The sequence below is a fragment of the Globicephala melas genome, chromosome 4 (assembly GCF_963455315.2).
Source record: "Globicephala melas chromosome 4, mGloMel1.2, whole genome shotgun sequence".
In the NCBI taxonomy this organism is placed as follows: domain Eukaryota; kingdom Metazoa; phylum Chordata; class Mammalia; order Artiodactyla; family Delphinidae; genus Globicephala; species Globicephala melas.
In genome coordinates this window covers 119362890-119434978 of record NC_083317.1, presented here as the reverse complement: position 1 = coordinate 119434978, position 72089 = coordinate 119362890, and the positions used below count along the sequence as shown (strand labels likewise).

At 35.9% G+C, this 72089-nt stretch overlaps 1 protein-coding gene across 1 annotated transcript; it reads right to left on the bottom strand.

The window, feature by feature from the left end:
- Positions 1-30783: 30783 nt before the first annotated feature.
- PLSCR5 (phospholipid scramblase family member 5) lies at positions 30784-53899 on the bottom strand. Its single transcript, XM_030873522.2, has 9 exons — positions 53800-53899; positions 48407-48583; positions 43112-43275; positions 38668-38710; positions 37515-37735; positions 35318-35479; positions 33539-33700; positions 30925-31007; positions 30784-30841 (listed from the first exon to the last, which is right to left on the bottom strand). Exons 2-8 carry the CDS (start codon positions 48417-48419, stop codon positions 30969-30971), a joined length of 804 nt encoding a protein of 267 aa, XP_030729382.1. The 5' UTR covers positions 48420-48583; positions 53800-53899; the 3' UTR covers positions 30784-30841; positions 30925-30968.
- Positions 53900-72089: the final 18190 nt, after the last annotated feature.

Genomic DNA, 72089 nt, shown 5'->3' with positions numbered 1-72089 from the left:
CACCAGTCATATCAGTTGAGTTTAGGAATGAAAAATGTGGAAGAAGAATATATTGTAAGAGCTTGCATTTTCCATATGTTGATACTTCAGTGTGCTCTCTAACAAATCTGCTACACCTTTTCATCTTTTTCATGAATTCCTAATTTCTTCATTCCTACTTTTCTCCTTCTGCAATTCCACACGAGTCCTGCGTTCTGGAGAATTCCTCGAAGGATTTGGGCATTGTTTCTTACTGCATGCCAGACTCTCTGGCCCTCCCCCAAGAACCTGCAAACTAATATCCTTTAATACATTTATTTTATGTTTCAGCTATCCAGAGTAGGTTTTATTTTTTTGAAATCAAGAATTCTGCCCCATCATTCAACATATAGTAGATGTTTAATTAGGTGAAAATTTACAGGTGTTACAGGTTGAGACCAACAATTGGGTTAAGAAGTTGTGGTGTTTGCCAAATGTAGGATGAGAGAGAAATTGTTTGACATCTTTCCATGTGCAAGTGATTTATTAGTTTGAGACAGTAGAATTTATGAAAACTTAAGTTCAACTTAATAGCTTTAGTGTAACTACTGAGCCTATGACATGGACTTTTCCTTTATGAAGAATTATTTGGGCTCACTTTCTTACTGCTGTGTAGAATCCTGGTGTCTCTGATGTCATTTCTTTTAATATAAGATAATTATTTTATATGAAAATTGACATATTCTCTGCATAGTTCTTCATACTTACCCAAATATATACACACACAAAATGAAGTACAACAACGCATAGCCAGTCCTATATAAGCCTTTATGGATTTTCTAGGTGGAAATAAAACATCGTTGTTTGCTCTTGGCTTTCTCCTATAGACGATAACACTATAGTCAGTTTAGGGACATTAGGCTTTCAATGACATATTCACCAACTAGCATCCTTGATTAGCCTCTATAAAAAAAAAAGTGTATTTTGGACACCGTTGTGAAGTGGGCACTTTGTCAATGCCTGACTTCTTTCCTGTGGCTTTCTCCTGAACCCATACCCTCATTGTTCTTTATGTCTAAAGAATCCTAATTTTAGAGTTCTGTATGTATGGTCATAAATCTCACCATGCACATATACTGACTGATGTGAGACTTTACTGACTGTGAATGAATAAATAATTCCATCCAAATGCCATGGGAAGAGGATGCAGAATGTTCCTTAACGTCTTGCAAACACGTGCAGAGCGCCTTTCCAAAATACTTGTCATTTATGGCTAAAGCCTTGTTCAGCTCATCAGTAGTCCCTACATAGAGTCTGGGAGGTTATGCAGTCTGACTTCTTCCCAAGACTGAAATACTCTAAGTTTCTGACTTAAAGGCATTTAAGTTGAATGTTGAACTATTTTACTATTTTGAGAGTTTAGAAAATTCTAATTATCATGACGCTCTTATACAGAGGAAAATTTGTTTGTATCATTGGTCCTTGTTCAACTCTTGGAGGAATAATAACAATAGTAGTAACTAACATTTTTACAGTGCTTACTATTTTCCAGGAACTATTCTAAGTGTCTAACATGCAATGACTTACTTAATCTTCGCAACAACCCTATGAGAAATATACAATTGTTATATAAGTTTTGCAAGTGAGAAATCCAAGGTATTACAGAGCAGTTCAGAGTAAGCTTATTCCCACTTCCATAGTTCAGCACCCACATTTTCCCTTCCTGAGGCTATATACCACTAATCATTCTTCATAGAGCATGGTCTTCACAATCTTCATCTTTTTTTATTCGGGTATAACTGACATATAGCATTGTATTAGTTTGGGTGTACAACATGTTCATTTGATATATGTATATAGTGCAAAATGGTTACCATAGTAAGTTTAGTAACATCCATCACTACACATAGTTACAAACTTTTTTTTTCTTGTAATGAGAACTTTGAAAATTTACTCTCTTGGTAGCTTTCAAATATACAATACAGTATTGTTAGCTATAGTCACCATGCTGTACATTACATCCCAAGGGCTTATTTATCTTATAACTGGAAGTTTGTACCTTTTCACCACTTTGACCTATTTTGACACCTTCATCCCCTACTAGCAACCACCAATCTTTTCTCTGTATCTATGAGTTTAGAGGTTTTGTTTTTGTTTTAGATTCCACATATAAGTGAGATCATAGTGTTTGTCTTTCTAGTCTGACTTATTTCACTTAGTATAATGCCCTCAAGGTCCATCCATGTTGTTGCAAATGACAGGAATTCCTTCCTTTTTATGGCTGAATAATATTCCATTGCATATAAATACCACATTTTCTTTATCCATCCATCTATGGACACTTAGGTTGCTTCCATGTCTTGGCTGTTGTAAATAATACTGCAGTGAACATGGGAGAGCAGTTATGTTTTTGAGACAGTAATTTTCTTTAGGATAAATGCACAGAAGTGGAATTGCTGGATCATATGGTAGTTCTATTTTTCATTTTTTTGAAAATCTCCATACTCTTTTCTGTAGTAGCTGCACCATTTTACACTTTCACCAACAGTGCACAAGGGTTTCCTTTCCTCCATATCCTTGCCAACATTTGTTATCTCTTCTCGGTTTGATAATAAACATTCTAACAGATGTTAAGGGATAGCTCATTTTAGTTTTGATTTACATTTTCTGATGATTAATAATGTTCAACACCTTTTCATTTACTTGTTGACCATTTGAAATTCTTCTTTGGAACAATGTCTGTTCCAATCCTCTGCACATTTTTAAATTGGTTTATTTATTTATTTAGTTATTGAGTTGTAAGAGTTCTTTATATATATTGGATATTAACCCCTTACCAGATATATGATTTGAAAATATTTTCTCCCATTCTGTAGGTTTCCTTTTCATTTTATCAATAGTTTCTTTTCCTGTACAGAAACTTTTTTACTTTAATGTAGTCACACTTGCTGAATCTTGCTCTTGTTGCCTTTGCTTTTGGTGTCAAATCTAAAAAAATCACCACCAAGATTAATGTCAAGGAGTTTACTGTCTGTTTTCTTCCAGAAGTTTTATGGTTTCAGGTCTTACATTCAAGCATTTAATTTATTGTGAGTTGATTTTTGTGAATGGTGTAACATAGGGGTCCAATTTCATTCTTTTGCAGGTGTCTGTCCAGTCTTTTCAACATCATTTATTGAAAAGACTATCCTTTGCCCATTGTGTATTGTTAGCTCCTTTGTTGTGAAAGAATAGATCATCCATGAGTTTATTTCTGGGCTCTTTATTCTGCTCCACTGATCAGTTGTGTTTATTTTTATACCAATATCACCTTAGCTTGATTATTATATATTTGTAATACAGTATGAAGCATAACGCCTCTTATAAAGCCTTGAGAAAGCTTTATTTATCTTTCTCAAAATTAATTTGTCTCTTCGGGGTCTTTTTGGTTCCATACAAATTATAGGATTGTTTGTTTTATTTCTGTGAAAAATGCCATTGGAATTTTGAATCTGTAGATTACTTTGGGTAGTATAAACTTTCTAATAATATTAAGTTGTCCAATCCATGAGCATGGATTATTTTTCCATTTATTTGTGTCTTCTTCAATTTCTTTTATCACTGTCTTATAGTTTCAATGTACAGATCTTTCACCTCCTTTGTTAAACTTATTCTTTTCTAAATGTATTATTTTTGACACAATTGTGAATGGGATTGCCTTTTAATTTCTCCTCCTGATAGTTTATTATTAGTGTTTAGAAACAACTGATTTTTGTATATTGATTTTGTAACCTGCAACTCTAATGCATTGGTTTATTGGTTTTAAAAATGTTTTTGGTGAAGTCTCTAGGGTTTTTTCTATGTATATCATATCACCTGCAAGTAGAGACAGTTTTATTCTTCCTTTCCAGTTTGGATGCCTTTTATTTCTTTTGCTTGCCTACTTATTCTGGCTAACTTCCAATGCTGTGTTGAATAAAAGTGGTGAGAGTGGGCATCCTTCTATTTTTCTAGATCTTAGAGGAAAAGCTTTCAGTTTTTTACCTTTACGTATGATGTTACCTGTAGGCTTGTCATAAATGGCCTTTATTGAGTTGAAGTAAGTTCTTGCTATACCTAAATTGTCAAAAGCTTTTACCATCGAAGGAGGTTGATTTTTGTCAAATGATTTTTCTGCATCAACAGAGATGATCCTGATTTTCATCCTTTATCCTGTTAAGGTGTTCTGTCACCTTGATTGATTTGCATATGTTGAAACAACCTTGCATCTCAGGGATGGATTCCACTTGGTCGCAGTGCATGATCCTTTCAATGTGCTGTTGAATTTGGTTTGGCTAATATTTTGTTGAATATTTTTGCATCCATGTACCTCAGGTATATTGGCATGTACTTTTTTCTTCTTGTGGTGTCATTGTCTGGCTTTGGTATGAGGATGATGCTGACCTCATCAAACAAGTTTGGAAATATTTCCTTCTATTCTTTTTTTGGGGTGAAGAGTGTGAGAAGTATTGTTATTAATTCTTTAAATGTTTGGTGGATTTCATCAGTGAAGCCAGCTGATTCTGGGCTTTTGTTTGTTAGGAAGTTTTGATCACTGATTCAATCTACTTTCTTGTTATTGATCTGTTCAGATTTTCTGTTTCTTCATGATTCTCTCTTGGTAAGTTGTATGTTCCTAGGGTTTTTCCATTTCTTCTAGGTTATACAATTTGGGGGTCTATAAATGTTCATAGTATCCTCTTATGATTTCTGATTTTACTTATTTGAGTCCTCTCTTGTTTTTTGGTGAGTCTAGCTAAAAGTTTGTCTATTTTGTATCTTTTCAAAAACCAGCTGTTAGTTCCTTTAATCATTTTGATTTTTTTAGTCTCTATTTCATTTATTTCCACTCTGATCTTTCTTATACTAATTTTGTACTTAGTTTGTGCTGCTTTTCCTAGTTCCTTGAGGTGTAAAGTTGTGTTATTTATTTCAGATCTTTCTCATTTCTTAATGTAGGCTAAACTTTCCTTTTAGAACTGCTTTTGCTACATCCAATAAGCTTTGGAATGCTGTATTTCCTTTTTAATTTGTCTCAAGATATTTTTTGATTTCTTTTTTGATTTCTTCTTTGATACATTGGTTATTTAGTAACATGTTGTTTAATCTTCACGTATTTGGGAATTTTCCAGTTTTCTTCTTTTCATTCATTTCTAGTTTCATACCCTTGTAGTTAGAAAAGTTGCTTGATATGATTTCAGTCTTCTTAAATTTATTAAGACTTGTTTCATGACCTGACATGATCTATTGCGGAGAATGCTCCTTGTGCATTTGAGAAGAATGTATATTCAGCTGCTTTTGGATGGGATATTCTGTAAATGTTAAGTCCTGCTGGTCTAGCATGTCATTTAAGTCCAGTGTTTCCTCATTGGTTTTCTATCTGGATGATCTATCCATTGATGAAAGCGGGGTATTGAAGTCTCCTACTATTATTGTATTCATGTCTACTTTTCCCTTTAGGTCTGCTAATATTTGCTTTATATATTTAGCTGCTACTATGTTAGGTGCACAAATATTTGCAAATGTTATATCCTCTTGTTGAATTGACCTTTTATCTTTATATAATGACCTTCTTTGTCTCTTATTACAGTCCTTGGTTTAAAGTCTGTTTTTCCTGATGTAAGTATAGACAAAAACCAGGGCTTCAGACACATACACGAGCTTCTCTGAGACATATCAGCAACCTGGAGCAAGGTGGAGAGACAGCATGAAGAAGGGGCTGCTTTCCTCCTGGTCTCTGGAGAGTATTGCAGTTAGCCTGTTTATATGTGCTAAAATAGAAGTCTGCTCCTCAGGCTACAGCTATTAAGATAAGAAAATAGGCCTCTTTTATGAAAAGAGTGGTTGTGTTTTAGTCTGCTGTCTCTGCTCTGGGCCCTAGAGTTATAACCACAGTGAGTCCACACTAACATTTTAAGATCTTTCTCTGTGTTTGCTATAGCCTTGTGGGTATCGTGCATGCAAGCCACATTGGCTTTCAAAGTTGGATGTTTTGGGGGCCCATCTCTCTGGTGAAAGTATTAAAAGGTGGGGTATCAGATGTGGAGTCAAACACTTTGCTACTCAGGAAGATACAAGGAGTTGTGAGTTCCCTCCCAGTTGTGTGTAGCCAGGATGCGGGTCAGGTTTATGTGTCTCAGTATCTCCTGCCTGTTTTGATTTGGGTATTTTCTTGTTTGCCTGATATGTACGAGTCACTCATCTAGTTTCTGTATTTCTTTCAGAGGGAATTTTCACATTTATAGCTGTAGATTTGGTGTGTGTGTAGGATAACATAAGTTCAAGGGTCTCCTACATCATTACCTTGAACTGGAACCCCTCATCTTCATCTTTTTAATCATTCTATTTCAAATGTCCTCCAGTGTTCTTGAAGTTTGAAATACATTACTATAGTGTTTATAAAACCCAAGGGAGAGGATTTTTGACACATACAGTGCCATAGCTACCACCTTTGTTATAGACATTGTACTTCTGTCAAATCATCTTAGTAAGATTCTGACTTTTTAGTAGTTACTTGAGCATGTAGTTAAATAAAACCCTTGTTCTTCATTTACATGAAATGTTGGCACACTCTCCATTCTGAAAATTTGAAGATGATTTGTAATCAGGTGTGAGAATGTAGATTTCACTGTTTAAATTTTTCATTTATTCCACCACAAGAAAAGAAATACTTATTGAAATTAACTATATGCAAGGCAGTGTTCTTGGTATCACTGAGGATAAGTACAAAAATGGTTCAGAGGCAGACCCTTCCAAGAAGGAGCTCATAGTCTAGGAAAGAAGATGAATCACAGAGGATCCAGACCAAGATGGTGGAGTAGGAAGATCCTGAGTTAACCTCCTCCCATGGACACACCAAAACTACAACCACATAGAGAGAAACTATCTCTGAGAACATTCTGAAGATTAGTAGAACAGATTTTCCACAACTAAGGATATTTTTAAAAGGTCACATCAAGAAGGATAAGAGAGGCAGAAACACAGTCTACTCAGAATCCATACCAGCAGTGTGGTGACCTGTAAGTGGGAGTGATATCACAACTGTGGAGGTACCCCCTGTGGAGCAAGGGGTCCAAGCCCCATGTTGGGCTCCCCAGTCCAGGGGACCTGTACCGGAAGATGAACTCCCAAAACATCTCACTTTGAAAACCAGTGGTGCTTATATTCAGGAAAGCCAGAGGGCTGTGGGAAAGTGAGGCTCCACTGTAGGAAAACTCACACACAAACTCACTCTGAGTCCTAGTGCAGAAGCAGCAGCTTGAAAACTGCTGGGTCATGCAAGAAGGAAACTCACTGACTAATTTTAGGGTGTGTATGGGAGAGGTCTGATGGGAATTTTCTCCAGGGACGAAAGCACTGGCACGTTCCTTCTTCCTTTTTTTTTTTTTAACTCTCCTTTCACCTAGCTGTCCTGGTGCTGCCAAGAGCCATTTTTGTCATTCTCTGTGAACATAGATAATACCATGCACCCCACCCTGACATTCCCCTGAGGATCAGCCCTGTGCAACCTGCCTGCCCTGGCTGGCCCCTCTGAAATGGCTCCCTTCCTGCCCCACCCAGCAAGGAGCAGGATCCCTCCAGAGGAAGTAGCCTCACCAACTCAGTAGCTGAGCTTGGCCTGCACTGGCACCCCACTAAAGTGGTTTCTGCTCTGGGGAGCCAGCCCTACACACCAGCATGCCCACAACACTCACAGCTAGGTCTCACAGACAGCTGGGCTGGGGATCAGACCTGTCCACTAGGACATTAACAGTAGTCATGGCTGAGCCACACATCCAACTGAGCCAGGGGTCAGCCCTGCCTAACAATGTGCCTGCAGCAATTGTAACCCAACCACAAGAGGCCCATACAGCCTACATGGGGGGCACCCCTGGGGTACCTGGATCTGGTGAGCAGGGGGAAGTGTGTCAAGTGTATCATTGGGTCCCTACATAAGGCCACTCTTCCAAGATGTAGTTGATATACCTAATACGTAGAAACAAAGACAGAGAGCCAAAATGAGACAAAGGAATAACTTCTAAACAAAATAATAAAACCTCAGAAAAAGAAGTAAATGAAATGGAGGCAAGCAATTTACCAGATAAAGTGTTCAAATAGTCATAAAAATGCCACCAAACTCAGGGGAAAAATGGATAAACTCAGTGAAAACTTCAACAAAGAGGTATAAAATGTAAAAAGTAACCAATTAGAATGGGAGAATACAATAACTGAAAAGAAAAATACACTGGAGGCAATCAAAAGCACATTAGAGAATGCAGAAAAATGGATCAGTGATCTGGATGACAAGGTAGGGAATCACTTATCAAAATAGCAAAAAATTTAAAAAAAAATTTTAAATAAGGATAGTTTAAGGGTCCTGTGGAACAACATTAAGAGTACTAAACGTTTGCATTATAGAGCTCCCAGAAGGAGAAGCAAGAGAGAAAATGACAGAAAAACTATTTGAAGAAATTATTGTTGAAAACTTCCCTAATTGGTTGAAGGAAGCAGACATCCAAGTCCAGGAAGCACGGAACATCTCAAACAAGATGAACCCAAAGAGACCCACACCAAGACACATTATGATTAAAATGTCAAAAGTTAAAAAGAGGATCTTAAAAGCAGCAAGAGAAAAACAATTAGTTATATACAGGGGAACCCTCATAAGACTATCAGCTGATTTCTTAGCAGAAACTTCTCAGGTCAGAAGGGAGTGAGATGATATATTCAAAGTACTGAAAGGAAAAATTTACAGCCAATAATACACTACCCAGCAAGGTTATTATTTAGAATCAAAGGAGAGATAAAGTGTTTCCCAGGCAAGCAAAGGCTAAAGGAGTTCACCATCCCTAAACTGGCCTTAAAAGAAATGTTAAAGGGATTTCTTTCGATGACTAAGAAAAGACCATAACTAGAAAGGAGAAAACTGAAAGGAAAATACTCACTGGTAAAGGCAAACATATAGTAAAGGTAGTCAATCAACTACCTATAAAGCTTCTATGAAGATTAAAAGACAAAAGTAGTAAAAATCGTCTATATTTAAAATAGTTAAGGAATACACAAAATAAAAAGCTGTAAAATATGACATCATAAACATAAAACATGGGGGGAGCAGTAAAAGTGTAATGCTTTTAGAATGCGCTTAAATGTAAGCAACCATCAACTTAAAGTAGATATATGTATGCTATATATATAGGTTGCTATATATAAACCTCATTATAAACACAAACCAAATCTATGACAGATACACAAAAAAAGAAAGAGAAAGAAATACAAACAGCACTAAATAAAGGTATTAAATCACAAGAGAATAATATAACACTTGTAAATATATATGCAGCCAACATAGAAGCTCCTAAATATATAGAGGAAATATTAACAGACCGAAAGAGAGAAAATGACAGTAATACAATAATGTTAGGGGACTCTGACTCCCTACTTACATCAAATAATGGATCATGCAGAGAGAAAATCAGTAAGGAAACATTGTCCTTAAAGGACATATTAGACCAGATTGACTTAGTAGATATATACAAAACATTCCACTCAAAAACAGCAGAGCACACATTCTTTTCAAGTGGACATGACACATCCTCCAGGATAGATCAGATGTTAGGCCACAAAACAAGTCTCAATAAATTTAAGAAAATTGAAATCACATCAAGAATCTTTTCTGACCACAATCTTGTAAAACCAGAAATCAATTACAAGAAGAAAACTGGAAAAAATGACAAATGTGTGTAGACTAAATGATTTGCTACTAAACAACCAATGAGTCAACAAAGAAATCCAAGAGGAAATAAAAAAATACCTTGAGGTAAATAAAAATGAAAAAAAAATAATGTTCCAAAATTAATGGGATGCAACAAAAGCACTTCTAAGGGGGAAGTTTGTAGCAATACAGTCCTATCTCAGGAAACAAGAAAAATCTCAAACAATCTTACCTTACACCTAAGGGAACTGGAAAAAGAAGAACTAACAAAGTCCAAAGTTAGCAGAAGTATGGAAATAATAAAGATTGGAGAGGAAGTAAATGAACTAGAGACTAAAATAACAACAGAATAGATCAATGAGACCAAGAGCTGGTTCCCTGAGTAGATAAACAAAATTGATAAGCCTTTAGCCACGCTCATCAAGAAAAAAAAGGAAAGAGGGCCAAATAAATAAAATCAGAAATAAAACAGGAGGAGTTACAAATAACACCACAGAAATTCAAAGAATCATAAGCGATTACTATGAACAATTATATTCCAACAGATTGGACAATCTAGAAGAAATGAATAAACTCTTAGAAACATATAATCTTCCAAGACCAAATCAAGAAGAAATAGAAAATCTAAACAGACTGATCACTAGCAATGAAATAGAATCAGTAATAAAAAAAAAACTTCCCACAAACAAAAATCCAAGACCAGATGGCTTCACAGGAAAATTCTACCAAACATTTATAGAAGAGTTAACAACTATCTTCTCAAACTATTCCAAAATAAGAAAGAGGTAGGAACACTTCCAAACTTATTATGTGAGGCAAGCTTTACCTTGATGCCCAAACCAGATAAAGACACTACAATAAAAGAAATTTACAGGCCAATATCCCTGATGAACATAGATGCAAAAATTCTCAAGAAAATATTAGCAAACAGAATTCAACAATACATTAAAAGGATAATACACTATGATCAAGTGGGATTTATTACAGGGATGCAAAGATGGTTCAACATCTGCAAACCAGTCAGTGTGATATACCACATTAACAAAATGAAGACTAAAAATCATATGATTATTTCAATAGATGCAGAAAAAGTATTTGACAAAATTCAACATCATTTATGATAAAAACTCTCAATAAAGTGGGTATAAAGGGAACATATCTCAACAAATAAAGGCCATATATATAACAAACACACAGCCAATATCATACTCAGTGGTGAAGAGCTGAAAGCAGTTTCCCTAAAATCAGGAACAAAACAAGGATGTTTACTCTTGCCACTTTTATTCAACATAGTACTGGAAGTCCTAGCCAGAGATCAGACAAGCAAAAGAGATAAAAGGAATACAAATTGAAAAGAGGTAAAACTGTCACTGTTTGCAAATGACATGATACTATATATAGAAAATCCTAAAGATGCTACCAAAAATCTGTTAGAACTAATAAATGAATTAGTGAAGTTTCAGGATACAAAATCATTATACAGAAATCTGCTGTGTTTCTATACACTAATAACAAACTATGAGAAAGAGAAATTAAGAAAACAGTCCCATTCACGATTTCATCCAAAAGAATAAAATACTGGAAATAAATTTAACCAAGGAAATGAGAGACCTATACTCTGAAAACTGTAAGAAACTGATGAACAAAACTGAAGATGATACAAAAAATGCAATGATATACAATGCTTATGGATTGGAAGAATTGATATTGTTAAAATGTCCATACTACCCAAAGCATTCTACAGATTCAACATGATCTCTATCAAAATACCAATGGAATTTTTCAAGGAACTGGATCAAATAATACCAAAATTTGTATGAAACCACGAAAGACCCCAAACAGCCAAAGCACTGTTAAGAAAGAACAAAGCTAGAGTTATCACGGCCCCTGATTTCAAAATATACTACAAAGCTATACTAATCAAAAACTGTTTGGTACTGGCACAGTAAACAGACACGTGGATCAATGGAACAGAATAGAGAGCCCAGAAATAAACCCATATTTGTATGGTCAATTAATTTACAACAAAGGATTGAAGAATGTACAGTGGGGAAAAGACAGTCTCTTCAATAAATAATTTTGGGAAAACCGCATAGCTACATGCAAAAGAATGAAAGTTGACTACTTTCTTGTACCATATACAAAAATTAACTCAAAATGTATATTAAAGAGTCAAATACTAAAGAGTTTTATGGAACCATAAAACTCCTAGAAGAAAAAATCGGCAGTATGTTCTCTGACATCAGTCTTAGTAATATTTTTTTGATCTGTCTCCTCAGACAAGGGCAACAAGAGCAAAATTAAGTGGGACTAAATCAAACTAGAAAGCCTTTGCAGAGAGGAGGAAACCAACAAAATGAAAAGGCAACCTACTAAATGGGAAAAGATACTTGCAAATGATATATCTGATCGGGGGTAATATCCAAAATATATAAAGAACTCACACATTTCAATATCAAAAAATCCCCCAAACAATCTTGATTAAAAAACAAGCAGAGGACTTGAATTTCCAAGGAATACATACAGATGACCAACAGATACATGAAAAGATGCTCAATGTCACTAATCATTGGGGAAAGGCGAGTTAAAACCACAATGAGATATCACCTCACACCTGTTAGAATGGTTATTATGAAGAGTACAGGAAAAAACATGTTGGTGAGGACGTGGAGAAAAGGAATCCCTCATGCACTGTTGGTGGGATTGTAAATTGGTGTAGCCCCTATGGAAAGCGTATGGAGATTCTTCAAACAATGATAGAACTTCTGTACAATCTAACAATTCTACTTCTGGATGTTTATCTGAATAAAATGAAAACACTAATTCAAAAAATATATGCACTCTATGTTCATTGTAGCACTATTTTCAATAGCCAAGACATGGAAGCAACTTAAATGTCCATTGATGGATGAATTGATAAAGAAGATAGGGCATATTTATACAATGGAATATTAGACATAAAAAAAAAAGAAATCTTGCCATTTGCGACAACACTGATGAACCTAGAAGCTATTATGCTAAGACTATAAATATACATACCCTATGGTTTCACTTATATGTAGAATCTAAAAACAAACTCACAAACAAAAACAGAAACAAACACATAGATACAGAGCATAAACGGGTAGTTGCCAGAGAGGAGCGGGTTGGGGGTTGGGAAAAACAGGTTAAGGGGATTAATAGGTACAAACTTACAGTTATAAATATGTCACAGGGATATAATACAGAGGATAGGGAATATAGTCAATAATACTGCAATAACTTTGCATGGTGACAGATGGTTACTAGGCTTATCATGGTGATAAATTGGTAATGTATATAAATGTCAAATCACTATGTAGCACTCCTGGAACTAATGTAATCTTGTATGTCAACTGTACTTCAATAAAAAAAGAGAAATTAAAAAATGAAAAAAATTAAAAATAAAACAGATGACTCATAAACAGAAGATAAATACCTCTAATGTACAATAGAACATGCTAACTTCCATAATAATGTTATATTTTGACACAAAGAGAATGAAGAAAGTAATATAAACTGAACAAAAATCAGAAAAGAATTTTGAGGCAGAAGCAATTTTGGCATTAAAAAGATGACAGGCCTGTTTGGATAGGCAGAAAAATATGAAAATATGCTTGGGGGGGACAAGTATAAATAAATGTAGGGAAATAGAAGTGCTTGGAGCATAGCTGAATTTGAATGTAGCATATCACCTAAGATTATGTAAAATCTAGATATTTTCATGCTTTTTGCTTCAAAATTCATCTTGAAAAGCTTCATTATGATGTTTTAACTTTTTAACAGTGAGATTTCACTGCTTCCAGCCCTTGTGAGGCTAATAGATGTGCAGGCTTGTTTGGTTTTGGTTTTGTGTTTTTGTAATGTTCACAATGTCCCATTTGCTGTTTGAATCATTGAAGCATTCCACCCTGCCAAAAGAGTTACATTTTGGCATTCTCTGGAAGCTACAACTGGCATAAAGCATTGAGTGATAAACCCGTGTAAAAAATTTTGCATTCATAAATGTACATAGTGAACCCAATTTTATTGGCATAAACAGGTACTCTAACATGCATCTCTAATCTACTGCAATGTACATATCAAGGATAAAATTGTTTTACTTCCTACAATAGTCATAAGACATTGTAGTATAGTATTTATTTGAGTTAATCACCATATCTCTTCTTATAATTATTTAATACATGACTTTTTATCTATTATACTTTATTCTTGGTATTAATTTTTGAAAATGTATGTTAACTATAATATAAAGAAGTACAATAATGCTTTTATACAATTTGACTCATGTAATAGTTGCATAGTTCATTATAATGGTTATTAAAAACTGTAGGGTAAGGAGAGAACGTATTAATTTCCTGTAGGCTGAAAATTTTTTATAAGATACTTATTTGTTAGAATTTGGCGTTTGTTTCAGTAACATTAAAATCTAAGAGAAGAACTAGCAGTTATTTATGTGGATTATTTATATGGATTATGCATTTGTAATTTTCTTTTATGTTCTATAAAATAAAACATTAAAAATTAAACCTTTTTCTTTTTGCAATATGGCTCCTAATTTTTGTGCCAAAGTGCACATGAATGATACATTCATTAAGGAAATGTAAACAAAATTTTCAGCAAGTGATTATATACTTGGTTTATGTATAATCTATGTGTCTTTGCATACCTTTTCTCTTTTTGGTTAATGATATCTTTATTGCTGTTATTTTCCTTCATATGAGACTGAAAAGGTTTACTATTTAAAATTTGCTAATTATGCTACTTATTAGTAGTTCTAATAAATATTTCCTGGAAAGAGAGCAAAAACTCTTAAATAAAAAATTCAAAATTTTTTTCAGAACATGATACTAAGTCACAGGGGTCCCAGGAATGTAGTAATATATTATTTTCCAAGAGTTCTTTTATTTGTTTTTACAGCCTGCTGTTCTTCTTCAGTGGATGTATTGATTTTTCAAATTCCTCAACATACACTGGAGTTTTGTTTATAAGAGTTCTCTTCTGTTCCTTGGCTTATATTTGTTTCTTTTTGGTAAGTAATTCTTTATTAATTTGGTTTTTTGTTTCTCCATATATTTGGTGGTCCTTAGTTCATTCATATTTGAGAATAGAAGGCTGGTGACTTATTTCCCTCTGCTCTTGTATGCCTGTTTCTCTGCTAGCTTTCTCCCAGCTATAGGACTAGGATTGGAAGCTCAGGTGTGAACAGTGCTTGTTATCTTTAGGGCGAGTAGATGGGGAAACCACTCTTTGGATGCTAAAATGGGGAGATCTTGAGATCTTTACTCTGTGGCACTGGAGACCGTTCCAGCACCATTAGAAACGTTATGCTCATGCAGTTAATTAAATTATTTAAGAGTACTATTTTGGATGCCTGGGAGTATAATGTTGGGCTATTTTGCTCAGTGTGTGTGGAGAAAAGGGAGAGGTTAGGGTGAGGTCAGTGTGGGGCACTTGACTAGTGTAGCATTTCAGTAGACAGACTTTCAATTAACTCTGTTTTTAAACCTTCTTCCTAGTCCCACCTTGCATGACACTGTGGTCTGTGAGCCAGGTGCCTCCCTGGGATAAAGGCTTTTCTCCTTTGTAGACCATTCATGTGTACTGGCCTGCCTTTTGCTGGTTCTGTCTTATTCATTAATATCTTCATTTACTATAATTTTATTAGAGATTTAGGTGAAACGGGAGGTCAGTTCTCACTTTTAGTTGTTTGAACTGGAAGAGATGTTTTGAGACTCTTGCTTTAAGAAGTCAATCTATCAGTTATATGGAGAATGGATTATAGGAAGGAGAGGTTTGTGCCAGGGATGTAAGAAAGCAGGTTCAGAAATAAGATAGTGACAGTAGAAAGGGAGATGAAGAGAGAGAAGAAAGGTAAAAAGAAGATAGACTTTATAACATTTGGTGACTAATTAGTTTGTCATTGGCAGTTGTGAATACACAGGAGGAAATAATTTTTTTCCTTTTGCATGGTCAATTAACATAATTTTAATATAAAAACAATATATAAAACTCCAGGACGCATGTCTCTTCAGAACTGCTTTCTAACTGTATAATTAGGTTCTAAGTATTAAAATTTGATCTACTAACTTTAACTGATATATTTTCTGAAATCTGTCATGGAGCCGTGATGTCTGGATTTATATGTAAACAGTATGGAGCAATTCACTGAAACATTGGAAGCCATAATTCTTCATTGTTCCTCGTCTTTTACTGTCACTCCATAAAATGATATTTGAGGCTCAGCCTTTTAACTCAGACTCATCAAATGTTTATGTTCTTGATTCTGGAAGAACTACCTCACTCTTAGCAGAATAACAGATTTATCCACCTGTTTTGGGCGTATTATTCTCTCAGCTTCTCTTATGTAATTTCCTACAGTGATTTTGCAGCATAATAAAATCCTCCCTGCCCAGTTAAGACCTGACATGGCCATCCTCTTCCAGATCCTTGTGATTGCTGATATTTGTTCTTAATATTAATTGCAAGTTAGTTTTGTTACATAAAAAAAAATTCTTCACTCACTTTCTCTAATCTTTCTTTTCATCATGCCCAAATGCACTAAATTAGGACCCTTAACAAAATTCATTTAATAGTATTTCTCTAAGGCCTAATAATATTTGAAAGCCTAAATCCAAAGGAAATAACTAAACTCGCTGTAGCATTTTAACTCACTGTAGCATTGAATGTGGTGAATTACTACACACCTCATAGAAATGTCTTCTCTCTTAATTTCTGTATCATCATACTTTGTTGTCTGTCCTGCTAGTGTCTAGGCAGTTCTACTCTGTCCTTTGTGGACAATTCTTCCTCTTCACAGTTTTAAAGTATAGTGTCTGAAGGCTTCCCTCCACTTTTGACACTTTTCTCTTTTCATGCCATATATTTTTAGTGGGTTAAGTCATGTACTCATGGCTTCAATTCCTAAGTTTAAACCTTTGAGCTAAAGCTCTCTCCTGATCGTACCTGCCAAATTTCTTCACTTTGATGTGTCATAAACACCTCAAAGCCAGTCCAGTAAGAGATGAACTTCCCTTCCCAATTTATCTTCTGACCGCATTTCTTATGTGAGTGGAAAATAAACTAGTAATGAAAAAAGGTTATAATGTGTATTAATGATAAATTAGATACCAAGTGATTTCAGAGTGTAAATTTTGTCCTATTTAGTATTTTGACAGAAGGATATTTATTCTTCCCATGTTGAGTACTCATGTCCATTGATGCTATGTCAAATCTGACTTCTACTAAATTATGCAAAGGGGAATATTAACAGACTGGAATTTTAAAATGTTGGGTAGTGTCATAGAGCCCAGGAAACCTGGTACATGTTTATAGGCTGGACATTATGACAAACAAATCAATTGAAAAAATAGGAATAGATAAGCATAAAAGATGGACTCATTTAGAACACAAGTGAAAATATTGGAAGTAGTCATAAAGAAAAAAGACATTATTTTTCTTAAGTTTATCCTTAATAATTCCTTTTCTATGAATTCAAAAAATGTCACAAATGTTCCCTTACGAGGCAAATCTGGATAATTGTTTTTAAAGATATTTGCACTTTAACCATTGTATGTGGGGTTGATGTGTGTGTGTGTGTGTGTGTGTGTGTGTGTGTGTGTGTGTATGTAGGTATGGAATGGGTTTATTGTTCAAACATTTCAGAAATATATAAAATAGTAATTTACTCCCTCCTTATGCCTGTCCCAACTCTGAAGTAATCACTATTAAAATTTTGGAATGTATTCTTCCAGATTTTTAAATTTAAGAATATCCTATTCTGGACAAATCATGCAAGAATGTTCCTGAAATAAAAGGCAACTTGACACACTGTGCACCAGGGGAAATAGACAAAGAGTGTTCAGTATGTGCCGAGACATATTAGATGTTAAAAATAAAGACACAATCCCCTTTCCTCTTTCTCTTCCTCTTTCTTTTCCCTTTCCCTTCTAGTCAATTCAGTCCCAAGGACATTTGTTGACACCAAGCAAAACAGGCATGCATGGAGGGAGGGGAGAAAAGCAGTGGTGTTGGAGCCTCAGCAGAGTAAGGGGACATCTGGGTAGAAGAGTGCAGTGGACTGAACGTGTCCCCCGAAATTGACATGTTGAAATTCCAACGCCCAATGTGATGGTATTAGGAGGTGGGGCCTTTGGGAGGTGATTAGGTCATGAGGGTGAAGCCTTCATTAATGGGATTAGTGCCCTTGTAAATAAAAGGGACCCCAGAGAGGTCCCTCACTCTCTTTCCACATGTGAGGACACAGCAAGAAGTCAGCAGTCTGCAAACTGGAAGAGGGTCCTCACCAGAACCAACCCTGCTGATACCCTGATCTCAGATGTCCAGTCTCCGGAACTGTGAGAAATACATGTCTGTTGTTCATAGGCCACTTAGTCTAAGGCACTTTGTTATAGCAGCCTGAACTAAGGCAAAGAGTGACCCATCCTGTGAGGTTGGAGTAAGGAAGATGCCACATGGGGAACAGCTGGCTTGCAAAAGGTGTCACAGCCTGAGTGGAGTGAGGACTTCAGTAGAAGCTGCCTCTAGTTGATCAGAAGCAGATGCTCTGAGCCTCCTGCAAGAGTTAATGATTACAGCAGCCCAAGGGCGTTTGAACCAAAGGACAAGCAGACTCTGAAGACCTTGGTTCTTGCCCTAGGCTCTGTGTCTGGCACCTTACTGCCTCAGACTTGTGTAAATGCAGGACACATGTTCCCAGGACAACTCAGCCAAGTTCCAGAAAGGAGAGGTTTTCATGCAAGCTCCTAAGATTCACTCTCTAAAGCCTTCGGTGTAGAGCTAGTTGAAGAGGATTCTGCACTTAAAAGGTAAACTCCAAGCAATCGCAGATGGAAAGACAGAATTCTTTGTAATGAGCAGATCAGCAAAGATATCAAGAGTTACTCCTTGTGGGTCAGACAGCATAGGATGAGGGTCACAGGTAAGAAAGCTTCAGAATTAATGATGAGGAACATATGGACAGGACTGGACAGAACTGTTTTCATCAGTCACACCTGGATAAGGGTTTCAGCAGTTTCAGAGATTGGATGACTGTGGAACAGATTTGTAATATATTTTCTCTGCCATGGTAGAAATGTTCTCTATCTGCACTAATACAGCGGCACTAGCTACATGTGGCTATTGAACACTTGAAACGTGAATAGTGCAACTGAGGATCTGCATTTTTAATTTTATTTAATTTTCATTAATTAAAATATTTCAATAGGCCCATGTAGCTAGTGGCTACCACAGCAGACAGCGCAGCCCTACAGAATTTTTGATCATTGCATAATCGAACGTCGGTGTACTGTGTGAGTTATTTTGGTTGTTTTTAATTGTCTCAGATAATCAAAAAAATATTTCTTGTATAAATAAAAGTCTTAGTTAAAAAAAGAATATCCTATATAATGTATATGTATTTAGAATATATTTTTTACCAAAAAAATGAGTTATAGTTCTGCATACTTCTGCAAAGTAACTTTTCCTTTACTTTCTATAGTGTAGATATTTTCCATCCTCCTTCCCTATCTCCTGCCCCCGTCTCCTGTCCCCCATCTAAAAGGCGATCAATTTTTGTAATTTTAAGAAAGAAAAATTCCCTTCCCTTTGTGAACAATTATTTATTAACCAATCTACCACTGGCGAACCTTTAGAATATCTCCACTCATTTTATTGTGAATATTAAAACAGTTTTGTAACTAGCACCATGGTACATATATCTTTGAAAGCTTTTGCAGTTATTTAGTATATCTATAGAATAAATTCCAAGAAAACAAAATTGCTTGCTCAACTGATATCTACATTTAAAATTTTTTACACTTGATACCAAATTTTCCTCCTTAATATCAATTTACTCTTTCACCAAGAGTGTATAAAAAGTGCTGCTTTTTTGAGCATTTGATAACAATGGATAATTTAACTTTTGAATCTTTTCTAATCTGATTCCTTTCTTTAATAGACTATTTGAACATGACTGTATTTTTACTGGCCACTAATATTTCCTTTTTAATGAATTTTATATTCATTGTTAGACCTGTTTTCTTTTAAAATATTTGTCTCCATACATTGGTAGAAGCTCTTTCCTCCTTATAAATAAGCACTATCTGTGTCTTCTTTTGTGTCGCAACTTCTTTTTCCTTTGTCTTAATTTAGGTTGTGTTTTGCAAAACAGAAAATCTTAGTCTTCTAAAATTTCATGGTTTTATTTTTATATCTAAAGTTCTGTTTGTGTGTGACTTTAAGTCATATTTTATTTTTTCTAAATGGATATATCATATAGCAATATTCTCAATTTCATGTTACAGTCTACCTAAATACTAGCAATAAATGATCTCCTAAGCACAATGATAATCTCACATAAGAATTTTGGAGATAGATAGTACACGAGCTACATCATATCATTAAAGACCTATATTCTTTCTATTAGAGTTGCCATCCTTAGACTATTGGCTTGCTGACTCATTAAGATCGCTGCTATATTTCTAGGCATCATATAATGTTCCAGAAAGGAAGAAGTGGGCAGAAAAATAACAAGCCATATTTGCCCTTGTTAACAGAACAGCAGATAATTTACTGGAAGCCCTAAGAGACTTCTAGTTATGCTTCACTGACAAATCTGAGTTACATGGGGACCCCTAGGTACAAAGAAGTTGAGAAAACAAATTAGTTTTAGAACAGATGTAAGTCTATAGAATAGACCTATATTCTGCCTGTCATGCTTTTAAACATATATCTAAAAACATTTTATATGGATTTTATAATTGTATGCTTCTTCTGCTAGAGCAAATAGACAATTTAACCTTTTGTACTTCTCTTTATACCCACAACCCACATGTAATTAGTTTTGATTTTACAAAAGGTGATCATAATTCTGCATGCTTCTGCAAAGTAACTTGCTTTTCCTTTACCTACTATAATATAGATGTTTTCTAGTCTGTCTGTCCATATATCTATGTATCCTCTCTATTGTCTAAATTACAATCTAATTTTAAGAAAAGAGAATACCATGTGATGTGTGAACCATAATTTATTCATCTCTTCACCATCATTGAGCATTTTACATATTTATTAATAGTCTTTTACGTAAACTCTGCTATTATAAAATTGACCTGTAGACATGAAGTAGAAAAATGTCATTTTTCTATGTCTCATTTTCTATAACTTCAATGTATGGAGGTTGTACCTGGTCATCTACAAACTGTGCACAATTGAAACTCTCTGTTTTCTTGTGAGGTTCTGCTCAGGTCATTCATACGTGTGGAAGTGCTTTAAACTACTGTAAAGAATTCTACCAGGATATAGATGACACCACTGTTGTTGTGATTTTGCAGTCACTCAGTATTTTGGAAACATGGGCAATAGGCTAGGGATCTGCACAAGAATCCCAGGGGGACATGAGTGTACTATAAAGGGCTTATAGGCTACTGGGAAGTTTATGTAAGTAAATGAGAGCCAAATTACTGAAGTTTTTGAATGCCGAATTTGGGAACTGGACTTAAAAATAAATCGTATACTATTTTGTCAGCACTGAATAGGAAATTGTTTGCAACACTAGTTGAGCATTTGTATTACTGGGAATATTTTTAACAAAGAATGCAGTGACCCAAGGACACTCCAAGGGGATTTTGATTTAATTGATCTGGAATGAGGCCTGAGAATTGATATTTTTAAAAATCTGTCCACATTGAACATTCAGGCTGGATTGAAAATGACCCATACAGGATAAAGCTGATTTGTCTATATTTTACACTGCATTTCTCCTACTATTGCTCTTCCTCCTCTCACCATTCTGGATAAAACATTAATTACAGTTTTTGAGTTCCTATGACTTTATCATCTTAAAAGCCTATTTTGAAATAGTGGGATGTTCCCATCCACAATCAGACCTACTCACTTTTGCTTGATGACCTTGAATCACCAATTCTGGAAGAGGTTTGACCCCATGTATGTGCCTCAGCTTTGCCTGTACATTACCTGCGATGATCAAGATGCAACATACAAATGACCAAAGTGAAGAGATTTCCTGCATGATTCTGAATAATTTTAGATCTCTTAAGTGAGAAATAGCAAATCAGAGGTGGGAATCTATTTTTAATTATATGCTTAATCTTTACGGTTGCCTATAATTAACTATTTGATAACACAGTGTTACTCAGTTTCCTTGGAAAAATAGGAATACGTACATTCACTAAATTGATTGAAATTGTGAAGTTATATTTTGTCATCAAAAATAGTAATTACTGAACTTTTATGTTGGGCATAATGCAACCATAATGGTTTGTTTCTTGTTTGATAGGAAAAATAACATCAAATTTCACCCTCCTGCATACAAAATCAGCACATTTTCTTTTCCAAATTACAGAAAGAACAAAGTGAATATTCAATAGACATTTGTATTTCCTTGAGTTTGCTGGTGTAGCTAAGCAGAGCTGATAATGTGAAGTGTTGCTGCCATCTGCAGCATGAAAAACATTAAAAGTGTATGTTATCTGTACGTATGTAAATAGGTTTTGAACAACTTGCTTACTTAAGAACTTTGATTTCTCTCTTAGTCTTTCGATGTATTTTCAACTGCTAGCTTTCAATATTACTTAAAAATGTAATATATTTTAAATTTTACATCACAAAGTACTTATGAATATAGTATAGGTACCAAAATGAATCCTGAGATTATTTTTATTGATTATTTGATTATACTAAAATTAATTTAAAAAACAATTAAATGATAGACTAAAATAGCCTTTATGATTTATTGATACCAGGAAATATTTTCTAAATCGATTATGTTTGACAAAGTTTTAAAAACAAATTACTCCAATAAAATTTAAACTTTTTCTCAAAGAGATTTTTTTCAGGTTTACCCATTACCTACTTAATCTGTTATATAGAATAGTAACCACAGAGACATCCACAAAAATGACACCAGAGGTATATTGTCAATGGATGAAAGATTTTAAGTCGTTTATATGTTGTTTTCCAAATAGAGATAGCTCATGGGGTTGGTGAGAATATTACTTATTCAGGTCTTTAAGGGATGAGAATACTTCTGTCCTAGGTTTCCGAATTCTCATTCCATGTATTTTAAAAGTTCTTCTCCTCTTGCCATTTCTTGGCCACTGATATTCTCATCATAGAAGGTAGACAAAAAGCTACCAGTTCTGTAGAATTTGGCAAGTTACTTGACTTTCCTGAGCATTGTTTTCTTCATCTGTGCTTTTGGGCTCATAATGATCACCTTGTCGTGTTGCATTGAAACTGGATGAGAATTGAGTGTGGAAAGTGTAGCACAATGTCTGAAACAGACCCATTGATATTAGCTTTTATATATTCATAAAACAAATTGTTTCATCATGTTTGGTTTCAGACAAAATGCCATATTTTCATATGTGAAATCTCTTCTATTTCTATTGTAACAGATCTTTAAAAACCAGATATTTATAATTAAATAGAAAATGCCCAGAAAATGCATTTTCAATTATTTTGATAATATTCAGCAGATAGTCATAAAATACTGGTTCAGTCAGCAAGATCTAATGTGTTTTTTCTCCTTTTCTTTTTTTTTTTAACATCTTTATTGGAGTATAATTGCTTTAAAATGGTGTGTTAGTTTCTGCTGTATAACAAAGTGAATCAGCTATACATATACAAATATCCCCATATCTCCTCCCTCTTGAGCTCTCCTTTTCTTTAACAAGATTTTAATTACTGTGTTTTTTCTCTTAAAAATAAATCATAGATTCCTTAAATTATTTAATTTAAATTATTTAAATCTGTGATGTCTAAATTTAATACCTGGGCAGTTGGATGAACTATCATACATGTCACTAAGGACCAGGCTCACTTGTTTTTATGGCAAAAAAATGTCATAGTATAAGAAATAGACAAAATCCATTTGCATTTAGAGAATTTTTATTAAAAAAGGCTTTTTCTTTTTAAGATAATCTGCAGATTCTAAAACAAAATGTTAGGATAAAGGACAAAATCACAGTTTATAGTAAGGGAAATTGCTGAACTTGAGAACTCAAATTATTATAAACAAGAATTTCTTCCCTCCAATTTTAACAATTAAAGAATATGACAGAACTGAAAAATTTGAGTAAATGGTAAAATTTTATGTTATTTCCTAGGTTTATTCTTATTCTGATTAAAAAAACCAACAAATCTAAAACAAATATATATAAACCTCTAATTAAGGTTCCAAGAAATCAGAATTTCAGTGAACTGCTATGTATGCTGTCTCGGCTATACTTTGATTCTTCAGATCATCTATCAAAACCTCTCTTGTAGCAAAATATAGGTGATTTATCTGGTGAGTTTTAGGTTTTCTCCTCCAGAATATTCTGCATAGGGACGAATATTCAAGGTTTTTGTTGATTTGTTTTGTTTTTCTCTGTACCTGTTGGTTCACTCAGACTCAGCTTCTGAGTTCAATCTAGTGTCTAGATCATTTTTCACAGCCCTTAGAGGATGCTTTGGTCAAGTATAGACATAGAACATACATCCAGGAGAAGAAGCTATTCTTTGAATCATGATCTAGTGCTACAATTTGGAGGAGAGCTGAATGGGAAAGTATGGCCTCGTTGTCCAAGAAAACTATGAACTTACTAGGTACATCCTGAACTCCTGGGTGCTTTTCATTCTTGGTGCTGAGAATGACGTTCCTCACTTCTGTGCCTTAGTGCTGTGCTCTTGGCTTGGAATGTTCTCCCAGACATACACTTCCTGGCTTTGACCCCACCTGGCCTGGAGGACACACACTCATCTCAGGTACTGTTATCTACTCTCTAGGGGTTCTGACTTCCCACCGTAAATATATTTAATTCTTTCTCTTTTTGTTCCTTCATGTATATTCTTTTATCATGGCACCTGTAAAACTAAATTGCACCTGTTTTGGTGAGTGGCATGGCCACAATAGAAACTGGGGCTTTTTCCATGAGTTCTGAATATTCCTTACATCCCACATGCAATCAAATTCCAGGGTTTATCAATTACCCTTCCATACCTTGCTTAGCAAGACTCCGTACGATCCAGCCCCTGGCCACTTTTCCTACTGCAGCTCAAACCTCTCTTCCTTTGTTTTAATATACTCCAACTGCCCTGGCTTCCAGCATTTCTCAAACTTGTCCAGCAGCCTGTTGACTCAGAGCCTTTGCACTTGCTTTTCCATCTGCCTGGAATTCTCTTTTCCCAAATATTCTTATGAATTGCTGCCTTATTTCCTTTTGCTGTTCAAAAGTAACAGCAGCTTCATTTCTCTCTATTTTTTTTTTATCTTGAATTATTTTCTTCATGGTTTTTGGGAATATAAAGTTTTCACCCTCCTGGGAAATAACTGCTTGTTCATTATAGCAAAGAATAATAATCAAAACCTGGGCAGGAATACCTTGGAGATATGGTGGGTTCAGTTCCCAACCACTGCAATATAGCAAATGTTGCGGTAAAGTGAGTCACACAAATTTTTTGGTCTCCCAGTGTATATAAAACATATGTTTGTACTATATTGTAGTCTAATAAGTGTGCAATAGCATTATGTCCAATAAAACAATGTATATACCTTGATTTTAAAATGCATCATTGCTAAAAATTGCTAACCATCATCTGAGCCTTCAGCGAGTTGTAATCTTTTTGCTGGTAGAGGGTGTTGCCTCAGTGTCTAGGGTTGCCGACTGTTCAGGGTGGTGGTTCCTGAAGGCTGGGATGGCTATGACAATTTCTTAAAAATAAGACAATGAAGTTTGCCACATCAATTGGCTTTTCCTTTTACAAATGATTTCTCTGTAGCATGCCATGCTAGCTGATAGCATTTTACCCACAGTAGAACTGCTTTCAAAATTGTAGTCAATCTTTTCAAACTCTGCTGCTCCTTTATCAACTAAATTGATGTAATATTCTAAATCCCTTGTTTTTATTTCAACAATCTTCACAGCATCTTCACCAGGAGTAGATTTCATCTCAAGAAACCACTTTCTTCGCTCATCCATAAGAAACTTCCTTATGCTCCTTATCCCTTAAAGTTTGATTATGAGATTGGAGCAGTGCAATCACATCTTCAGGCTCCACTTCTATTTCTAGTTCTCTTGATGTTTCCACCACATCTGCAGTTAATTACTCCACTGAAGTCTTGAACCCCTCAAAGTCATCCATGAGGCTAGGAATCAACTTCTTCTAAATTCCTGTTAACGTTGATATTTTGACCTCTTCCCATGAATCATGAATGTTCTTAATGACTTTTAGAGTGGTGAATCCTTTCTGAAAGATTTTCAATTTACTTTGCCCAGATTCATCAGAGGAATACACTATCTGTGGTAGCTACAGACTTATGAAATGTATTTCTTAAAGAATAAGACTTGAAAATTGAAATGCCTTCTGATCCATGGGCTGCAGAATGGATGTTGTGTTAGCAGACCTGAAAACAACATCTATCCCATTGTTCATTTCCATCAGAGCTCTTGGGTGACCAGGTGCATTGTCAATGAGCAGTAATCTTTTTTTCTGAGCAGTAGGTCTCAACACTGGGCTTAAAATATTCAGTAAACCATGTTGTAAAGAGATGCACTGTCATCCAGGCTTTGTTGTTCCATTCATAGAGCTCAGGGTGAGTCGATTTAGCATAAGTCTTAAAGGCCATAGAATTTTCAGAATGGTAACTGAGCACTGGCTTCAACTTAAAGTCACCAGCTGCCTTAGCCCCTAACAAGAGAGTCAGCTCGTCTTTTGGAGTTTTGAGCCAGGCATCGACTCCTCCTCTCTAGCTGTGAAAGTTCTAGATGACATCTCCTTCCAGTATAAGGCTGTTTTGCCTATGTTGAAAATCTGTTTAGTGTAGCCACCTTCATTAACGATCTTAGCTAGGTCTTCTGGATAACTTGCTGGAGCTTCTACATCAGCACTTGCTGCTTCACCTTGTACTTCTATGTTCTGGAGACAGTTTCTTCCTTTAAACTTCATGAACCAACCTCTGCTAACTTCAGACTTTTCTTCTGCATCTCCCTCACCTCTCTCAGCCTTCATAAAACAAAAAAGAGTTAAGGCCTTGTTCTGGATTAGGCTTTGGTCTAAGGGAATGTTTTGGGTGGTTTGATCCTCTGTCCAGACCACTAAAACTCTCTCCATATCAGCGGTAAGGCTGTTTTGCTTTCTTCTCATTCATGTGTTCACTGGAGTAGCACTTTTAGTTTCCTTGAAGAACTTTTCCTTTGCATTCACAACTTTACTAACTAGTGTAAGTGCCTACCTTTCAACCTACCTCGACTTTCCACATGCCTTCCTTGCTAATCTTAACCATTTCTAGCTTTTGATTTGAAGCGAGAGATCTGCAACTCTTCCTTTCACTTGAACACTTAGAGGCCATTATAGGGTTATTAATTGGCTTAATTTCAATATTATTATGTCTCAGGGAAAAGGGAAGCCTGAGGAGAGGGAGAGAGATGGGAGAACAGCCTGTCAGTTGGATCAGTCAGAACACAAACAACATTTATCGATTAAATTTGTCATCTCATATGGACTCTGTTCATGGTGCCCCAAAACAATTAACAATAGTAACATCAAAGATCACTAGTCCCAGATCACTACAATAAATAAATAATAATGAAAAAGTTGGGAATATTATGAGAATTACCAAATTATGACACAGGGGCATAAATTGAGCAAATGCTGTTGGAAAAATGACACCCATAGACTTGCTCAACATAGAGTTGCCACAAACCTTCAATTTGTAAAATATACAATAAAGTGAAGTGAAATAAAATGAGGTGTGCCTGTATTAAGCTTGTTTAATCAGTCTGACTGATTACAAAAGTGCACACACTTCTGAAGGGAAATCGGCAACATCCCCTGCAATCAACTCCTGAAAATCAGACTGAAAATCAGATAATCAGCAACAGCTTCCATCCAGTGAACAGATGTCTGAGAGTCAGCCAGTGAGCAACAGTCTTACTCTGGTAAACCTGCTTCCATAGCTAAAGCCAATACTCCAGATTCTAAACTCCACACTTTTCCAAAACCCTTTGTAAGTTCTCTGCTTATAAACTGTGTCTTGTAGGCTCAGCCCTCCCTTGCCTTAGCAAGAAATACATTCAGTTTATTATTTTAGATATTGAGTGATAGACTCTTTATTAGTATTTATGATCACCTATAATTACATGATATTTTTGTTCCCTGTTGGTTTATTATCTATCTGCATTAGGATGCAAGCTCTAAGAGGGCAGGTACTTTGTTGCTTTGTTCACTGCTGCAACTTATTGACGACATAGGTGCCTAGCACATAATATGAAATTTACAAGTATTTGTCGAATGCATCTTTAGAGTAGGAATAATGGCCACTTAGCATAATATCCCCACTGCTAATACAGTGCCTATTACACAGAAGTAATTCCATAAAGTATTATTTAGATGAATGAATGAATTCATTGTCCATGCAAGTTTCAAAATATTTGTTAGGGATATCTTAAAGTAAACCAGAGATTACTCAGATCTCTGTGGGTCCATATAGTTCTCATAAACTCATCTCTCTCTCCAGAGATACACTAGATGAAAAGATGCCCACCTGGCTATTTGACATTTCCTTTTGGAAGACTTAGAGGCATTATTGGTTTAATGTGTTTAAAACTGAACCCACACTCTTTCTTTACCACCAAACCAGATCCTCTTCTAATGTTCTCTCTGTCACTAAATGTTATAGGCCAGAAATCCCCTTTCTCCCTTGAACGTCCATTTTCAACCCAGCATCAAGTAAGGGTGATTTTACCTCCCAAATATATCTTGAATCTGCTGACTTCTCTCCCTTTACATGAGCATCACGTTAATCAGAGCTACCATTAGCTGTCGTCTAAACTACTTTAGTAACACTAATTGGTCCATGAGCACCTTCTCGAGGCCTCTCACCAATCTAATCTTTCATCAGTCAACTCTCTCCTTATAAACTTTTATCAGATGGTTTGCTAATAGAACAGAGTTTAAAATCTTCAACATGGCCTCCAGACTCCATTCATTCTCATCTTGTACCACATTCCTCTTCATTGTCTAAACTTGTGTCACTGGCTTTCTTTAAGTCACTTGAGATTATCATGTCCTCCTTTTCCTCCATCAGAAAGCTTTGCAAATGTTAGTACCTCAGCCTAAAACATTCTTCCTCCTGCTCTGACTTATTCTACACATATTAAATCCACCATCATTCCCTCACTCCCTGACCAAGTCACATACCCCTACCTTACTGAGAACCTTGTCTATCTCCTGTAAACACTTCTCATGCTGAAAATCTAAGTTCTGTTTGTGTCATTATTGGATTAATAGCCATCTCTTTAACTAAACTGTAAGCTTCATGGGGCGGGGGCACTCTATTTTGGGCATATAGGAGGGAGTCAGAAGTATTTATTACATTAATGAAAAAATGAATGAAAGGGAAGAATTTGAATCTGGTCAAGACTTTCCCAGCATATTTCAGAGTAAACAGGGTTGGAACCTGTGTTCTGAGAGCGTAGTGGGCCAAGGAAAGACAGTGAGGAAAAATGTCATTCTAGAGCTGCTTTCTTTTCATTAAAATTTTCACTGAAAAGCAAAGAGTCTGCCTAGTCTTTTGTGGGCTCATGTTTGGTGGTAAAGACAAAAGTGGTGCATAGAAGACATTCAAAGATCAATTTCATCTTTAACAAAGAAGGAGAGAAAGGATGGGTCCTAATCTGTTGGAGTGAGCAAATACTGTAGCAGGTTTTCATTTAATACGGCCAACTTTAAAATGAGTGTTATATTCTAAGAAGGATTTTGATTCTTGGGGAGTCTCCATTAGATGTAGGTATTAAGTAGCTCTTTTCACTAGTTTTAGGGTTCATTTAAATATTTTAAAAATCCAAAACATTGTCATATTAAAAGGCAGTATTTACAAATGGTGTTTTCTTTCTCCAATTCTTGCCTCACTGTGAAAGTCTCAACCACTGCTGTGCTGCTGTTGTAACATGAGTTACAAAAATCTTTCATTTTGGAAATCAAAGTGAAGGACAAGAAAAAGCCCTGAAAGCAGGATCATCTTTAGGGAGAACATTTGGGACATGGAGGGCAGGGTAGCATGGGGAAAGAGAGGTTGCCAGGCAGCCTTCCACATACTGCTTGATTTTTCTTTGTTTTACTTCGTTTTGTTACCCCACCAGAAAGTCACAGCAAACATAGTGTCTGGCATGTTTGTGTAACTCTAAAGTAGAGTCTATATGCTGCTTTGCTTAAAACAAATTTGTTTCCTCATTTTGAAAAGGGAGAGGACTATTGTCATTCATAAAAAAAAGACTTTTCTTTTGAATGGACTTTGGAAGCCTGTGGACAACTAGACATAGTAATCTGGAGGACTATGAAAACATTAACATGGAAGGCGTTAATTGGTTGAATTGGCTGTGTTTCCTGACATCTGTATTTGCCTCATGTATTAAGGCTTTGTTTCTTTTTGTTTGCTTGTTTTTAAGGCCTGGAGTTGTCTATTTTTCAGAGCCTCAGATCCCTTTTTTGACTGAACTTCTACTGCAAATAGATAAAATTCCTGCTCTATACCACTGCTTTATTGATACTAACTTAGAAGTCTATTAATATGCTTATTTAAATCCCTAGCATGGGTATGTATTTAAAACATGCTTTGATTTGTAAATATTATCTTTTTTATGGAATGTAACTGTGCCTTTTGCCACTAGAACAAATTGATTTCATCTATCTTCCATCTCACCTTTAAACGTGTTATTTACCCAAATTTTAGCTTTTCCAACATAATGTAAAAATGTCTCACTACAATAAGAAGATTAATAAACAAAGTAAAAAAGACTATTTATGAAAAAATACTTTAGAAATCCAGTCCTTTTGATTAGTAACCAGCCCTAGTACCAGAAAAACTTCAAAGTGCTCTCTAAACATTGAATTTTCATCAGTGATGCTGCAAGCCTTAGCTCTCATCTTTCATGCTTACCATGCAATAACTTCAAAAGGATAAAAAGAAAGAATGGTAATCTCTCCAAGCGACACTCTGCTAAGGCCAGTCATCTTGTCTTTAGCTATCATGCATTCACAACCAGATAATTGCTTCATTATATTATGCTTTAATAAATATAATAATTAACATTTTGTTACCAAAAAAAAGCCAATACTCAAGCCATTCAGAAATGAAATCCAGAGCCCAGGGGATTTCTAGAAGAAAATGAAAAAGAATTAGCATCAAATATAGACCTCTTCAAAGGGAAAGAGATCATTTAAACTTGTCTTTTACTTACTGAAATCTGTTCTGCATATTTTATTGTTTTTGTCATCTTGCTTGTTATAATCCAGCTAGCGAATGTTCAAAGAACATAAAATCCTACAAATAAATAAATGGAATATGAGTGAATTTACAAAAAGGCAACAAGAGTCTCACATGTAAGCTTTGATTACATAAAGCAATTATGTTTCCCAGTGGTGCTCCAGGAACAGGTGATTTATCAGTAGGAGAGAAATCAAAGTTTTTCGCTTCATGACACTTAGATGTCTAATTTACAGAGTACAAGTAACTTGGAAACCTTATCTGAATCAACATGGTATCACCAGTCAAATTTGGGGTGATCAAGACTTTTTAGAATTAGATTGTAGGGCAGTCTGGGTCAGCGTGGGAAGTTGTAATAGACTCTGACCTTTAAACAAGAGGTAGACATATCATTATGGACTTTGTGGTCAGTAACTCGGCAGTCATCTGAGGAAGTATACCAGAGGGAACTTTGGCGGGGAGGGGTCAGAGTTGTGTGTTGTGTAGTGGTAGCCTCAAACAAGAAGAGACCAATAATAAGATTACACTTGTGAATTTTGCTGTTTGGATCGGGGAATATCCTCACACCAACAGCTTTCTAAAGATCTCTCACCACAAGGTAATAAAATGGAGACAGCAATAAAGACAATTCTTGGTGACAAATTATCTTAAAAGCTATATTGTCCAAAAAAGTGCAAATATTTTATGATATTATGGTAAAAAGGAAAGGAAAAGCAATGGATAGGAGCTGTCTGATAGTCTCAGTGAGTGTGTTTCTCCCTCAGACACTGGAGTTAAAAAGTTATCCTTTCAGATTATTTGGATGTTATCTAGATCAGTACTTCTTCAGTTTATAGGCATAGGGAATTGTTGACAGTGCATTTTTGCCATCAGCTTGTTACATAAAATAGGTCAGTAGGGCAGATTAAAGATAATCTATTTTTAATATAAATATTAAGAAAGGGGCTTAAACAGGCCAAATTAAGGTTTTGGGAAAAGGGCATGTGTGTGTGTGTGCACGCGTGCGCACCTTTACGTGCATGCACGCACATGATCGCTGGCGTGTTTGGTGTCGAAATGCAGAAATCATCAAAAAATAGAAGGGGTGAGCAGGAAGTGGCAAATTAAAAGCCTTACCAAACACGTAAGGAGAGTGGGAAATTGAAAAAGTATTAGGTGACAGGCAAAATTGACTGGACTTGGTTAGATCTGTAGATGAAAACGGGAATTGAGGGTAAGTGATGACTTAGTAAGTATAGAAACCTAGCTCTCTACGTATTAATTCTATGTCTACCAATGATAGGGAATGAATAAGTTAAAATAGTTTCTCTAAGCTGCTGGAGAAAAAAATTCTAATATATATATATGGTTTTTTGTTTGTTTGTTTTTTTGGCTGCACTGGGTCTTCATTGCTGTGCACGGGCTTTTTTCTAGTTGCAGCAAGCGGGGTCTACTCTTCGTTGTGGAGCACGGGCTCTAGGTGCCCGGGCTTCAACGTTTGTGGCTCATGCGGGGGCTCAGTAGTTGTGGCCCGCGGGCGGTAGAGTGCAGGCTCAGAAGCTGTGGTGCACCAGCTTACTTGCTTCGCGGCATGTGGGATCTTCCCGGACCAGGGATCAAACCTGTGTCCCCTGCATTGGCAGGTGCATTCTTAACCACTGTGCCACTAGGGAAGTCCCCTAATATATATTTTTAATTAAACTCTAAGTATCCATCAGTGATGTCACCGGGGAATTATTTTTAGTTAATATAATTCCCAAGTGTCTCTAGAAGAGACTAAGTAAATAGGACCATTTCTTTTTTCCCCCACAGCAGCACACGTTAATATCACCATAAGATTAGGATCCTAAAACCCTGAAGAATAACAAAATATGAGAGGAGGAATGTACGTTTATTTTATAATTCCATGAGCTTTTGTGAATGCACTGAAGATGGTAAGCAATGAGGGAGCTATCAGAAGGAAAGTCAGGAAAACCAGCCCAAAGGCCAATACCTTTGGCACTGGTATTACTTGACTTCTGTTCTCCTATCACCAATCTAGAAGAAAATGTTTTTTAATGAAATTGGAAGTTGACGAGAAAGGACAAAGACATCTTATCTTTGTACTAATAGAAACTGATACATCTTAACTCATCTCTGCCTACTCATGTATCTATGTACATATTGGAAGGGCAAGAAAACAGTACTTTTCACATTCTGAATATCACCTAACTCCTTGGTAAGCTCTTAAGCAGTTCTGAACTTTACACAGGATAAATAATAGGATATTTAAGTTTAAATATTTTTCAGTGAAAGTGAAAATAAGCCAAAAGTCTAAATTAAAGTTGAAAGAGAAGGATAACTCATGTTTCGAGAAATGATGAGTAGGATGTTGACGGGGTATCAATCCTCGAGGAAGAGGGGGTATGAGGGCCACTGGAGGACACCTGCCTAATAGAAATGCAGGCTTGTACATTCTGACTTCTGAAGAATGTTGGCCCCAAACTAACCTTCTATGATTAAACTTACTCTTTGGAGTAAATGCTGTGTAAAACGGGATTGGCTCTATAATAATCAACAAGGGAAAAGGAAAGAAATAAATCACCTTTACTCTTTAAGACTGCACTTACAAAGAGAAAACAAGCACCAATCATGGCTGCTTTGACTGTCACATCTAGATCTGCAGGAACGTGAATTCCAAAGTTGTCAGCATTGGTGAAGACATCGTTTACGAATCCTGACCAGTACTTTGAAATCTTCCCAATTGTAAGCTTTTCGTTAATGGTCTTCACCTTTGAGAAGAAAATAAGAAGTTGTAAATTTGAAGGTGATACAGATGGTTTTACATTTCTTCATATATTTACTTCATGAGAGATAGGAATTATTTTATTCATCATCTTTAAATGACAATTCGATGGTACTCATTCCTTTATATAAGCATAGGTTTGTAGATTTAACTTTCCAGTTTACTCTTCAGGAATTTTGCTTTTCTGACATTTTTTAATCCATTGTAATTCATTTATTTATTTTTTTTCTTTTTGTTTTTGTATGCAGATTGAGAATTTAATAGCCTCAAGTAATTGAGGACAGGCTACCACAAGATGGCAGCAGGTACATAGTCTCAATTATATGGTCTAACCATGATTCCTTTACCTGAAGTCCAGATTTTAAATCTGAATTCTTCATCAAAAAAGAAAAATATGTGAAATATTTTAGAATAAATTTTTTAGAAAAAAATAATTTCTAAGTACAATTTATAACCTTTTAATTTTTATTGCTAAGATTTTATAATTAGTAATATGTTTAAATATTATCAGTCATTGCTCAATTTCATTTTTATATTATACTCAGATATTTACTAGGTCATTCCTTTATAACTAACCCTAAGTCCTATTTTTCATTCGAAAAATTCTCTGGGCTAATGTACCACACAGGAAATTCAGACTAATTTGACATCAAAAGTCTATAGTTCTTTTTAGCTAGAAGGAATCTACAGTTAAACTTTATCCACTATTCATTTGCTTGCCCTGTTTCTCATTCAAAGGCTGAAAGTGATTCAGTATAAACTTTCACTTTCTGTATGGGAGTAGAGGATAGAAAATAGAGAAAGTTACTTAGGCCATGTCTATACCATGAATAATGAAACTCTTAAGCTCTCCTCAATCATAGGGCATATTTTTATCCTTTACTCTTAGGAAAGTTATACCAAGTCTTTTTGGCGTGGGCTGGAGTTATGACAGCTCATTTTGCAAAATGTACATTGTATTCTAGGTGAATAATGTTCCCTGAAATCCTGCAACTTTAATGTCTTATGTGGGATATACATGAATGAATGGACTGAAATGAAATGAAATGAAAAAGAAATACATACTTTAAATTAGACTATATCCTCTAGGAAAATCTGTTAAGATAGTTCACATTCTTACACATTGAATTTGCAAGTAATTAGTGTTTTCTAACATTCAATTTACACAAATATGTTTACATGAGAATAGATTGTTTTACAAAATGAAGTTAGCAAGTCTTATGAGCATAGCTTTTGAATTAATGGTATTTTAATGGAGTGTGCTCTTGAGATCAGGACTGGATATGTTACCACCAGGGATGTAGGAAAGAAGATGTAATTTTGGTGATTCTGAACTAAATATATTTGCTTTATACCATAGGCACTATATTCCACATAAATCAAATTTTTGTAGTATGTTTTAAAAAAATTCTTGAACTTACTATCTCTGGAATTATGAGTTATTATTGGCATGTACAATATTACTTGTTACATTATTTCACAAATACATAATTTTCTAAATTTATTTCAGAGATGTTTCATGATTTGAACATTTTAAAAATTGAATTATGTTGCAAAAAATCAGGACCTAAGTGAAAACGGTCCTTCATTTTGTCAATCATACCTCAAAATCCACATCGCCAAAACAGCCACATGTTGCACAAGGACCAACAATTTTCAAAATATCTTCTTTGTCTGCGTTTTGGATTGCGAATTTAGGCAGAAAGGGGTCCCACTTCTGTGCAACATAACCAACTATAGTACCAGGAGGGGCTTGGATTTCTAACTGTAAGAAGAGATAATAAAATAAGATTTCCTAAAGTTGTTGTATTTTAATTTTACTATAATGTCAGCTTACTTCTAAACAGTATATAAAAGCTTCTAAATATCTGCTTTTATCTTATACTGGTTTTTTTTTTTTATAATTTATAGAAACAAAGAAATTCACTATATAGATATGTGTTCTGCATTATGCGCTAAATGTCCATGTCTTTGATCTTCCTTCCCTAAGGAGAACCTATCCCAAAGCTGTTTTCTGACCCTGGGACACTGGCTTCTTTGCCATTTTGTTCCAAGTACAGTAATTGATCAAGTATTGAAGATGTTTCCATCCCCTCTCAGTTGTGGCCACAACACACATCTATTTTTAAGTGTCACTTACTGATTATTATGGACTTTTTTCTCTTTGGATTGCCAACTTCTAGCTTCTCTGTGCTCAGTTAAAAACAAATGCTTCTTGCTCAGTTAAAAACAAATGCTTCTTGCAGAGTTACACACCAATTTGATTTGTTTCATTTTGTCCAAAGTGTTAAAGACTAGCACTTGCATTTTCAGGGCTGACTTTAGTATTTTACTCCATCATCCTTTATTCCCCTGATTTCTTTATTGTCCATAATATTCTATTTCAACATATTTATGTAACCAAATCAAATACTTTGTAAAATAAGCTGGAAGTGGGTGAAAATGATGAACATTGTTTGCTTTTAGATCAAACCAGCGCTCATCATCTGATCTCCTTTTGTCTTTCCTTATTTGTTAAGTTCATAGTCTTATGTGTATGTCTGTAGTGTTTTCAGATGGACAAATGTGGTTTCAACAAGTCTTCTTAGAATTATATAGATTTGTTCTAGGATAACTTTTAAAGTAACTGATGTGATTTTAACCAAATTAAAAAACATATTAATCAGCATTAGGATGCGTCTTATGGTTAAGTTATATGACATGGAGCTACTTTGAAATAAAACATCAATTATCAGAAATTTTCAAATGGGCATATATTCTGGATTATACTAAGTTTAGCATCTTGGGGCATATTAGATCTTGACTATCCCCAGTAAAAGTATAAAAATTCTTGGGCTCCGTATATAAGTACCTTAGCAATCCTATCACTTAGCCAGGTAATTGCCTATAAATGGAGAATTAGCTTCAATATATATTGTGAGAAACTTCTCTAATTAAGGAGAGTTCCACATTACTATTTATTTCCCTTTGTGCTACGTAGACTATTTATACATAGGTCCTCAATAGAGAAGCTTGGGCTTGAATAAAGACACCTGGATCAAGTTCCATTTATTGTATCTTCTAGATGTGTGATCATAGGTAAGGCACCTCCACTCTCTAAGTCCCAGTTTCCTCAATTGCAAAATGTAGAGAGTAAAATCTATTCCTTCTAACTTATAGAGGTGTTATGATATCAAAAACATCAAAGTAAGTATATTTTCCATATCAGCTTAGCTGCATCATGTCAATGAAAGCTATTACTATAGACCTATTCGTGATGAAAATCTATTATATATTAAAAATATAAGAATCAGATGATTCCCTCTAGAACAAGAACATAGTCTTTGCTAAACCTTGAAGTTTGTCATAAATGGGTGAATGGAACCTGAGATTCTGTACTAAAAATAATACCTACCCAAGAGAATACTTTAGAAGAGTTTAGTATCACTCAGCACTCCCTGAACTTTGCACCAATAAGAGAAGAAAAAGGGTAGATTTGCTTAATGGTGGAACTTATAGCTATTACAATTACGTGGCTAATACAGAGATTCAGGAGGATGTGTCTCATTTACATGATGCATGAGCTGTCTTTACCGATTAACATCACAGAAGCCACTATAGTTTTTGGTTGGAAAGGAAAAAAAAATTAGTGAATCACCAAATCCTCAAGCTGTTCTGATCCTAAAGGAGCAACATTCTAATTCAACCAATTGAAAGGTTAATTGCCCCATATCTCCAGATGAATGCCATTTATTTAAGAAATAATTGCTGATCTTTCCAAACATGGAAAAATACAAGCACACCCAGAGCCAAAGACTAACCTCTTGTAGGTAGCAAGGGCACCAGCAGCTGTTACACCTCAAGGGCCTGTTGACTGTAATCACCTCTCGACCGGAGTTATCGGTGATCTTCAGAGTGCAAGATCTCAGTGTGGAACAGAAAGTACGATTGAAGCAGATGCTTTCCTCCACTGCAAAGTAAATTCTTTGTCCCAAGCTGTTTTTAATCTCATATTTGTTGGAGGTCTCAGTGCCAAGTATCACTAATGGAGCAAAAAAAATAATTATCAAAATCATGCTTATTGCTTACTATCAAAACTTTATGTGAGTAAAAATTGTTGTGTTATTAAAAGAAAACAGAGTGTGTGATCAGTTATTAAGTATATGGTATCTTATTCAGACAAATCTACTTCCGTGCTCGAAATTTTGAGGATTTAGGCATAGAAATAGAAGTAAACTCTGAGAACAAAGTTGTGCAATTACTAAATTTTGATTACAGATATATGACCTACTTGGACACATATAGTACCACTTTTCAACTAGGGAAGCAACGTTGTAAAGAAGAATCAAATACTCAGATAATAATTCTATCACTGTTATGGAATTTACTGGGACAACTCACACTGATAGTAATGATTTTGTCTAAAATCTCTATCTGCTATTATATCTACAGCTGCATGCTATCTATTACAATTTTGACATATCTTAGTTAAGGACAAAAATACTTGATTAATTTGAATTCAGTTAGTCATCATTCTAAATTTGTGTATTGTTACATGATTTGCCTATTTGACGAATCTCTGACACTATGATAAAACATATTTTGTTTTGATGATTTTTTGTTATTTAGTCTCAACCTTGATTTCCATGTCTGAAATTACAGCATTAAGAAAATTTAAACTATTAGCAGCCATGGAAATGACCAAATAGTTTTTATTACTTTAAGATTAAAAATAATATTAGATTCCTAATGACAATATCATCAAAGACTTGGGGAGTTTTATGCTTTTATGTTTATCTATATCAGACTAATAATTTTACTTTCAATATTTATTTTATAAAATAAGCCTAGTGCTCTTTTTAATCTATCTTAAACATTTAACTTTATCATTTATAAAATATTTAGATGTAAAGAAACTTCTGAAACTTAAAACATTTCAACAGTTTTAATAATTACAGAATATAATATACTTACTTCCAAGAAGCTCCACCTGCTGGTGTATAATTATCAGGTCTAACTGTTAAAAGACGACATAAAGGAAATAAAAAGTATTACATCACAGGTCTTTGAAAACCTTTGCAGCTATTACTATTAACCTGTTTACTAGACTACCTGAAATTAGATGATTTTCATGTTCTCTGTGAGGGAAATGGTTGAAAACAGCTCACATTTTATAATGAAAAAGAAGTTAACATGGTTTTTATTCAAGTAAAATTTAAAAATTACAAGAACCCTGAAAATTTCAAGGCAGAATTGCCCAGAATAACATTAGCAACTGTGATTAGCTCTGTGTGTTTTTCTGTGGTAATCAGATAAAAGTGTAGCTCTTGGAAACAATATCTTTGAGAATATTTTTAAACAATCTGAATAAGAATGCCTATAAGGTTTTAAACCTCTCTCTCTCTCTCTTTTTAAAAGAAATGAACCAAAATGAAACCAAACAGTAATGACCTGCATGCATGGCCTCTCCACTCAGCCCTATAACTCTACTTTCACTCTGTCATGCAGTAACTCATTCCTCACAGCGATGAAACGTCTTTGTTAAAGCTGAAAAAAGCTATTCTTTAAAATTTTCTCATTCACATCTTCCTTTGAACTAGGGGAAGAAAACCCAGAAATCCTGCTGATGCCAGCAAAGTACCAATTTAAGCAGAAAAGAGTTAAGCCACTAAATGCATGACACATTAAAACTTGCCTATGTAATTAGAAGTGAAGTTAATTTACAGAGATAAAGTAGCCACAGTTGAGGAGTGACTTATTAAACAGAATACAGTACAAACTGCTTTTTAAAGGAAATATTTAAAATATGTTCTTAGAGTGAATTTTATTTGTGTATGTTTTCATTTTGATATTCAATACTTGAAGATTCACTAAGGCAAAATCACTGAGTGCAATGCTGATTATTACTTTTTTAAATGCTTCATTTTCTATCTTGCCTTAAAATTTTCTTCACTTTATTCTCCCTTCACATTAATATACTCACTGATAACTTTTAAATGAAAGTAATCGATACTAACAGTTGGAATTGATTGGGCATCACAAACGCAGAAAATATAACATTACCTTATTTCCTTCACTCTCCTTGTATATCCTGAGGTGGAGGTAAAAACTAATATCATTTCTTCTATTTAAGTCTTATTATTGATAAAAGTACATGTGACCTCCATTTTAAGATTCACAAAAATATTTTTTCCAAAATTTATGATTTAAGATATTCTAAAACATATTTTAACAACTATGACAAAGTTTTTAAAAAAAATTTGAATCGGTCTTTGTTGTGTAGTATTGTTAGTTCTGTTCTCCTCTTTTGAGGAAAATGGAGAGTTGAGGAAAGAGAAGGGGTAAGCTTCAAAAGGACATGCACGATTATTAAGCAGTGGATCTATGTAGGAGTAACTTAGAGATAGAGAAGGAGTATGGGGACAGAAGTTAAGTTTGAGTTTAGGAGCTTTGACTATTTGTGTCATGGATCAAGTTTTCAGCCTTGAAATTTAAAGACTATTGGTTGAAAAGGGAAGTTGTACCTCTCTAATACCTAATAATAGCAGTTGTTTATTTAATGACTACCGTGAGGTAGTCACTGTGCCAGATTTTTTGACATAGTGTCTGATTTAATCCTCACACACATCAGAGAGCTAGATATCATTCCATTTTACATGTGAGGAAACAATCCCAGAGAGAGGAAGTAGTTTGCTCAACGTCACAGAGCATGTATCAATAAGTGGTTAGACTGGGATTTGAACCCAGGCAGTAATGCCGCTGATTTTGACGTGCTCTTTACTCTGCTGTACCACATCACTAAACTAATCTTAGGAACTGGGAGAAACAATTCTTAAGTGATGCTATGGGACTTCTGAGTACCTTTCCTCCCTATTTACTCTTATACTCACCCATCCTCTGTAATAACATTTGACTTAAACCACCTCTGTGGGCAAACGTCCTGGATTTGAGGGTCTTGGTTTTGGTTGTTCTTGTAGTTTCCTTTAAATCGCCCCAGGCCACTTATAAATCATGGTCCAAAAGAGCCCTTTTCATCTTTTGCTATTAATTGATGAACTAGGAATTGTTGGAAAGTCTAAAGAGATTGTGTCATGTATTCGGGTGTCAGGGCAAGTAAAGGACTCCTGAAGTATGAAAGGTATAGAATGGAAACCTAATTACAGCCTTGGATATGTAACTAAGAATCAATTCTTATGTATAATTTATCAGGTTTACAGGTATCATTGATTCCATTTAATACATGTAGCAAAATAAATGTGATCTTTACATGTGTCCTTGTAGACTTTGATTCACTACTCTTAGCTATAGGTGACTAAATTATAAATAGTTATCCTTTGACGCTTATAGGATATAATGTTATTGACTATTATGAACATGTTAATCCATCTGGAAAGAGAATATATTGGTTTTATTCTTAAGTTTAACCTACATGAACAACATATATATATTCATGTCTAGACATATAAGTATGTGCATGTACATATGTATGTATACACACACACACACACACACACACACCGCTTGGGAGTTTATTTTCAAATTATTAATGGAAACATGATTTTTAGTAGTAGTCATTGGATAGTCTTGATTAAAGGAGAATAGATGATTTTTTTAAAATTTTACTTTGAGTTTTTTAACTTAGAAGGATTTTTATTAAATATTTTCCTGTTTGTTTATTGAAGCATGTACTATTTTCAAATGTTCATAGTTTTATTTAACCTTATGGTTTTAGATAAAAGTTAACTCATAAAATTCTTTATATATATGTTTCTTAACAAACTAGTAGTATTAAACTTTCAAAATGTGCATTCATCCTTTTCTATACGCACCACTTTAAAGCAAATTAGTGTTCTTTTAGTATAAAGATTATACATTTTCTTTCCCTTTGAAGTAAAATAGCCACCAATTTGTGGCATGTTTTTGGTTTCTGAAAAAGATTACCAAAGGTGTACGTTTGGAAAATTGACTTCATTTTAGAACTGCAGCCAACGGGTTCATATCTCTATCAAATATGAAAAAAGTGTATTCATGTCAAGCATCTGGCTCCGGGTGTGTCATCATTCATGGATGGAAGAAGACTATGTGATGACCATATGTGATCATCAAACCTCAGCCCTCTGGCACTGGTATATCACTTTTATACTCGGCGAAACCTTGTCTGACAACATTCCCAAACAGCTTGCAGCAGTTAATCAACTCTAGTCAGCTATTACAGCTGATCCTTCCTGCAGATGGAAGATGGTAGGTTAGCCTTTCCAGCTCTTTTACATATCTCCCTGAGCTCTCCAGTCTCTAAAGTACATTTGTCTGCCAGTGGGTTTCTGGAGAAGGCATCTGCAATTATAAACATTTTCCCGGGAACATATGCTGCGTGCAGCTTAAACCCTATCAGGCATAACAGAAATCTCTTGCACCTTAAGGGAATTAACACAGAGATTTGATTTTGATAAAGGAGATAGACTTTATAGTTTGAAAGAGTGCCAAACAAGCTGAAAATTGCAGCAGATGTGCTGACATCTCAATATTAGTGTAAGTGTATTTCTAATCTTTTGTAGGATAAATACAAAAGCAACAATAATATACATAAATATCAATTGCTATTTATGTGCCGTAGAATTCAGGTGATAATACTTCTTGATTGATTTATTATAAGGCTTGAATCATTGCTTACCCTCCAATGACTAGAACAGTGGCTATACCTAATGATAATATGATCTTTCAAGCAAATTGGCCTGGAGATGCAAGAGCATCAGAAGACAACGCTAACTTGATAGGCTGATTTTCTCTTGGATTTCCATCCACCTTTTTGAGATTCAGTTGAAGATGTTGAGCTCTCAGCTCATTGCAGAAGTCTCTCCTGAGTACTTTGATCTTTAACAACGTTTCTCTTCTCTGTACACCTGCGCAAATTAAAATTGTGTGCTTATCTGGCTCTAGTACCCAGCCTTGCATTTTTTGTCATCATTTTTTGTCTTTGCCAACGAGGTTGCAGAACGTTTGGGTGAGAGGGACTAGGTTTTATACCATTAATGTGCCTTGATTAAGACAGGTACTCAATGTCCTTAATTAAATAGCTGTAGGTGTCTAGACATATTAGACAGTTTCTCCAGGCCAAATGTGCTGACACCTTGAGCAATGAGCAGTAAAATGATAAATGTGCTAAACAGCTCAATCGAAAATGTTTAGCGTTCTTCCTCTGACAATTAAATAAGGAAATTAGAAGTGACCATAAAAGAAAAATGTTTCTTCCCAAATAACAGAAATAAATAAAAGACAGATTTTATAATTTCATGATTTATAATGCTTTTCTCACTTCAGTAAGTTATTTGTTGAAGTTCTTCAGCCTTGATTGAAAGGCAAGAAATCAAGTTTATATTCATTTTAAGGGCAAACACTTAGTAGAAATAGATAAAAGCACCTGGCTTAAATATTCTAGACCAGGAGGGAGACTCCCTGGTGGAGGGGGACCCCGCTGCCACACTTGGTTCCCTGGATTGGAAGGTGAGATGTGAAGGTCGTGGTCTGGGTCTGAAGCTCCCGGAAGAAAACCAGGCAGACTTCTGCTTCTTTGGTTCTGTGCATCTGCAAGAGAATGACCATCCCAGTCCGTATTTAAATGTAGGCCATTTTATTTAGTTTGTCTTATAATATTTGCTTCCTCTTAATTCAGAGGGTGGAGTATCTCCCACAGTAGCCTCTCACTACAGTGCCCTTTCCTTCATTTTTCCTACTCACTGTCAGCACCACTTGACCCTGAAGCCAGAGATAAAGGACTGTGGAAGACTACCAGAGGTAGTTGTGAGAAAAGTTGGATAATTTGGGCAAAATAAATGATTTTAGAAAGTATATTTTTTGAAGGCAAGTGAAACTTCTATTCAAAGAGCTAAAAGATTATACACTGCAAAAAGAAAATCAATGGCAAAAGAAACTAGATGTTCTCTACTCATAAAAGGATAACCTTAGACATAGGTTTTAAATCATAACTATGACTTTCAAGCATATTCTCCCTTCCTCAAACATTATGAAGGTGCCTCATAATTTCCAAGGATATTTTGTCTCTTTTTATCAATCATACTGCTATGGCTAGATGTAATTCAGGGCCCTTATACTTTAGCCTGCACCAGAACCAGCTGGGGGGCTTATTAAAACACCCATTGCTGGGCCACACTCCAGACTTTCTAATTCTGTGGTTGGAGTGGGTGTGGAGCTTGAGAATTTTGCATTTCTAACTAGTTCCCAGGTAAAGTAATGCTGCTGGTCTGACGATATATACTTTGAGAACAAATGGGAATATTTGTAACTAATTTATGAGCTTCTTAAGGGCAGTGTAATATTTAATTTAGCTTTGATTTCTGTGTTTGGTATAAAAGCATCCGAAAAAATTTTGACAGTATGAATCCCTTTGTAGCTCACCCAAAATTACAAATGATAAAAGAATTACAGAGTTCTAAAATGTTTGGCTTTGATTTTTTAATCACCTGTTTATATTATATTATATTATTGCCAGGTAAAATTGTTACTATTTCAATGATCTCTTCGATTGAAATTCGGAGATTTGCTATTTATACTGCCTTAGTCTGGAGCCTAATATTATGCATAAGACATGTACATGGTGCGTGCAAAATTCTTCTTCTTTGTTAAAAATATACTTTATTTCCTTTCTACTATTATTTTTCCCTTTTCTTCTCACATGACTGCCATTTGGCTGTCTCCCTCATTACATACCGTTATTTCTTTCAAAGACTATCAGTGTTTTTACTTCTCATCTTTATTAAGCCAAATTGTCAGAGTTCTCACATGCGCATTCATTTCCTTTACACTTTGCTGTTTTAGCTTGAGTGTAGGTATGGAGCAAGCAAGGTTCATGACGGGTGTTTTCAAATATCAGAGAAGCCATTATGAAGAAAAGTAATTTAGACTATTTTAAAAACCTATGGGGCTTCCCTGGTGGCACAGTGGTTGAGAGTCTGCCTGCCGATGCAGGGGACATGGGTTTGTGCCCTGGTCCGGGAAGATCCCACATGCCGCGGAGCGGCTGGGCCCGTGAGCCATGGCCGCTGAGCCTGTGTGTCCGGAGCCTGTGCTCCGCAGCGGGAGAGGCCACAGCAGTGAGAGGCCCGCGTACCGTAAAAAAACAAACAAACAAAAGTGATGAATGGGAAGGACAAGGAAACTGGCTCTGGATTAATATGAGGAAGAAATTTATAACAGATGCACAAAGATTTGGATAAGCACTCATTGTACATATACTAAGATTGGAGTGACAGCTATATAATTCACAGTAGATGAGAATGGTCTCTCTTCAGCACTGATACCCAGGTCCATGTAATGTGTGTGTGTGAAGGGGGAGGAGGTATTCTTCTGAATCTTTTAAACCTCTACAAAATAAATCTGAAGAAAGGACTGATTTTCCTTTGGAGATTATAAATTCCTCTTCATTCATTTCTTCTCAAGCACAGCCTGGGTGAGCATCTGATAGGGATTAAAAAAGCCCAAGCAAACCTGGTGAAGGAACACAGGCACCTAAGGAGTGGTCCTTTGGACACTGACATAAACTGTTTCTAGTAACAATTGGCTCATTAAAGTCATGTGTACATTTGGTGTTAATGAGGGACATTAATTGCCAAATGATTCATTTATTCATTTAACAATAAGGTTGTGGGAAGAGACCAATATGGATTTCTAAGATTATACTGGTCTGTGACATTAAGAATTTGGACACGCTTTAGGGGTAGGAATGAATGGAAGCAATCTTGTCATCTGGCCCCATGAAAAGAGAGCTCCACACTGATAATATTATAACAATTTGCTTCCCCAAAGGCCCCCATCCTGAACTCCTCTCAGATTTGGGGCAGACACAAAGGATATAGACTTTAGAATTCCTCTTGCTCTTAGCCCTTCTCGAGAGCTACTAACTGAGTAAACTGAGAGGAAGACTAGGTAACACCATGTCAAATCTGGGAGAGGAGCAAATGGCCCCTACCGCAATAACAGCTAGAAAATAATAAAAGGCAACAAACATCCTTTCTTTGGCATTAGTGCCAAAAACACTGTTGTCATTGACTTTCAGAGAAGCAGAGACAAAATTGTGATCTGGGGAAAACTAGTTCATAATGATAACATTCAGAATAGTGGTTCAACTTGGGAGTGGAGGTTCATGGCTATTGACCAGAAAGGGAACTTTATGAGGTGCCAGAAATGTTCTGTATCTTGATCTTGGTGGTGGTTACACAAGTGCATCCTGATTTTTAAAATCATGAAGCTTAAGTTTGGTGCCTTTATGCACTTAACTGTACACATGTTATCCTTCAATTAAAAAAAATGTGTAGGGATTAATTTCTAATAATAGCTGATAGAAGACTATTAGATTCTCTCTCATTGCCAATTTTATTGTTGAAAAGATTAGCAAATTACTCCAATTTTATCTTGTAAACTATTTTGCTGTGACAAAACGTGGTAGATTCTTGAGTGTCTGGCAAGTGGCTCTACATTTCTGACCCAGGTCTTTAGGTCCTTAGATGTCATGGCATTAAGAGATGTTAATGCACTGGGGCCCAGAGCAGATCATGTCCAAAGTCTTTACTGGGGAGTAGAGGCTCAGTTAGAGACTGCTGGGATCACCATTCTGAGATCACTTGCTTTCTCTTCTGGGATTTCAGCTCACATTGGAGCAGCACAGCCTCTGAAGACCTAAACTGAAGCTTCTGTTCAGTTTAGATCATCCTGGAAACTCCTGTTTTTCTCAAACTTAAAGTCTGAGACCAACCTGTTCTTAAATTGTGTTTATTTATACTAAACCAGGGGACTCCAGACCACACAAATATTTCCTCAGTTCTAATGGCATCCAGTATCCAGACTGTCCTTTGATTTAGTGGTGCTGATTGACCTTCCTACAAAATGTGTGAAATGTCTAATTAGCCTGTATTCCCTGGAAAAATGCTAATTGCCAATACAGTTTCATGGGCCAGAAAACATCATGACATTATAAATAATGTCTTTAAATATATTTGAATAAAACTCCACAAAAATATTTTAGGTAAATAATGATGATAAACCAACTTGCCCCCTAAAACCAGATTTCTAATTCAAAAGGAAACTTCATTTTTCACTTCTTTTAAGTAGTATAGGGTCTCTCACAGATGTTTTACCCACTTCATCTGTTAAATATTTTGAGTGAGATGGAGCGAGAGTGTTAGTTTTCTACCGTAAGTTTTGCCTCTAAGTTTAGTCTTGAGCCCCTATCATTACTGAACATCACTGCTTTTTTGGTAGATTAATCATATTTTGATCATAATATTGCTTTCTAGTCACAAGTTTCTTCAGAGACTCAGACCACCAAATGAAGAAGGAACTCCTTTGAATTTCTATCTGGCTTTGAATTTCTATCTACTCTTTTAAAAATGTATAACTAGCTTATAAATATTTCACATACTCTGCAACTCTTTACCTTACAGGCTGCAGTTGTTGCTGTAACTCTTACTTGATAAAGTGATGAAGTGTTTTGGACTAAGTCTTAGTGTCAGTCTTAAATGAAAGAAAGAACTTGCCAAGATTTTTTTTGGCTGTCTTCAAATATAAAAATGAAGTACACATGTATTAAAATTCATTATTTTGATGTTTCACGTCTATATTTTACAATTTGTTTGAGCTTTCCCAGTGATACTCAGGGACTGGTGTATGCTACATGTTGACAAAAAGTGAAAAGATTACTTCCTTTGTTCCAAATTAAATATCATCCAAAGTCTATTTTGATAAAGGAAGCAAATAAGCATACATGTTTCTCTGAATGGATCATTAATTTAATTTAGGATATTTTAAATTGTGAACTCTATTATCCTATTTGTAATTAGGTTAAAAGGTTTCCACTAATTATACTAATCATAATTCTTCACTTTCATTATAGCCTAGAGTTTAATGGTTTCTTCTGATAATGGAATGAAAACACATTATAATTTCATTTTTATATCATTTCACAAATATTTTTTGTGAGATTGCAACCCATTACCTAAAACAAGCACATCCCTTGTCTTCTGAGAAGTTCTTTAAGTGAGACAACACTAATGATATTTGCAGTTTTAGGGATTTGAGGAAAACTTACCAGTTCCCCCTCCCAAAGTCTTTAATCTGCTTGCTTAGTTTCTGTTTGCTTTTTAGATATAATTTACCATCAAAGAAATTTTGAAAGATTTTTGCTTCATAGTTCAGAAATCTTTACTTCTAGTCCATTAAATTTACTAGGATTTCCTGAAAACACATGTTTAATTCTCTATAAGAAATGGCTGTATCACATATTTTAAACAACAAATGGGAAATTTTTAAATATTGAACTGTACTTTAACACTTTTTAACTTGTGTGAAAAGTTTTCTACAAATCCCTTGAAACTGGGAATATCAACTTGTCTTTGTGTTTGGCATTAAATATTCCCATTCTAAATTTTATTCTGCAGCTTTTCACATCAAGTCACTAGGTTTATATTTATGATAACAAAAACACTGTTTGCATCTTAACTTTTACATTCTATCAGATAGAGGGTTTTTTTAAAAATGTAATGCAACATGCTCCTTGGAGTTCAAAGTTAAAAATTCCAACGTTGAAAAGCACTAAATGACAGATTTTAAAGTATCAATCTCACCGATTGTAACACCCTTAGAACTGTGTATTTTCAGTCATAATATAAGGAAAAATTTATTAGCTGCCTATATTTACTCTTACCTTTAGAGGCCATGAATATGCTGAGTCAGTTCTTCAAAGGCATGCAGGTTAAAAGAAAAGGCTCCTCTTGCAGCAAAGAGAGAAACACAGCAGGCATAAAACTTCAGAGGGTATCTGTATACTTCTTGTCAGCTTACAAATACCGGAGGAACGGAGAGCCTTGCTGTTTCCAGAGTGCTGTATTTTATCATTTTGAACAACAGGGGGAGACAAAGCTATCATCAAAAGTAAACACTATTCAGAAACCATCATCCCACTTGGTGGCTGAAGGACCAATTTCAAAATAATAAAAACCAGGAAGGAAAATATACAACATACAACATTCATTTTTATGGGCCTTATTTCCACTTAGTGTTTAAAAATTACTTCTTGGAATATATATTTTTGCCCTCACTACTATAATAGAAATATTCTACTTTTCTAATTTCTAGAAATCTCCTGTACCAGAGTCTGTGATAAAACATTCTTATCACATGTAAGTTTCTGACAGTTATAAATAATTTTTATTAAATTTTGAAAATGTTTGAACGGCAATATTTTTATGTTGACTCTGGATTTCTCCCCACTTTCCTCTCCCCGTAACAAGGATTATTTCCTACTTTTTACATACATAAATGAATATTTATTTTTAGTTGAATTTGATTAATCAGGAATTTGAAAATAGAAACCTTCAATAATCTCATAGAGTTAAATGAAACATACAGGTAATATTTAACTGCATTGCACACTGAGGGGAAACAAAAAAGCACTGTAAACTTGACTAGACAGTTCATATTTCTAAATGACCATGGAGATTTTGCTCACCAAGTCAGTTGCCCTGGATGGCGTGATTTGCAAAGGTTGAACTTGTAGGATATACTACATTATCAGCAACACTGTCTGCTTCTAAAAATAGTTAAGTGTCCTGAGAAGGCATGGATAGTGATGAAAAATTATGAAGTCAGCTCACAGGCTGTAGACAGCCAAAAGTTTGGGTTCTTCTTATGTGGCAAAGAGATGTTTCTTTTTGTTGTTGTTTTGAAATGTTCGAGGTTAAAATGAGCTGCCATTATTTGAGTTATCATTTTGCAGAAAATGTGTATAAATATGATTAGTATTTTTAAATTAAATTATATGTTTCCTAAATTTCTCAATGTTTGCCACAGGCATTTGGAAAAACTTTGATCCAAAGAAACTAAGTTGTTATTAGCACTATCAAACATGATATTTTATACGGTAGAGCACAGGGAACTCTACCTAATGCACTGTGGTAACCTAAATGGGAGGGAAGTCCGAAAGGGAGGGGATATGTGTATGGCTAATTCATTTTGTTGTGCAGTGGAGGCCAACACAACATGGTAAAGCAACCATACTCCAATAAAAATTAATTTAAAAAACATGGTATTTTAAATTATGGTCATAACAGACCAGTTAATTTTGACTTTCAACAGAGCACCAATTTTGAAACAAAATATAGAAACCTAAGTGAATTAAACATATGTTTTGGCCTATATAAGGCCAACCATCTATGCATTTGGACATGGCCATTTGACTCACTGAATCTTTCAATATTTGACCTACAACAAAGACTTTCCATCTAACTTGATGATGTGTAGGTACTGCCTATTTCTTCCTTTATACTTTCTTCCTCTGTCCTGCCAAAGACAGCACCAACGTCCTTTCTTCTTTTTAAAAAAGGCCCAGCAGATACCAACCTGAGGTCTCCCCTTCCCTCCATTCCTTTCGGTTTCCCAGCCTTTCTCAAGGAGAGACTTGCAAACCCTCCTTAAGGGACCTCCCAGAGGTTCAAGTGTCCTGTCACTGAGTGTTCCCACAGACAGGAGATGTTGCTCCACAAGTTGCCCTCAACCCCCATCCTGCTGCTTTCCTGCTGCCATTCACCTTCACAGTGCTCTCATTCCAACTCCCCTAACACCTGCCGCCTCTATGGAAGAACCGGGACCACTCTCAATACTCCAAATGGTCACACAATCCTCCTACCCCTGTGCTATGAAGCCCTGGGCTTTTTCAAGCAGCTTCAGTTTTATTTCGCCAGCAGGCTACAGTATTTCAGTCTGCTCCCTTGATTCCATAAAATATAGACAGTACAAGTTGGGCATGTCCAACAGACATAACCCAGGGCTTGATGATAACATAGTGGGATTGAAGTACACAAAAGGAGACGCGAAAATGAATATTAGGAAATCTAGTGTCAGTGGGCCTGCCCCTTCCCAGGAAACTCCCTACCGGTCTCTCTGTCATGAGCCTCAGCTCTGCTGCTCTGTTGTTTGGGCGTGCTCGTCTACTCAGGATGTCCTGCCTTGCCTGTCCTTGTCCCCCCGCTGAAAGAAAAGACTCTATATCCTCCATCTTCAGTTTCAGCCAAAAGGAAATGAAAAAAAATTCCATCATAATCTTGACACAATCATGCCTGCCCATGGCCTTTTCCCAGGACCTGTCAAAGCTATTTCAGAAGGTCCATCCATTCAATGTTACATCACTGTTCAGAACTTCCCCATTATTTAATTATTTAGTTGTGAGATGTTTGACTTAAATTTTCATGATTGAAAAGTCTCACCAAAATAGTTTCTCTCAGTACAAAGGGAGAGATTGCCTATTTATTTAAGCCTATATAGTGACAAATAAGTGCTACCTGTTATACAACGAAACGAAACCAAATCAGCAATCTGCTCCCGATGACATCCTTTGCGGAAAGAGTATGGAGTGCGTTAAGATGTAAGCCTACAGGTCTGGGGCAGGACCAAGGACCAGGACTAGTAGGAACTGACTTTTAGGCTGTTTCATCAGCTTAATAGTTATTCTGCCTCTGGTTTTACTATAAAAGTATGTGTTCCTGGAAATTATATACATACATACATACATACATAAACATATATATGTAAATATAACTAAATATACATATACATGAAGTGAGAGAATTACTTGTTTTTCTTGATTTATATAAATATTATTTTAGGTATAACTCAAACACATTTTAGTCACTTAAAATTATGTTTTTTAAAATTTATGGTAATGCATAGCATTACATTGTTTTCAGCCACTGCATGTTATTACATTTTATGAGTATAATGAATACAATTTTTGCTCATTGCCATTTTAATGGATGTTTAGTTGTTTCCATTATGTAAGGCAATGGTTCTTATGCACATGTATAGCAGTCCTTTGGAAGATATATATCCAGAAATAAAAATGTTGGCTTATGGGATATGAAGATCTTCATCTTTACTAGGTATCACTGAATTGATCTTCAATGGTCTTGTACCAATTTACATTCCCAACAGTAAGGGATAAGAATTTCCATTTCCACATATCCCTTTCAACACTGGCTTGGTCACCATAGTGGGGAATATCTAGTGGACTCCTAAGTATTAATTTATGAGAAGGCACCATCTAGAAGTCTTAATTACATTATAATCTGATATATGTAAACATGATTGCATGTATTTATATTTTCAGTTGTTCCTATCATACTATATCATGCAAGAATAATTAATAGCAAATTTTACGAACAGCTTATCATACAAGTAACTGCTACAGGTGAGGAATGGTATGGTAATGGACTGCAATTTAGTGATAACATAACTCCTTTCATTCAGTGAGGCTCATGGTTGGATCTGCTAAAACGTGAATCCACTTTTAGCAAACTTGCAGCACTTAAGGCATGCATTCCTATGCATAAATCTTATCTCTGGATATATAATTTCCCATACTAAAATTCATTGTGAAACAATTCAGGGTGGGTACTAATTAATTAGTTAACACAATCATGGGAAGAAATATCATTAGTATAAATGTTTTTTCCAGAGTTATTTGATTTGCAACTACACTGTGGATGTAAGATATCCAATCTTTTTTTTTTTTTTGCGGTACGCGGGCCTCTCACTGTTGTGGCCTCTCCCGTTGCGGAGCACAGGCTCGGGACGTGCAGGCTCAGCGGCCATGGCTCACGGACCTAGCCGCTCCGCAGCATATGGGATCTTCCTGGACCGGGGCACGAACCCGTGTCCCCTGCATCGGCAGGCGGACTCTCAACCACTGCGCCACCAGGGAAGTCCAAGATATCCAATCTTTTAATGCGAACTTGGATGTGTCTTCCCTGGGAAAGTACAACTCCTATTTCAGCAGCCATCTGTCCACATGTTGCAAACCTCCTATCAAAGTGCTTTTCTTTGCTGTCTTATTCAGACCTGCCCTTTTGAAACAATGCTTCATTCATTCTTTCAATAATTATTTATTAACTTTTTACTGTGGGCATATCATATGGAGCCTACAGACTGTAATGATATGACCTCCACTCTAGTGGAGGATCACAGCATAGAGATGCAATACTCCTTTTGTTTTTTTAAAAAAGTAAGAGTCAGTTACCACCTCCTGAAAATAAAATGACACAACTCATACTCTCTCTGAAAACCAAGCTAATCAGAATCAGTAATGTATCATTCAAATGAGCAATTCTTTGTTTCACATGTACATGTCTAATTTTCCTTTCCTCTGTTACTTTAAAACAGAAAAATAGTAACTATTAAGATATTATTTCTTAAATAATGAAAGAATAGTATACTGGATCATGCTTCTTGGTTGCTAATGAGGGATAGATTTCTTGCATTCTCTCTTTCTGCCTACTTAAAAAGAGATTGATTTAAAGGACTAGAAAAAAAATGGAAAAGAATCCTAGATACAGAGAAGAATCTGTCTGAAACTAAGAGAAGCTGGTTCTGGAACAAATATATCTAGAGGGGTCCCCACTCACCAAGATGACATAAAAAAAGACTCTTAATTTAGAGTCCTGTGCACAAACTCCCTGGGACAAAGGGTATCGCATAATCAGTAGATTGTAAAGCCCAAGGCAGAAGCAAAAGTTTAGATTGTCCATAGAAGTTCTTTTTAAAATTTTCTGCCTTGTACGTTTTCTTCAGGTAAGATGAAGTTAAGCTGAATGGAGTTCTTTGAAGTAGTCTGTCTTTACTGTACTTTGTCTTCTGGCATTTTTCTGACCTTTTATGCATAATGTAAACTTTTAACAGTTCATAACGGCATTTTTCCTTTAAAGAGTCTAAAAGTAGTGGGAATCTTCTGAGAGGTTCTGGCTCATTGCAAGCTATAGTACTAGAAGAAGAGCATTGCAAGCAGAAAACTGTACAGACATATGACATATCAATAATTATTTATTTAGATGTCCTTCAGGGTGTATGTTTGTGTCTCTGAGAGAGACAGGAGGAGAAGGAGAAGGAGAGAGAGAAAGAGAACAGAAGGGAATTGGAGCTACCAAGTAGACTGATGGGGAGAATTAAGAAGACATTTAAAATCATCAGAAACCCCAGTGCCCCCCATCAAGAACTGCTTTACCATTTTGAAAATCTCTTTATTTCTATCATTATTTTAAATATACTTACCTTGTGCCTGGGTTCTTGTGCCTTGCTCAGTGTGGTTGCTTTGTCCTCCCAACATTTGCCTGCATCTTCAGACATCACCAAAATACTGCAACAAACCCTTCCGTGGCTGCAGTCGACAGCCCAGCAGTGCTCTGCATGCAATTGCCTTCATTGACAGCAGCCATATCACACACAGCCGGTGCAGCTGCAGCTCAGTGCCAGCCAGAGGACACCAATTGTTTTCTGCAATACATTCCCTTCACATTTCCAGCCTCGAAAATAAGCTTCCCCAAGCTTGGATCCCCCCAAGAGCAAAGTTCCCAAGAAATTGAGATAATTATTATAACAAATATACATTAAGTGCATAGACAACATCCATTAGAGTTAATTTATGCTTAACGGTGCATATCTAGTGTTTTCTTCTGGTGCTATTTATAGGCTAGATCATCCTGAAAATGTTACTGCATTTAAATGCATGCTTTGTGAAGTGGTGGCTAAAAGTGTGGGACGTGTCCTATAAGCCACGGAGAATGTGGCTTCACTGAATGGGGTTGGAAAAGGAAGGCCTGTGTTTATTAGTGAACATCCTTTTTCTTGTTGTTGTCTAATGCGGGTCCTGACCCATTATAGGCATTCATGAAATGTTAACTCCAAGAATGAGGGAGTAGATGTTACCAAAAGCATTGTTTGTGGTTTGGGACTTCTTTCCATGTTTTGTCTACAAGCAAATGTATGAACTGTAAAAATTGATGAGAATTATAATCTTGCACCTGACCTCAAATTGTAGTCAGTTGTGATTTGAATAAGATGTATCCAAGTATGCTTTGTGTTTTTGGCATAACTAGAAATAATTTTGGGCTGGCTTAAAGCGAAATATATTTATGTTTTGCATAGTTGTATTTTTTCTTTGGCAATATCCTTAGTCATGTTTTTCTCTAGTTACTAAATAGATTCGAGTGCAATGTTGTCAATAGAGATATATTTTGAGCCACATATGTAACTTAAAGTTTTCTAGGAGCCACATTAAAAACTTAAAAGAGGGACTTGCCTGGTGGTGCAGTGGTTAAGAATCCACCTGACAGTGCAGGGGACACGGGTTCAATCCCCAGTCTGGGAAGATCCCATATGCCACGGAGCAACTAAGCCCATGCACCACAACTGCTGAGCCTGCGCTCTAGAGCCCACAAGCTACAGCTACTGAGCCCGCATGCCACAACTACGAAGCCTGCATGCCTAGAGCCTGTGCTCTGCAACAGGAGAAGCCACCGCAATGAGAAGCCCATGCACCACAACAAAGATAGCCCCCACTCACCACAACTGGAGAAAGCCTGCACACAGCAATGAAGACCCAGCGCAGCCAAAAAATAAATAAATAAATACTTTTAAAAAAATAATTAAAAAAACTTACAAGAAACAGGTGAAATTAAATGATTTATTTCACCAACTATTTCAAACATATAATTTCAACATGTGGCATTAGTCAGTTTTCAAGTGCTCAGTAACCACATGTGGATAGTGGCTACTGTACTGGACATGGAAATTCTAGCATAATTATCCAGAAAACGGCTTGGCTGGTGACAGATTAAAAGTTGTGTGTTAAGCTTATGTGTTTGTTTAAATACATATGTGCTTTAAGATAATTTTGAACTTCAATTTGTAATTTATAGTTTTTAAATAAAAGTAACACATTGATAGGGCAAACAAATTGAAATTATACTGAAAATGATAAATGAAAAGTAAAAGATTATCTTCTCCCCTGATACCAGTTCCTTTCCTCCCCAAATCATTACTGTTAACTTTTATGTGTATATTTTTAGGTTAAAAAAATTCTTCTACTTAAAATATGGGAATATAAAGAATTTCTAAACATATGAAATCTTATACAAACAGACCTGTACTGTGCTCAGCTTCTGTAGTAAACAGAGAAAAATTAAATAAGATACCATGACACACTTACTAAAATGGCAGAAGTTAAAAGTACTGACAATACTAAGTGTTGACAGGACATGGAGCATGTTAGCTCTTATGCACTGCTGGTGAGTGTGTGTATGGCCACAAGGATGTAGAAAACAGTTTGGCATTATTTAGTCCAGTCATCCTTTGGTATCAGAGGGGATTGGTTCCAGGAGGCCCCAGGTAAACCAAAATCCACAGTTGCTCAAGCCCCTTTTTTTAACATGGTGTAGTATAGTGAATACAGTTAGCCCTCCATATCCATGGGTTTTGAATTCATGGATTCAATGAACAGCAGATGGAAATTTTAATCTGTCATTGGTTGAATCAGTGGATGTGAAATTCTTAAATGCAGAGGGATGACTGTATATTATTGGAAAAAAAAAATCCATGTATAAGTGGCCCCAGGCAGTTCAAACCTGTGTTGGTCAAGGGTCAACTGTATATTTGAAGGTATATACAAAGAAACCCTTGCACATCTCCCACATGAGAAATATGGAAGACTACTCGTTAGAAGCATTGATCATTATAACCCCCAATGGGAAGCAACCTGTTGGTTTGCAAACTGGCCCTTGTACATGGAGGACAAAGAGAGACCAAAGAAAGAGGCAGACCACTCCAGATTGGTAGGTGGTAGTTTTAATAAGCAAGGGAACTTAGGCAGCTTGCTTGGGTGTCTGCAAAATGAATAGATCTCCACAACTGCTCACTAGAGTCTTAAAACTTATATAAGGCTTTGAACTGGATTCAGTCATGTATACTGTCCAGATGTTCTCAACAACACCTTGTATCTCAAGGCTGTGTCCATGGGGCAACTTCTAGCTTAGGGAAGGCAAGAAGAACACACATTCCAAGGACAGGGGAGGGACTGAGGAGCCTCTGATTGCCTGGGTCCAGCTTGAGGGTCAATTGGTGGTCACATCCTCTCAGTTACTTGATTACCTTCTCCAACACAACCAAAATTTCCATTCACAAAAAATGTGACAAATAGTTGCATACTTATATAATGAATACTCCACATAAATGAAGATGAATAAACTACAGCTACACGCATGCAATATGGTTATTTCTTACAATCATGATATTGAACAAAAGAAGTGAGTCATCAAAAAGTGCTTGTATAGGGCTTCCCTGGTGGCGCAGTGGTTGAGAGTTCGCCTGCTGATGCAGGGGACACGGGTTCGTGCCCCGGTCTGGGAGGATCCCACGTGCCGTGGAGTGGCTGGGCCCATGAGCCATGGCCGCTGAGCCTGCGCGTCCGGAGCCTGTGCTCCGCAACGGGAGAGGCCACAACAGTGAGAGGCCCGCGTACCGCAAAAAAAAAAAAAAAAAAAAAAAGTGCTTGTATAGAGTGATTCCATTTCTGTAAAGTTTGAAATGGGCTATAAACCAAATGCATACATAAAAACTAAAAGTATACATTTTTAGAAAAATAAAGTGAATATCAGATTGTTAGTTACCTTTAGAGAGATAAGGAAGATATGTGAAAGGGAGAGACCTACAAGTAGATCCTTAAGTCATGGCAACATTCTAATTTTTAACTGGTGTGATGTGTGGATAGGTGTTTCCACTCTAGAGAGTAATCTGGTAGTATTTGGGTATATACCGAGGGCAGATATCTCAGTGAAATTCTTCTGTTGGGACCATAAGGGAAACTCATGATAGCTAGTGGTGGTGAAGATTTGTAAGCAGCTTAGATTGTCCGTAACTGGGACAATGAATAAACAAAGTGTGGTGGATACTCACTGTGGAATAGCAACCAGCTATTAGGAATAATGAACTAGATGTACACAGATTAACCTGAAGAGACAGTGGTAAAAATGTTTATTAAAAAAGGAGGAACAGAACAAGTTTACTCTCTTGTTGGTATCTGCTGACATTGCTTTCCGCTTCTCAGTGATTTTAGACCCTGACTCTCTGTCACCTGTTTCAATACTACTTTTATCTTGACACTTGGAAAATACAATATATACATAAATGATCCCAACAGTGCCTGCCCTTTTACTTTCCTCTGATGGTTTTGTTTCCTATTCAACCGCAGCCTACATTTTAAAAAGATATCCTCTTTATAGGTGTATCTTAGATATTTTTGGTGACTAGTGAATGCAGTCCTTCCATCATATTAAATTCATGTATCTTATCCTCTATTTCCTTCCTCTATTTCTGGCCTGCTCTCTCTGATACTTTCAATGAAACAATCTTTTGATGCACCGAGGCCTCCCATCCTGCCTACCATTTGCCCCCGCTTGATGTCTTCATTTGCTTGTTTATTCAGCCTAAGGTCTACGGAGAGTTCTTATAATCACACCCCTGAATATACATATTTCCTATTTTGTAGTACTTATTTAGCAAAAACCAACCAACCAGCAAAAAAAAAAAAAAAAAATCCTGGTTAATTGCAACACTTTTACTGCAGGTCTGTACCTTACCATGAACAAAGGACACAAAACAATGCATATCAGTCCCAATTTTATATTCATGACCTCAAAATCAAGTGGTTCCTCAATGCTGCCAGATTACCATTTCATCCACTAACCTAAACAACAATTTCATGCCTTCTCTCTAAACAAGCACCTCCTATCCTATCCTTCTTCTCAGCTTATGACTTTGCATCCTACTTCACTGAGAAAGTACAACAATCTGAACATGACTTTCAGAAACTCCTACCACCATATCATCCACCTGTCAGCAACTATACAAGCACATAGCCTGCTTTCCCCAGTGTATCCATACATGGTTTGTCCATGCTGGTCACTTCTTGTGTGCACTGCATCTCCTCCTCTCAGGCACACTTAAGGACATTGTACCAGCAATTTTCTCCTTTCTCTCCTACATCAAGTTTCACTCTCTGCAGGATCACGTCCATCAGTGTACAAACTGCTGTTATAACTTCCATCTGAACTTTTTTTGACCCCCTCTCCTGTCAGCTACAGACCAATTTTTTGCTCCTTTTAGTAACAAGACTCCTCAAAAGAGATTTCTGTATTTGCAGCCTCTGACTTCTCTCCTTCTGTGTTCTCTTCACTTGCCCCACATGGACCTTTGCCTTAACCATTCCACAAAAAAACTATACTTTTGTTAAGGTTAATGATAATTTCCATGTTCTTAAATCCAGTGGTCAATTTTGTTTCCTTTCGCTTGATCTACTGACAACACTTGACACTGTTGATCATGTGCTCCTCCTGACACATTTTTCTTTTTTAAAAAAATTTTATTCAAGTATGGTTGATGTACAGTGTTGTGTTAATTTCTGCTGTACAGCAAAGTGACTCAGTTATACATATATATTCATTCTGTTTTATATTCTTTTCCATTATGGTTTATCCCAGGATCTGAATATAGTTCCCTTTGCTATACAGTAGGACCTCGTTGTTTATCCATCCTATATAAAATAGTTTGCATCTGCTTATCCCAAACTCCCAATCCATCCCTCCCCCACCTGCCTCCCCCTTAGAAACCACATGTCTCTTCTCTATGTCTGTGAGTCTGTTTTGTAGATAAGTTCATTTGCTGACACACTTTTCTTAATAGGCTTTAGCATATCCCTTTTTTGTTTGTTTGTTTTTACTGATCATTCTTAGTCTGTTTTGCTGGAGACATTTCTTCTTTCAAATGTTTATTTTGGAATACTCCAATGCTCAATCCTTAGTCCTTTTTTCCTATACATTCACTTCCTTGGTGATCTTGTCTAGTCTCATGGTTTTAAAAATGTTGATTACCCCAAAATATATCTCTAGCTCAGGCTGCTGTTCTGAACTCTCTGCTTACGTAATAACATCTCAAACTCAGCAGGTTCAAACTGAACTCCTAATCTGCTTTACCCGTCTAGTCATTGGTAACCCTGTCTTCCCAGTGAGGTCAAATCTTGTGGGTCATTCTTGATTCCTCTCTTTATCTCACACCTTATATTTCACACAGGAAGTTCTTTGGCTCTTTCTTCAAACTACATCAATAATCCCACCAGTTCTTATTACTTTCACTGTTTCCATCTTAGCCCAGCCATGATAATTCCATGCCTGGATTATTGCAGTAGTCTCGGGAATAGACTCGCTGTTCCTACCCTTGCCCCCTACAGTTAATTCTCAAATGCAACAGCAAGAACGACTCTTTGAAAATGTAAGTTAGATCATATCATCCTGCTCCTGAAACTTTGGAATGAGCTCAATGGATCCTATAGTATCTGGTCTCTATTATCCCATCTTCTGCTACTCTTCCCCTTAGTCTATTTGGGTCACACTGGCCTTCTTACTATTCCTAGAACATGCCTGGGATTCTTCCACTTTACGACTTGCTCTAACTAGTCCCTCTATGAAATAGCATCAGCTTAAACTGACTTCGCCTCCTCAAATAGGTTGTTGAAAAATCAAACCTTGAGTTGTTTTACAGAGACAGCACTGTGGAGGTGCAGGACAGGAACCCCTGTCTCCAGCATGACCCCAGAGCCAAGAATCTTCAGTCTATGGAACTCAAAGGATAGAAGTGTTGTCACTGGAGCCCTTTACAAAGCAAGAAGTCCTTCCTTAAGGAAAATCTAGCTTCCAGCAGATGAGTAACTTATATGTACGAATTCAATATTAGCCAATCAGCTTCCAAGTTTGAGATTGCCCCAGCCCCTTAAATTTTACCCCTAACCTTGGATCAGCAAACAGATTTGAGAGGCTTGCCTCTTGTCTCTTTGCTCATCAACCTGCAAATAAGGCAGCAAGCCCTTGCTGAGTAACATCTATCTGGAATGTTCTTTTGCAAGATATTTGCAAATAATCTCCCTCATATCATTTACATTTTTGCCTAAATTTCACCTTTTATATGCAGTCTATCTTAATCACCCCGTTTAATATTCCTATACAACCCCCCTTTCTTCAGCTTCTTGGCTTGAAATTTATAGATTCTTTTTCTATTCAATAAAGCCTAAACTTATATATTGATCACATGTATGTAATAAAGTCTAAAGTTATCTTCTATACCATATCTTAATGTTTGCTCTTAGTTCTATACATAAAGTTTTCAATGTTTAACATTAGCTCTTTACCACAAGATCAGTATATTATTTAGGGCTACGTTTGTCATGATGTTGTGTTTTCAAAAAGGGCTTGTGGGCTCGTGTTTCCTGAAACCATGCATATCTGAAAATTTCTTTCTGTTGTCTTTACACTTGCTTGACAGATTGGCTGTGTATAACATTCCTGGATTATACTTGATTTCCTCTTTGAACTTTGTAGACTCTGCTCCTATGGCTTTTTCAATATTTATGTGGTGGTCTGAGGACAACGACATTTCCCACTTTATAAGTGACTTACTTTCCTTACCTAGATGAATGAAGAATACTTTCTTTAGCCTTGAAGTTCAAGAAGTTGACTACCATGTTAGAAGCTAATTGTATTGTAACCCTTTTTTTTTAGTACTTTTTTTTTTTCTAGTTGAGGCAAGTGGGGGCTACTCTTCGTGGCAGTGCGCAGGCTTCTCTCATTTCGGTGGCTTCTCTTGTTGCGGAGCATGGGCTCTAGGCACGCGGGCTTCAATAGTTGTTGTGTGCGGGCTTAGTGGCTCCGCGGCATGTGGGATCTTCCTGGACCAGGGATTGAACCCGTGTCCCCTGCATTAGCAGGTGGACTCTTAACCACTGCGCCACCGTTTCTTTTAGAAACACATAATCTTGGGAATTCCCTGGCAGTCCAGTGGTTAGGACTCCACGCTTTCACCGCTGAAGGCCTGGGTGGGGGAACTAAGATCCCGCAAGCCACGTGGTGTGGCCAAAAAAAAAAAAAGAGAGAAAGAAAGAAAGAAAAAGAAACACATAATCTTTTGATCCATGCATCCATTTATTCTTATATAAGAAAAATTTTCTTTTAAAAGAATTTTTCTCTTAAAAGTATTTTTCTCTGTTCCTTTAGTTGTGCTCTCTACTTCAAGGGTTATCCTAGGTTTCATTGTTATTACCTGCTCTGTATCTACTATTTTTTTTTCTAAGTGCTTTCATAACTTTGTTCATCTGCATTCACATTATTATCTCAAGAGTTTCCTATATTATCTTTTATGTTATGCATTTTACCTATATTATCTAGTATAATCTAGTTACTGGAAGTACCTGTTATTTTCAGATTATTTCTTAGTTCTGTAATGCTATTTTTGCCCCTTCAACTTGGTCCTTAGTTCTGCATTTGCATTTTATGCAGCTATTTTAACACTGTAAACTTAGTATTTTGGGTTTGTGTTTTCTTTATATTATTTTTTGTCAAGGAACAGTAAGAAATTTTTATTTATTTTCTTAGATAATTTTTCCTTCGGGAGTTAATTTTTTACTTCACTTTTGTATGCCATCATTTCATCCAACTTCCCTTTCAGCCAAATTCTTTTTTTCCTTCTTCCCTTTCTTTCATTCTCTCTTCTCTCATTCTTCCCTTCCTTTTTCCTTCTAATAGCATCTCTGCAGTATTAAAATGTTTTATCTTTCATCCAGCTCTGCCAGGATCTTCTAATCTATTTGAGGTAGTGTGGATAAATCCTCCATGATTTTCTTTTCTGGACTGATATATAATTCACAGAGCTCCAGTTTAACATCTTGTTTTTTAACAATCTATTACTATTATGTAGCCCAAGACCATGAAAATCAAGAGTAGAATTCAACCTGGACTCTGTGTTATCTTATTTGCAAGATTTGATCTCTGTACTCCTTTTTCCATTTGTTGTGAAAGATTTTATATCCATTTCAATGTCCTAAGTTGGCTGTGTATCCTGCTTCTGTTTGGTGGATACCCTTGTATCCAAAGTCAAGTGGGATCCTGGAGCCCTCCTCTGCTTCTGGCAAGGTTTGGCTGGGTAGTTCTTTTGTCACTTCTTCCAGCTGCCATTTCCACATTCTCACCAAGCAGGGGAACAGAAACACAATTGGAAACTGTTGCTTTTGCCCACAGAATTTCCAGAATGACTAGTCTACAAACTGGGGGGTTAGAGTTTGAGGGGTTGGGGAATTGCCTGGTAAAGGGGACTAGGAGACCGCAGTCAAGGTGTCTAGACCCATGGCCTTTAGTGCATCCATTTCTATGGGCTTCGTTCCTCTCTCAGTGGATCTGCCTTGCTTTTTAAGTTCTTTGTCTTTGACTGCTTTGCCTTCCGGCTGGAGACAATTAACTCTGGGAAAGATTGTTCATTCTGTCTTTCCTTTAAACATCCTTCCTGCTGGGAAAATCTAAATGAAGAGTCTTAGACATTTTTTCTTCTTCTTATGAGGCTCTGACACAGTAGGGAGGGGCTAAGTGTCTAGAGCTTTTGTCCACATTTTTCCTAGCCTGCCCACACATCTCTTCAGTGTGCTTTTCAACTGGGAGGAAATATTTTAAAATCAAAGGACTCAAGGTACAGAAAGAGATCTTAAAATCATGTATTATAGTATTTTTCCAACGAGTAGCTTAGATAGTTTTCAGTTTCTGTGTTAATTTTGATAGTAAGTACTGATAAATGCAACTAAAATGATATGCTTAAGTACATGCAACTAGCTACAGAGATATCCCTGACTCTGATTTCTTAATGCCCTTATCACTCACTATACTTCTATTACACCATATTATTTTTTCCTACTCAAACCCAGAAAACAATAAGAGAAATCAAAAAATTTATTTTAGTCTTTTGAATCATTTACATTTTTAAGTCAATTAGTAAATTTTTAAACTAATTTTTCAAAAGTTCTTCATAAACCATCTAACATATTTTGACCAGTTAATCAGGAGCAGGAATTTGGGTTTGCAGATTCATGCTGTTATAAATTGAGATAGGCTGTCCAATTTTTTTATGAAGAGGCGAAGGGAGATTTCATTAAATTTCAAAGGCCTGTCTTGTGTCTGAGCATCAGTGTGCTATTATGACACTAATGTCTCTTTCCTCATGAGGGAAACCTTTTTCTTTTTTTTTTTTAATCCCCTGTCACTTTCCAAATCATCATTTTTGAGACTCTACCAATCAAAGGAAATTGTGATTCTTTGAGCCTCTCAGCTGTACTCTTTGTAACCATGGAAACCAAGCCAAACTGTTACCAAGGTAACCTTCCTGAAGCTATGATCTCACTTTCATTAACAATTTTTCTTAGGATTAATAAATCTATTGAAAGTTGAACATAAATAATACTGTATTTGTACATAATTTATGGATTTGAGTATGATTATTTTTAATTCTCATTTAAAATTATATATAACTGGATTTATGGTTCAAGATGGAGGAACAAGCACAGTCACGTGACAATGTTTTGAGCAATTCATTGAGTATCTGAAAAGAAAATTAATTTGACCTTGATGCTGAGAATATTTTCCCTTTGGCACATATTTAGCAGCTAAAGGTTACTTGTATCCATTTTTCCCCCATATAACTTGATTCTGCAGTATTGTATGCCATATGATAAATGCTATTATTGGTCAGTTTGTATAATCAACCTATGGATAAAACACAGAGAATATGGTTATAGATAAATAACAGAAGGTAAATTTTAGAAACCTTGAACATAAAAGCAATTGTATACATTTATCCGTATAATGTTTGGTGAAACCAAGTGTGATTTTATTAAATAGCTAACCTAATATTGTTGACTCAAGAGGTACTATTTAAATGTATAAATCAGGAAGCTAAAGCATAAGCATATTTTAGAATAATTTTATAGATAGTTTCTTATTAATATTTAGATATTTGAATGTTTTTAGAATATTTTAAGCATATCTTCTGATATCCATCTTGAAAAAAAGGTAAATTGTTTAAAAGAAAGTGGAACCAGGAGTTGGAAGTTAGTTTATAAGACTCATAGTTTAAAACTTTTATATGGTTTGACATTTATGTTTTAAGCACTAAGCATTTTAAATAAATAGCAAATCGAGATTTTTGTTGTTCTGAATTTTGGAATGGTGTTTTTCACAGTAAAAAGGAATGTGTACGAATTTTTTTTATCTCTCCAAATTGCATTTGAACATAAGCGTATGCCCTAGATTCTCTAGGAGGGTCCTTTTCCCCATAAACATTTCTCTTCTTCTGAGATTTTGCCTTTATTTCCTTTTCTCTCTTAGGGAGAAAGTACAGAGGCACATATCAGTGGACCCAAGGCCCTGAATTTGGAGCATGAGCACAAAGAAGGGCCAATACATGCACTGCTTGTATATGAATGAGGAAGGGACCCCCAGCGGTCAGGGTACCAAGAGGAAACAGAAGCACTTTCAAAATAGAACAAGATCAGAAATATTTATTTATTTATTTATTTACAAAGCCATTATTTCTAAATTTGTAGGTGTGGTGACCTAGGACGAATACCCCTCAGTCTACTAGTCAGCCCCAAAGGGACAAGTGTGTGACTTACAACAAGAACCCAGAAAGACAGAGGTGGGTGGGGTTGGCTGACATGAGAGGTATGTAAAAGGAATATAGCTACTCTGATTTCTCCCTCCCTTGACCTTCCCATCTCCCGGCTCGTCTCTGGCTAAACTCCAACAAGAAGACAGGGGCTTCTATTTTGTAGAACAAACAAATCAGTTTTTCTGAGTAGAGAGCAAGGTAGGGATAGGTGGAGATGGATAGAGAATGGATTTTTAGGGACAAAAGGGAAATACCTGTCATGAAACCCCTACCTTGAGACCCTTTTGTGATTTTGTTAGAACTGGGATTTTACTCTCATCTGTTAGAAAAATTGTTGTAATCAATATACAAATCTGCCATATCTATAATATGTATGGCCTTCATTAGATATGGCAACACTGTGCACTGTACCACCTGCTAAGCCATGGGTTGCTGCCTTCTGTTTGAGTAAAAAGACGCCAGTATTGGTATCTTTTGTTAATAATGCAACACTAACCCCTAAAAGGGAGCTACTATGAGTTTAAATTTCATTGCATCGCTAAGGACACACTGATGGAATTCAACAGGTGGGAGCTGTCCCCATCAAGATGCTTCAGGTCCACCATCAGAGAATTCCATTTTCTATAGCCCTTATTTAGAATACTTATTGCCCTGTTTGGAGAAACACACAGAGAAAATGATTTTCACTGCAGAAATCATGACTTTAAATAAAATTTCTTCTTTTAAAAAATCTAGGGCATCACTAGAGTCCTTGGTTCATTTGAAAAAGGGAATACTTGAAGGAGGTAAGGGGAAGGAAGGAAATTCACATGGTCTTGTTCACCTAAAACAAATAGACTACCAGTTATTTTTCCAGCAGAAAAAGAGTTTATTCAGGATCAGCAAAGAATTGCAGTTTGGGGTCTGCAACTATGGTGAGCCATGTGGAAGTAAGTCCCTAGCATGAATGGAGAGGACAGCTCTATTATAGAGGGAAAAGGAAGTTGGGAGGGCTACAGTAAACAAACAGTCCATGGCTTTTCATACTCTGATGTGTGACTGTCTCTCACTGACTAAGCTTCTTGCCGGGCAAGAAGAGGGAGTCTTTCTTCTTCCTGCTGGGCTCTGCTATCATGGAAGAGCATGAGAGCTGCCCCTCTATTTAACTGAGGTTTTTATTTATTAATTTTTATACCCTTATTATCTTTGTATCAGATGCTATGAGAGAAATTAAATATATTTAATTTAATTTAGTTAATCGCAGTAAATTGATAAGGCGAGTAATTTTCTCTCTGTTTTACAAGTGCTGTGTATGTTTTTCACAAAATTCGGTTCCAGTTGTTCTTTGATTGCTCTACAGTTGAAGGTGATTATGAGTCATAAAATAACCAAAGTTAGGAGAGGAAAGGAATGTGAGAAGGTAATAGTCTAGATCAATGAATTTCTGACTTTGTCTCGGGAAATCCTCACATTCCAAGAGCAGGCCTCAGGGGCTTCTGAGTGTGAGGGGCAGGGTGTGGGATGCAGAGTGCAGCCAGGGGTGTATGTGAGGCTGGGCAGAGAGACTTTGGACTCCTCTTCTCTCCTTTCAAACAGAGCAGCTTTTTTTTTTTTTTTTTTTTTTTTGCTGTACTTGGGCCTCTCACTGCTGTGGCCTCTCCCGCTGCGGAGCACAGGCTCCGGCGCAGGCTCAGCGGCCATGGCTCACGGGCCCAGCCGCTCCGCGGCATGTGGGATCTTCCCGGACCGGGGCACGAACCCGTGTCCCCTACATAGGCAGGCGGACTCTCAACCACTGCGCCACCAGGGAAGCCCCAAACAGAGGAGCTTTGATTTAATCTGCTTTCAAAATTTTCTTAATATTAATTATCTTAATATTCTCTCAAAATCACTTCTAATATATTAGTGGCATAAAGCTTTCAAACGATATTACAATTAAGGAGAAATGAAGCAATGGTCAGCTTGCTATTCACGTAAGAACCAGCATTGCCTAGTTTGCTCTGCAAACAAAGGGTCATTAACTCATTTAAAGCCAGACACTTCATTAAACAAACATGCGATCAGATACAAACAGTTCTTTAGGAAAGTGAAAGTGAGAAAGAGTAGAACGTGACCCACCTCCCAGACTAAAGATTCGTTTCATCCTCCTTAAGAGCTGGCATTTGTCGATTCTTTTGGGTCTCTGTGATCACCCTGTTACATTTACCAAGAGAACGGTATTTACTGAGCTATTTACTGAATTAATAAGCAACCGTAACCTGTCCAGTTATTGTATGAATATTGCCTTTTTATGCCTCTGCTGGGTCTAGAAGGGATCTGTAATTTTGCCCGGGTAGGTGGAAGTGTGAACTCTGCCTATCCAGTTACACAGAAAGCCTTAAGTCACTCTGTCACCAAGAGCTTAAAGAAAGAGTGAGGGAAAAAGAGTTCCAAACCGTTTTATTTCCTCAAATAATCATCTTTATTAAATGTTTTTAAATTGTAATATAATTGACATAAAGCTTTGTGCAAGTTTAAGGTATATAAAATGATGATTTGATATGTGTATATATTGCAGTCTGATTACCAGCAAAGCCTTAGCTAATACCTCTTTCATGTCACACAAATATCATTTCTATTTTTGCAGTGGGGACAACTAAGATCTAGTTTCTTAGCAACTTTGAATATTATAATACAGTATTGTTAACTATAATCATTATACGGTACATTAGCTCTCCAGGACTTATTTATCTACTATTTCCAAGTTTGTACACTTAAACAGCATCTCCCCAGTTCTCCCCCTCACCCTACCCCCATCCCTTGGTAACCACCATGATACTTTCTGTTTTTATGAATTCAGGTTTTTCAAGTTCCACATCTAAGTGATATCATACAGAATTTCCCTTTCTCTGTCTGGCTTATTTCACTTAGCATAATGCTCTGCTCTCAAGTTCCATTCATGTTTTCCCAAATGGCAGGATTTCCAAAACAGCGTTTTCTTGAGTTTGTAACTAAAATGAGATTACAAAGTAGGAGGCCATAGGGGATCTCACAGAGGCCCACCTTGTCCCTTTGGTTAGTGTGCCAGAAGAAAGGAGAGGATTAGACCCTCTATTAGTTTAAAGTAAACAAAGGGGAAAAGCTAAATTTGAGAGTTTTCAGTTTTAAAAATTGTTCTGTTTAGCAAAAAACGCAGAGGGAAGGAATCACATGTTATCATCTAATTTTATTCTTTGGCTGATTTAATTCATTTATATTCGCATGCATTACTGCACAAGAGAAGTCACAGAACAAAACCAATTATTTAAGTGAAGTAGAAATAAACAAAACAATGGCAAGGAAGGAAAGTGAACATTGTAGTTGTATTTGGCTGCAAGTATTTGTAAATAAGGAAATCGAGTTAAGGGCTTCTATGTCATCTGTGTTTAATTTTTCCCCTCATATTTTATATTCTTTATAACCAGGAATTATCTGAGAAATGGTACATTGGCCTTTCTAAGTTGCTCCTCAGAAGGCTAATTAAAGTTAAAAAAAAAAAAAAAAGAATGACAGTGCTACAGAGTTGCAAAAAGTCTCCAGGTCTCAGGTGCTTCATTTCCTTAGCCTCAGGCACATTTTACAAGTAATTAGGGCAGATAAACCTAGAGGAAAGGTGATTCCAGAAACCATTTCTCATAATTCACTGTAATGTTTATTTGACCTCCCCTTCCTGGCAGAGAGTTCTTAAATCTGTGTGAAATCCTTTGGGCAGGAATCCATGTGTCACATGAAGGAAAATCTGGAGCATATTTCTCTCATTGGTGTCTGTGTCAGTTGCAATGCCAGAGTCTTTGTCTCCTTTGTTTGAATAAAAGCTTCCTGAAATAAACATCATTATTTGCCTTCTCAGCTTCTTCTCCCCACCCACTACCCGCCATTCTCTACCTAGACAAGCGCAATCTGGTTTTTGCTTGTTTCAAAACACTTTCCTTCTTTGACTTATTTGATATTATTTCTTCCTGGTTTTGCTTTTATGACCCTGAGGGCCTTCTTGCATTTACCTAACTTCTAATTTTGGTGTTACCTATGCTGCATCCTTGGTCCTTTTTTTGTGTGTTTCATTCTATACTCTCTCCCTGAACAATCTGATCTACATGTGCACTCTAATTTCTATCAACTCTCAAATTCATAATATTAGTCCTAATATTTCGATTTGTATAACACATTTTGTAAAACATGTATAAATAACTATACATATTGATTGTTCAAAAAGCTCTGATGTTTTATAAGTTGTACGTACACACCACCACCACCATCATCAACTCCATGACAAATTGAATTTTCAACACAAAATCTCTATTACGTGACTTTCTGCTGGCCAGTCATCACGCTGGACATAAGAATTAGAATCAAACAAAACACACATGTGGCCCTCCAGGAGCTCTAGGTCCAGCGACCCTGAGCATCACCCAGGTTTACCTCTTAAGAACTACTGTCCCATCTTGTTGCTCCCCCCCATGGCTTATCCCATGCTGTACTAGAGCTGCTTGTTTCCACATGTTCATCTCTCACTCATTGTGTTAAAAGGACAGCAACCCCTTCTATCCTGTTTATGTCTCTTTCTAACTCAATACAGATTAGTTGACTTAAACGAACAGATTTTTTCAAGTGGCGTATACCCGCCTTAATATTATATAAATTTGATGTACAAAGAAAATTCTTGTTTTCTCTCCTGAATTTCATTTTCATACTTGTGTAATTATTCTCTCACAGGTCAAGGACATTGCATTTAATCTTTTAGAGCAGGTATTTGATAGTTATAAACAAAATGGAAGGCCTCATGTAAAAGGCAGTGACTTGTAGTTAATGTATAGCCTATAGGACCAAACAAATATATTTATAGAAATATAGCCTCAGACGTTAGAGAACTACCAACCTAAGAAAATGTTGGAATTTGGGGGGTACCATTCCAACTAGCATATGAAAGAAGTGACAATTGTATCGAATCTTTTTATTTAAAAATTCTTACCATGTATTTTTATTGGGCCTATTATTGTAATGAAGAAACTTCTTTATTGGATTTAGTCTACACATCACAGTGAAAATCTTGGTCATAGTTTCTAAGATCTTTCCCTTATCTTAGGATAACATTATTCTGTAAAGTCTTTGACGTTGTATATAAATGTTGGTATATATCCATCAATTAATTTTATGGGGTAAGCTCTTGTAGCTTTTATCAGATTCTCAGAAGGGTCTGTTTTCCTTAAAATGTTAAGAACCATAATGACATATGCTTTACTCTATATTATATCAAAAAATTGCTAGTGAAAAAGAAGAATTTTTCAGAGAAAATGTCAAATGAATACCTAAAGCCAGAAAAAAACCCCAATCTTTTGTTTTTGAAATTTACACTACACAGAAACGCAAGCTCTCTTGATGCTGACCCTACAAGGGCATTTCTATTTGTATCTGAATAGATTCATTTCCAAATTTGGAGAGTAGCCCATGTTCCATTACCATGCAGCCCACAACACGCTTGAGATTGCTAATTAGGGTGCAAATTGTGGTGGTATTTCTGGTGACCTGGACATGTGTTCATTGGAAACAGAAATGAGCCCCTCAACTCATTTCACATAGGCCAGAAAACATCTGCCAGATGGTTACAGCTTTCAGTAACTATTAAACTGAATCTCATTTGAACAAAAGACTTAGATATATAGTGTTTGAAAGCTTATTCTGAAATTTCTAACATATCCATGGAGATTAATCTTAATGAAAAACTACATTAATCTACCTCATGCATTGTGATTAGCTAAAATGGATAATTCCCTCTCACTTTCTCCAAAGTCAAGCTAAGAGTGCCTTTATCCACTTTCATATAATGCTAACAAAACATCTGGGAGATTTATTGATATGAGAGTATCTATTAGGACTTCAAAATTAATTTCAATTCCCTGAGGTATCGTATTTTAATTAACAAAACCATGATCCTGTTCTATTAATTAGCATGCGGAAGGAATAAGTTTGAGATGAATGAATTCTAACAAAGCATTTATCTTCTAAAATAGTTTTTTAAAAAAAGCATTAACAAACTGGGTCTAATTTGTTTTATAATTTTAATAACACTCTTGAAATTCCGTTCTGAAGAGTAATATAACTAATATTCATTATTTTTCATTTAAAGCTTTATTTTGGGTGTGCATATTTTTTAAAAACTTCATTATTAGTGGCACTATAGTTTTAACATTGAATCTTAAAGATTATTAATGTGAGCACAAGTACATTTAATATTTTCATTACATTTTCTGTTGAGTATAAACTGCATATTTATCTCACTCCCAGTGTTTTTCTTGCCAGCTTATGAAAATATCTGGGTATGCCACAGGGGATGACCACAGAGTAAGGCAGGTAGAATCTGTAAATAGCTTCCTGCACTGCCCAAACATATAATTTCTGCATAGTCATATATTTTACCCTAGATCACAGTTATTGGTATATTCTTGTATTTTGAAACTTAAATACAGGTAAAACATTTTAGGTACCAGTACAATTTACAAATTAGATTAATAGTGCATCTGATATCATTAAGAATACTACTATAATGGAGCATGTTGAACAATTTCAAATAATTTTGTCTTATGTCAAGCCACAAATGATGACTTCAGGCAGTATAAGATTAAGGAAACTGGGTTGTGAAAATCTAAATGGCATCATTCAAAATTCCTCATCGACATTTTCCCCTCACATATCTGCTTTGCTGCAAACATGTTTGTATTTGAAGGCATCAGAGAATTGTTCTCAAATAACACTCTGGAAAATAGAGTATATTTAATTAATATCAAATGCAAGGAAAAACAATCAAGGCTTTGCATACGGTTTCTGTTTTTGAACCTTTCATACTCATAACCTACACTGGAAAGGATCAGCTAATAAATACTTTAGGCTTTGTGGGCCAAGAGGCAAAATTGAGACTATTATAGAGGACATTAAATAACAAGTGAGAAATCAGGATTCCATTGATGACATTCAAAACATAATAATTGAAGACAATTTTTGGTAATATAAGCATATTAATCAGAAAAGTGGAATTCTCCTTT

What these genes read in the sequence shown, in the direction of transcription:
- PLSCR5 (XM_030873522.2), bottom strand. An exon ending in GTCTAGAATATTTAAGCCAG is followed by an intron (nt 38,711 to 43,111) that starts GTGCTTTTATCT and finishes GTCTTTTAACAG; the next exon opens with TTAGACCTGATAATTATACA. An exon ending in GCCCTTGCTACCTACAAGAG is followed by an intron (nt 35,480 to 37,514) that starts GTTAGTCTTTGG and finishes CTCTTCTTACAG; the next exon opens with TTAGAAATCCAAGCCCCTCC.